The sequence below is a fragment of the Artibeus jamaicensis genome, unplaced genomic scaffold, assembly GCF_021234435.1.
Source record: "Artibeus jamaicensis isolate MK-2021 breed Jamaican fruit bat unplaced genomic scaffold, CSHL_Jam_final contig_1998, whole genome shotgun sequence".
Classification (NCBI taxonomy): Eukaryota; Metazoa; Chordata; class Mammalia; order Chiroptera; family Phyllostomidae; genus Artibeus; species Artibeus jamaicensis.
In genome coordinates, this window is record NW_026521407.1 from 111233 (window position 1) to 182318 (window position 71086).

Below are 71086 nucleotides of genomic sequence, written 5' to 3' on the forward strand. Positions count from 1 at the left end.
ATCCACATGCAGACGAAGATGGGGACGGACACACACACACGCACACACACACACACACACACACACACTCACACGTCATTTCTAGTTTTTTATTCAGTGTTGACTACAACTTCCATGCTGCTTTTCTTGGGAAATGATACAAGACAGGTATGAGACAAGCAGGCTTGCCCCTGCCCCTCTACCGCCAGTGGAGGGAGATTTAAGACAATTAGGGAACCCACTAAGATGTTGGACCCAGGAGTAGAAAGAAGGAAACAGCCATTATCAAGGAAGATTTTAATTGCTTCAAAGAGGGAGAGAGGAAGAAAGCACAGAAATCTAACACAAGTAAAGGCACAATGAACGTGGAGTTGAATGGAACCAAACCTTTCCTTCAGTCAAACAGTTATCCTTTTTTATTTGTGTATATATTCCGATGGTGGCTGTAATTTTGTTTCATTTTGATGAGTCTTGAAGGTCGAGTTAGAATGTCTTTCAGCCCCTAAATTAGGGTGGCTTACAGAAAGCTACCCTGACTACACAGCTGGGGACCGAGACATAATATGGAAAGAAACGACTGAAATGTGAAGAATCTTGATTTGCTCTTGATTGCAGGTTGGGCTTCCAGAAGGACAGACAGCTCCGTGCAGTGCCATTAGAGGGCCTCGGGTGCCCTGTACTCCACCCCCAGAGCTTCACAGAGGACCCTGGAGTCACACTTCTCCCCCCTCCCCTAAGCACTCAGCCTACAGATTATTTCAAGTGATCAGGAGAATTAAAACACACCCCAACCTGAGTTGCTCTGTTGCAAGTCTATTTACAATTTTTTCTCATCTCTCCCTGGAGGTAAATCTGGGTTTCAAGTGGGAAAGCCGTGGGGTGAGGAGGTGCCCCCAGGGCCATGGCCAGTAGCTAGTCTCCTTGCCTTTGCCAGCTGGGAGGGCTGGGATGAGTTTCCGGGGACAGCAGCCAGCTTCACATCCACTAGGTAGGGCAGCCATAGACGCTGTCTTGCGGGCCTGGGCTGTGAAAACGATGGGGCTCTGCCGTGGGAGGAGACCCCCATGACAGAGACAACCACACCTGGAGCATCAAGTGCTTTGATCCAGGCTCGGTGACCAGAGAAGGGTCGAAGAGGGGCATCTAGCTGGCTTAAAAACCTGGAGGCCACTGCTCTGCTCCCCAGAAAGGGCGGTAAGAAACAACTACAGTATTAACTTTTCCCCACTAGAGAAAACATCATAGAACCAAACCCACACAAGGGCTTTTAACGCAGCTTCCTGATGCTTAGCTGGGCAATGCCTCCTCCTTCTGGGAGAGGGTGAGAGGATTAATGTGACTGGGCAACAGCCTCAACATGAGACCACCCAATCTTCCGCTGCAGAGTCGACATTCCCAGAAGCAGATAAAAAGAACAGTTTAAAAGATGAGAATGTTCCAGTGCTCTTGCAGCCAGCCTGCCTTAAATCTATATTACAAGCTTTTTACAACATACAAAATAGATCAATAATTATGAAGATCACATTCCCATTCTTCGATAGTAAATATACATGATAATAAATCTGTTCCTAATAGAGGGACCAAATAATGTATAAGGCAAAGATATTTAAATAAGTACTGTGTCACCCACATGCGCTGAAGAAAATGCATCTGACTAGATCTAACCCAGGCCTCTTTTCACGAGGCCAAGAAAATAAAAACACCGCAATACCCATGTGACACAGTCCAAATGCTGGGGAAGATGAGGGGCAGCAGCAGGTCATGGGGGGAAGGTAACAGCCCCAGTGAAAAGCTGGGGGTTTGGCTTTCACTTGTGATACTTATTTTGATGCTGTATGTTTGAGGAAAGGGGAAAAATACACTTTGACAACACTGTACAAAAGGCATCAACTCCCATTTCAAGAACAAATGGGAAGACTTCACAGTCCAAGTTGTATAACTGGTCAGCATCTGCCCTGGAACTCTGCTGCAATACCCACTCTTGTCCTCTCTCCTTTTCCCTCCGCCAGTGCTCCCTCTCTTGGCTCCGTTCACTTCAGGATGCCAGGGGTACTGATGGGAGGTAACTACTAACAGTTTTGCAAATGATAATGATTAGAAAAAGTTTGATGACAGACCTACTCATTTTGTCCCAGGAGTCAGTGTGGTCCAGGGGATGACAGAGGATAGCAGCCCCCACACAAATAACCCAGGCTGAGCCCCCTCTCTTCTAGAACTGAAGAGACTTGGGTTTCACCCAGCACCATGCAGATTCTTACTCTGTGATCCAATAAACTGGAGAGGTCCCTAAGGTAGTTCACGCCTGTGATGTATCTGGTGAAATTTTTAAACTGACTTTTCCCAACCACTTCAAGGAAGCACCATGGCCTCCCTGCTCTCACTCCAAGCTTTGAGTAGCCTCTGCATGTGGCCAGCGCTGTGGCAAACCACGCCGCCTGTGCATGTAGCCCAGGAGCCCTGCTCTGCCGTCTGAGAAGGGGAAACCCCTGTCCTGCCAGCCAGGCTCAGTTCCTCTCTGGGTTGGGAACCTCCATTTTCTCCCCGTCCTTTAACTAGGGCCTGGAAGATGAACAAACAACCTGTTGCTGGCTGCCAAAGATCAGCTGGGCCGAGACACGCCTCGCCGAAGTCTTTGTGCTTCTTGGCACAGAGGAATCTTTGACTACACCCATAAACTTCCTCACGCTACTCTACTCTGCTGTTAACCCCTGAAGTCTTGGAAAGGCAGGGGCGGTGAGAAGAGGAAGAGGCTGTTCAGCCAGCAGGCTGTGAACCCCAGCACAAGCTTCACCCTTCCCTTCGTCGTCGTCATAGAGCACCCAACAGGGGCTGAAGTTTCTGGACAGGACTGAAGGGCCAGAGTCTTTTGGGGCCAGTCAGGAAAGACTGATGTGGACTCAAGGTCAAGGTTAATTAAGGCCAAGACCCTGGCCCTATCTTCCTATCTGGAATGAACAAAAGTGACTTTTCTCCTCAGGGTCTGAGTGGTGGGGGGAGGAAACACATCCCCCAGCCTCAGCACCCTGAGGAATGGGGCGGGGAGTCCCTGGGGACCCACATGGCTCCTGGTCCCTTTGCTGCAGAGGAAATGACTAGCACTAAAGGGCTCCCGGTTTATTCTACCCTCTCTTTTTATTAGATGTTTAGTTCAACCGATTAGTATTTAGTGTTTATATCCAACTTATCCCTTGAGTGAGGGTATGGAGTGGGGTAAGAACAAAACCAAAATACCCCTAAAAATAAAACAGACCCATTCTCTTGCCCTTTCTCCAAACTTGACCTTTAAAACAGATCACTTCTCTGCAAACTCCTTTCTTGTTTCACTAAAAAATGCCCCCTCCCCACCTCCTCGGCCTGCTTAAGTCCTGGCCATGTCAGCTTCCGAAATGGTGAAATATACCCGCCGAGCTTCCCCCAAAGTGGGCAGGAGAGAGGAGCACTCTTCCCCACCCTGCCCCGATAATGAGTTAGTTCATCACAACAAGGCACCTTTCCCCACGAGGAAAGCAGGCGACATGGAAGCTTTTCCTCATCTGGCTAGCAGGGATTGCTAGAGGAGGGATGGATGCAGGGTTTGAGACCCTACTGTCAATACGGAGAGTCCAATCACCAAGTCCAGAAGACAAGACGCGTAGATGGAGGTGAGCTGGGAGGACGCTTGGAGTCTAGAGGTTGGCTGCACTGGAGAAACACATCAGGAGTTCTCATGCAGGTTTCCGGGGAATGGAAGGGACCATCTGAGAAGAGGAGAGGGTCCATCCTTTTCCTGAGGAACAGGACCAAGCCAGGCTTCACCTGAGAATGGGTGGCAGAGGTGGGGCTCCACGGGCAGCTGATAAACATAATAAAAACCACAAACACGAGGTCACCTGCCAGATACCAAATAACCCAAACATTCCTAAAATGAGAGACAGGCTCTTCAAGCTAACCTATAAAACCTGGGGACTAGATTTTGGTTTTGGTTTTGACTTTTTTTAAAGATTTTATTTTTAGAGAGGGGGGAAGGGAAGGAGAGAAACATTACTGTGTGGTTGCCTCTCACATGCCTCTCCCCTACTGGGGACCTGGCTTGCAACCCAGGCATATGCCCTGACTGGGAATTGAACCAGCAACCCTTTGGTTTGGAGGCTGGCAATCAATCCACTGAGCCATACCAGCCAGGGATGTTTTTCGATTTTTTAAAGAAAGCACAGGTAAGGGGAAGCAAATTTGAACAACAACAACAAAAAACCCCCACAGCAATTCTATTTTCTATGCAATTATGGAAAAGCTTTCATAACAGCTCTTCTTACCTCGGTTTGTTTTGCTGGGATATACTCTCTGAAAGTGTTTATATTCTTCTGGAGCAGGAAAGTCTTCTACTGGATGGAAAGAATACTTTGACTCAAAATCATCTACGAAAAGAACAAAGTATTAATTCACACCAGCTGACCCTTCCTCATGCTCCCACACACCTCTGTACCACCTCTGACCCTCCCCTTCCTGGTCTCCGTGCACTCTGACGTACGTGAAGGCCTGCCTTCCCCGTGAAACCAAGGTTCCCAAGAACAGCAACAGCATCACTCAATGTGCCTCGTATGCACAGAGGTTTTTAGAACATTTCCACCCAAAATCGGGCACAGGAAAGGAGCTCAGCTGTTTGCATGGGAGGAGAAAGAAACATAGTTCTTTAACAGAGTCATCTTAGAGACTGTCACCATGGAAAACCAACTGAACTGAATCCACAGAAATTAACCTAAAATGGGAATACTTGTCACCACCTAGAGAGAGAGCTGACCAGATAATTCCCTTCTGGCCCAGGTTACCCTCACTTAGCTCTGCCTCAGAGCTGAGACAGCTATCTCATGGCCCCTGCTCCCACTTTCCATATGGCCCCTCTACAAGAAGGCTCAAAAGTTCCCTGCAAGTAGCTTAATGACATTGCAAGGATTTGTCTTCAAAGCAAAAACCCTGGTCCACCTAATCAGAGTACACTACAGCCAGGACAGAGAAGAGTCGACCACTAAAGAACCCAGTGTTAGGCCTGAAAGGGACTGTACAGACCTTTCTAGTCCTCAACAGAGGGCCTACTGACAGCTTCTAGACAACCTCTGCTCGGGACTGCATCCCAGACCTAACACCCTCTTTCTCCCGCCAAGCATGCCGGCGCCTTTCCCCACCTGCTTCATTCCCCAGGGCACACATATTCTCTCTTTGGAGCAGGGTGAGGAGCCTTTTCCCTTCTTCTTCCCCGAGGTGCCTTCTCTCTACCTTTCTTTTTCCTAAATTCCAAGGGCCCTTCTTTTGCATCTGTAACTAGTTTCCTGAGCCTACACACTCCAGCTGGCTCACCTTTTTTTTTTTTACCTCTGTGACTTCCTAAATAAAATTTTCCTTAAAAAAAAATCTTAGGTGGGGCCTAAGGCTCATTGATAACCTTGGAAAAATTAACTGACTTGCTCCTTATCTAGTCAACCTCCTGGTTTCTCAGATTAGGGAAGTGGGACCCAGAAAAGTAAAGCAACTTCCTCAAAGTAACAAAGCTAGTTAGTGGCTTTGGATTTCTAGATAAACAACATGTTCAGAGTGTGTGTGTGTGTGTGTGTGTGTGTGTGTAGCAGTGTAACTTTATTCAACCATCAGCAGTTAGTTCTCTACCCCATTAATGTTTGTAGATTTTTTTAAAGTGGTGACAAGTATGTAGGTAACCAACGTATAGAGCTTGTTCGGTGGCTCTTCATCCTCACTAAGGTAAGGGACACTCCTTATTCTTTTGGTCCGGACAGCTTTGTTGAGCCTGTCCCAGTAAGTACATCCAGAGAGTTCCCATCTTCTTCATGGCAGACTTCCAGATCTCTTTCGAGTGCTCGAGGGGCACGCTTCTTGAAAGCCACTCCAAGGATGCACTCGTGAGTGCTGATGGTGTCGTCTCTGGTCACCACCACACTGAGGGCAGACTGGCCCTTCTCACCCTTCTTCGTGGAAGCCATTGTGCCAGGCCCAAGTTGGAAAGAAAGTTTGTTTTGTTTTTAAAGGGCTAGAAAGGAGCTCTCCTTCTCAGGAGAACATGTACTTCCTGTCTGAATAGTCCTAAAGAAGATAAAGTCTCTGGCTTAAAACGTAACCAAAGATAATGCTCTTTGGGGAGCGAGATATGGCTTTAGAGTTAGCATGACGCTTGCGGATTGTATTTCAATCTATCCCAAAGCAACCATGCCTAGAATCTGCATAAGGAAAGGGATGTCAATGGATAGGGCCTAGAAGTCAGAGGTGAAGGCAGGAAAAAAACTGCTGTGACCAATGGATACCAAGTGACAATTCCCATTCTACCATAGTCATGGAATGAGTAAGTCATCACAGGAACTAGGAGACTAAAACAGCTAGCTACTTACCCAAGAAAGATCGGACAGTGGTAATAGAATCTCTGTGGCCATTCCTCAAAGGTGGCGGAGGAGGAGGTGGTGGCCCAGCTGGCGTCCTGGAGGGCGGAGGTGGGGGCTTTCCTCGGCTCAGAGGTTCTGACCCATGTCGGTATGGTGGTGGTGGTGGAGGGGGAGCATCCCTGGCACCATTTCGGATCATGGGTGGTGGAGGTGGAGGGGCTGCAATTAAAATCCAAAAGTCTGGATGTAGAAGCTCTGGGAGACTCTGAGCGTCAGGTTAAACAGCACACTCACCCTCCTCCCATCCCCGTGTCTTTAACAGCATCACCGTTCTTCCAGATACTAAAGTTCAGAATAAATGTGTGGCCCTTTCTCATTTCCCAAGACAAGTCAGAAATCTACCTATTCTTAATGAATCTCCCCCTGCTTTTCTTTCTTTTTTTTAAAATATTTTATTTATTTATTTTCAGAGAGGGGGGAAGGGAAGGAGAGAGGGAGAGAAATATCAATGTGTGGTTGCCTCTCATGTGTCCCCCGCTGGGAACTGGCCTGCAACCTAGGCAGGCGCCCTGACTGGAAATCGAACCTCGAGCCTTTGCTTCCCAGACCCACGCTCAATCCACCAGCCAGGGCCCCCCTGCTTTTCCATGTCTTCCTCCACAATTCTAATTCAGGGTTTTCTCATATTTAGCCTGTTCTACTGCAAAAAGCCTCCCAAATGTTCCTCTTGCTTTTAATCTCTTGCCCTGACAATCCATTCGGCACACCACCAACTCACTAATCTCCCCGAAACACTCACTCAAACTTTTTCTAAGGGCTTTGCATTTCTTACGCTATCAAGTTTCAAATCCTTAGCTTCCACCTGGACTGGGTTTCCCCCACTTACCCTTTCTCACGCAGTGACCCACCAGGTCAGTCAGCCTGACCTCACCTTCTCCTTCCCCTTTCTTGATTCCCAGGCTGGGTTAGGGACCCCTTTTATGCACTCCCACTGTTGCCTTGTATCTCTCTTCCACTCTACTCTACAGGTATTGTACTATAATTATTCATCAGATGTGCCTCTTCCCCAGCATACTGTATATTCCTTAAAGTCAGAGATGCATCCAAGTTCAAATTCCCAAGCTCAGCCAATGTATACAGCACATGGTAGGTACTCAATCAATCTTTGCTGAATAAACCAAATTCTGTATGCTTTGCTCTTGTGACTCCCTGGCAATGCCTGGAAATGCCATCGCTCTTCCCTTACTACCAAATTCTACTTATCCTTTAAGGTTCAACTCAAGTTCAATCTTCTCAAGGCTCTCCCAAAGCAATCCACTCCATTCCGACCCCCTCTCCTTCTCTGGTCTTCCAAGGCACTGTAGGGTATGTCGCTTATTTTAGCACTTAGTAGTCTAGACTAAAGTGAGTGCTTTAAAAAATATGTACAGTAGGAACATCTGCGTAAGTTATAAATCTCAACTGCCCCCAGAAACTGGGAACACATCTATCAACATTGCCTTTAAACCTGGTTTATGAGGCAGATGCGTAAATATTATTATACGATGATCACATTTCATCTCTGAGGTTGCATCAATAACAAAATCACTCATACCTAAGTCTGATTCTGGCTTTTGGACACTTTCAAAAACCAAATTCATGCTTAAGAGACAAAAATTTGCCACTAAGTAGAAAGAACCATCAAAAGCATGTTTGAAGAAATGGAAACACCACTGGAACAGGTTCTAATATGTTTAAGTGGTGTCTAATATGTTTACTTCTATGCTTTGCATTACCTAACAATAGCAATTACTACTGATTCGGTATCCACTACCTTCTAGGCACTGTCCTAGGTGAGTTACAGCCATTAAATCTTTAAGAATTCTTGCCCTGGCTGGTGTAGCTCAGTGGATTGAGCACGGGCCTGTGAACCAGATAGTCGCGGTTCGATTCCCAGTCAGGGCACATTCCTGGGTTGCAGACCGGTTCCCTGCAGGCCAGTTCCCAGCAGGGGATGCACGAAAGGCAACCATACATTGATGTTTCTCTCCCTCTCTCCTTCCCTTTCCCTCTAAAGATAAATAAATAAAATATTAAAAAAAAAAAAGAATTCTTTTTTTTTTAAGATATTTTTTTGTCTTCCTATTTATTTATTTATTTATTTTTAGACAGAGTGGAAGGGTGGGAGAGAGAAACTTCAACGTGTGGTTGCCTCTTGCGAGCCCCCTACTGGGGACCTGGCCCACAAACCCAGGAATGTGCCCTAATTGGGAATTGAACCAGTGACTTTGGTTCTCAGGCCAGCATTCAATCCCCTGAGACACACTGGCTGGGGTGGCTCAGTGGACTGAATGCTGGCCTGCAGACCCGAAGGTCTCTGGTTTGATTTTCAGTCAGGGTGCGCGCCTGGGTTGCAGGCCAGGTCCTTAGTTGGGGGCATGTGAGAGGCAGCTAATCACTCTCTCTCACACCAACGTTTCTCTCCCCCTCTTCCCCCATCCCTTCCCCTTTCTAAAAACAAAAATCTTTTTTTTTAAAGATTTTATTTATTTATTTGTAGAGGGGAAGGGAAGGAGGGACAGAGAGAAACATCAATGTATGGTTGCCTTCGTGCGTCCCCTGCTGGGAACTGACCTGCAGGGAACCGGCCTGCCACCCGGTATGTACCCTGACTGGGAATCGAACCGCGACTGTCTGGTTCGCAGGCCCACGCTTAATCCACTGAGCTACACCAGCCAGGGCTTTAAAAACAAAAATCTTAAAGACAAAAAAAAAAAAAGGAATTCTTGCAGCCACCCCTGCAAAGTATGATGGTATCATTTCCATCTCACAAACGAGGAGACTAGAACTCAGATTATTTGTCTGAGGTCACAGATCTAACAGACGCAGCACATGTCTGCTCTTTCCACTACCCCACACTACTTTTTATAACTACTGCAAGTATTTTATATATGTGTATGTGTGTACCCCACACACACATATATATATATACACATATATATATATATCCATCTTCTCAAAACATTTATAACCCAGGGGGATGGAAGTATGTCTTTGGTACCTAGGCCTTGTCCAATAAATAACTGTTATCTAAAGAATACACGGAGAGACTACTTGGCTTAACACTGTTTTAGTAATAGGAGCGTATCTTACTATTCCTCCTAAAGTATTCCAGAACGTCTGTACAGTAACCGCGGTTAAGCATGAAACAGTAATGAGATGGTGTATATAGGTGAGGAGTCCAGCAGAGCAGGCCCAGTGAGTGTTAGCTCTACCTCCCATAAGACGCGCTCAGAATGTCACCTCTCTCTCACTCTTCCCAAGGTCTTAGTATGGACGGGGGCCATTTGAGGCGATTAAATTAAAGGGAAATCTTAACACCTCCCAGGAGATCTCTGAACCTTGCTTTTACTCCAAACCTGCCCAAACTGAAGCTCTTTCAGGTCACCCTCAAACTATTTCCCTAAAACCCTTATTTCCTAGGACCCTGAGAATTTGTACCTACTCCTAGGGCTGAGCCAGGGAGAGTAAGGGAGACAGAAAGAGCTAAGCTCAAAAGGACACCAGCTAGACACGGAGCACATGGTAGTGATTACGGATATACAAAGCAGGCTGAGGCCTCTGCCAGACTTCAGAGTTGGTGACAGAAAACCAATGTTGATTATTTCACATATTTCTAAACAAACCATAAAGAGCCCTGGCTGGGTGGCTCAGTGGACTGAGTGCCAGCCCAGGAACCAAAGGGTCACCAGTTCAATTCCCAGTTAGAGCATATGCCTGGGTTGCAGGCCAGGTCCCCAGTAGGGGGCACACAAGAGGCAACCACACAGTAATGTTTCTCTTCCTCTCTTTCTCCCTCCCGTCCCCTCTCTCTAAAAATAAATAAATAAAATCTTCAAAAAATTAAAAAAAGAGAAGTGGGAAGCAAGAAGTCTGCAGACATTTAAAACTACTAAGTTTAATCCATAGAAATTACATTTTTCTCCACTTTTTTTCCTGGATGGAGTTAGAAAGGTATGAAGTCTGCTCAGACAACGGGTCTTTTAAAAAAATTTGTAAGTGAAAAAAATTTTTTAGTCTAAACTCTGTAGAATCAAAGACCACCTTAGGACTATATCCTTATGTCTAAAGCCAGGGAGATAGGGAGTCAGGAAAGTACAAGGTTACTGGTTGATAACCTTGTGTGTTGAACTGCCAGCTCCTACAGTGCCAATCTCTATGTACCTAGCCAAGCAGCAGCACGGGTTAATTGGCTTTTAATTCATGCTTCTTGATAACATAACTTCTTTATCAATTATATACACCTATAGGAACTGTTTAAAATAAAAGCTCAAAAGCCTTTTGTGGAAGATCTGGCTCAAAGTCCAATGATATAAGATAAGGCAGTCAAAATTTCTGGGTCTAAGAAAGCCCCAGAGAACTGTCATGGTCTCCCTCCCTCTCTACTTTCAGTCAGCTATTTTGTAATAAGAATACAGTCTTGCCCTGGCTGGTGTGGCTCAGTAGATTGAGTGCTGGCCTGTGAACTGAAAGGTCACCAGTTTGATTCCCAGTCAGGGCACATCCCTGGGCTGCGGGCCAGGTCTTGAGTTGGGGGCATACAAGAGGCAGCCTATCAGACGCAGATGTGTCTCTGAACCCTGCCTTTTCTAAAAATAAATAAATAAAATCTTTGGGAGAAACAAAGAATACACAATCTCATCTATTTCTTCTAGGATTCCTAAGCCCCTTCTTACCCAGTTTAGGACCTCGGTCTATTGATAAAATCACTCTTACACACCCTTAACTCCCTTGCCTCACTTACTCGTGTCTACAAAAGGCTAATCCCTAGTTCAATATAACTCTGCTCCAACTCAGTACCTGCCAATGCACAGCAGAACACAATGAGCTGATTAACCTCACTTGAAATGGACCCTAGTGCTCAGTGGGCCTTTCAGGTTCCTGGTTATCCTAAGCACACTTCCCTACTCCATGCACTCTCCCAAGCCTCCAGGTGACCATTTCATGCCCTTTTCTCTCTCCCCGCCAATCTCCCTCACCTTGCTTTCTATTTCCCCAAGAAAACAGAAGCAAGCAAGAAGAAACTTTTCACATGCTCCTATCACCACACACCCTTGACCCACTTGCTTCTATGCTTACGTGCTTTGCCTTCCCTCCTATTACTATGGAAGATCTGTGTTCTTTTTTTTAAGAGAGCGAGAAAGGGAGGGGGTGAGAGAAATATTGATTTGTTAACCTACAACCTTTGCATATCAGGGCAGCACTCTAACCAGCTGAGCTACTGGGCCAGGGCAAACTATTTGTGTTCTTATCTAAGGCCAACCCCTTACCTATGGAGCAGATTCCATTCCTTCTTGCCTCCTCGAGGGCATTACACAGGCAATTTTCCCCCTCTCTGCTAGATCACTCCATCAGTACACAGACAGACAAACAGATACCGAAATATCTCCCATCTTGGGAGGAAAAAAATCTAATTCTCAATCCCCTCTAGCAACCATTCCATTGATCTGCACCCCTAGTCCCCTTTATGAAAAACTCCTTAAGGGATTTCTACATTGTTATCTCTAATCCCACTCCTATTCCTGCAATTTGCAGACCCACCCCAATTAGACTCTCACTTCCACCTTCCCTCCACCACTCCACAACACTCCAAAAGGCCCTGTGCTGTTTGGGCTCCCCAGCAATGACTTCCATGTTGCCGAAACCAATGTCATTCTCAGGCTCCAACTTAATTGACCTAGAGGTAGCACTGGACACACCCTAGAACAGGTGGATGAGACCGTGTTTTCTTTTCACAAAATAGCATGACTGCAAGTCGAGAGTGAGGGAGACCACGACAGCTTTTTTGGGCCTTCCTATACCCAGCAATTTTGGTTCACTCAGTCTTGGGAGTTTTTCCATCACTGTCTTCACTTCCCTCCTTTCTTCCTCAATAGAGGTACTTTGTCAGCTTCTTGATTGGTATTCTTCATCTGATTTCTAATTAGGGCCCCAGGCCTTAGACCTCTTCCTTATACTCTCCCTAGGTGACCTTACCCAGCATGTGGTTTTCAGTATCATTCAAATTTCCCCCTCTAGCCCAACCTCTCTTCCCTGAACTTCAGAGTTTGACAGCCAATCACCAATGAATTATTTCCTTCTGAAAGTCTAATAAGCATCTCAAACTTCAGTTGTCCAAAACCAAATTCCTTTCTTCCCCCAAACCCACTATCTTACCCAGTTGCCCAGTTTCTCAGCCTTACATGAGGTCTCCTTTTGCCACTTGTCCTCTAGCAGTCTGTTCTCAACATAGAAGCTGGTGCTCTTTTTAAAAGGTAAATCAATGCTACTTCCCTGCTCCAATCCCTCCAGTGACATCTTTACCAAGTCTTACGATGTTCTCCCGGTCGGAAATCTTTCCGACCCCGTGTTCTGCCACTCTTCCCCTCACTCATTCTAGTTCCATCTCAGGGCCTTTGTATCTGCTCTTCTCAATGCCTGCTTAACTTGTTCCCTCACTGTCTTCAGATCTTTGCCAAATTGTCACTTTATTAGTAAGGCCTTCCTTGACCCTAACCCCACCCCACCCCACTATATCCTATCCCCTTTCTCAACTATGTATTACACACATACATATGTATGTATGTATATACACATGTGTGTGTATGAGGTCTGTCCAGAAAAAAAACAACCATTGTTAATATAATGAGAACAGTTTGCATGATATCAATGTAACCTAATAGCCAAGGAGAGTGAATTGGAATGTACATGTGTGAACAATGCCAACTTTATTGCACTAGTCAGTGGGGGTGATAGACACCATTGAGTGAGCATGTATGTGTACTGTGTGGCCATCACACTCAAAATGACTGAGTGAATAAAGCAATGAATCTGCATCAAACTTTGCATTAAGCTTGACCATTCCTCCATGGAAACTGGATGATTCAGAAGGCCATAGCTATGGACAAATGGTGATTGGCAGCTTCATCACAACACACCTGCTCATGCATCATGACTTGTGCAGAGTTTTTCTTGCAAAACATCAAATCACCCAGGTGGCTCAGCTCCCCTACAGCCCAGCTTTGGTGTCCTGTGACTTTAGGCTTTTCCCAAAACTAAAATCACCTTTGAAAGTGAAGAGATTTCAGACCATCAACAAGACAGTGAGGGAAGCTGATGGCGACTGGGAGAACTGTGAGGTCCTAAGGTGCCTACTTTGAAGGGGACTAAGGCATCACTGCCCTACGTACAGTGTTTCTTGTATCTAGTATCTTCTTCAATAAATGTCTCAGACTATATGGCAGGCTACCTTCTGAACAGACTATATATATATATATATATATATATATATATATATATATATATAACTATTTGCTTATTTATACAGGAGAACAAGTATTTCTTACATTTTCTATTTATTGCTGTTTCCCTAACAATAGAGTCTAACACACAAAAGCGCTTTCAACAAACCTGTTGAATGAGTAAGGGAATTCTTATCTTCAATCACTAAAGGAGAGCTTTGGGGAAAGGAGTGAAGAGAAAAAGCAAGCTCAACTCTCAGTATGATAGGAAGAAAAGGTGCTGCGGGCACTTACCTGCTCCCCGACTGGGAGGGTCTCGGGCTGGGGGAGGCGGCCTATTACTCTGTAAAGAAGGGGAGGCTGAAGTGGGTGGAGGAGGTGCTAGGCCTCTGACAGGCCCTGGTGTCTTCCTATGCAAAGAATTGTGTCTCTGTGGCAGCTCAGGAGCTGACTCATTCGTGGGACTGGAGGGTCCATTGGGGACCCCTGGAGGCTGGCGGTAAGGCGGAGGAGGAGGAGCCAGAGACTGGCCACTTGGTCCCATTCTGACAGTCACAGGAGAAGGAGGTGGTTTGACGGGGGGTGGAGCAGGAGGTCCCTCCCGACCAGGGTGTAGCCTTTGTCCAGGTGTGGGTGGCAAGGGTTTCTCTCTGTTGTAGGCTGGGGCTTTGTTGCTGTGCATAGGCAGAGACGTAGGGGGTGCATTGGCACGCCGCCCTGGTGGTGGCGGAGGAGGGGCAGAGGAGCTGTGCTTCATGCCCGTACTGCTGGTGGTATGAGGCCGAGAGAGGTCCGGTAATGAAGGTCTCTGCATCCGGGGCAATTCTGGGAGTGAGGCTCGGCTGCTGTCTGTATCATCTTGAGGGCGCCCACTGGCTGTAGACACTGGAGGCCTTGGAGCAGCAGCTCGAGAACTGGGGACTTGCAGGGCTGGCTTACAAGCTAGGTTTTCTACAAACAGACCAGACAGCACTGGGTCAACAAAGCTAGAGATATGTTGGTGAGATCTCTAACTCATCCAGCCTCATCTCCCTGCAGAGCTGCAGGGAAAGTACACCATTTGTACAGTACTGGTTTTTAATCTGGCTCAGGGACTATTAAATACTGTTGATATATGTTGAATACATTTTTATTTAATGCCTTTGCTTTATTCTACTCTGTAACTCCACCCCTGTTCCCACTCCTTCCTCCCACCTCTACCACTCCTCAATCCCAGATGGACAGCCTAGGACCAGAAAGAAATTAATGCACTTGAGAAATAGTCTAAGAAAGTTCAATTCCCAGTCAGGGCACATGCCTCGGTTGCAGGCCAGGTCCCTGGTTGGGGGTATGCGGGAGGTAACTGATGTATCTCTCACACATTGTTTCTGTCCCTCTCTTTCTCCCTCCCTTCCCCTAAAAATAAATAAAATCTTTAATAAAAAGTCTGTTTCAGGTACCTGAGACGTCCTTGGCTCCCACAGGTCGGAGCTTCGGCACTCCTCCCTGAAAGAGACCTCCCTTGGGCTGCAGGGCGCCTGCTCCAGGGCCACATCCACCACCGCTTCCCTTGGGTTCTGGAAAGCACACCATCAGAGCTTTCATTTCATATGCTCCAAGCTGTGACCAAGTTAATCCCGAGCAGAAACTCCTCCTCTACTTGGGTTCTAATTTGCAAACAAACTAATCTTGCTTTTGCCTTTCCATTTAAAAAAAAAAAAAAGTGAAGCCTTTCTATTCCAAAGCCTCATGTAGAGATGAAACTCTCCGCTATGATGAAAGAAAAAGAACAAAAGGAACAAGGAGCCAATCTTCCCTTGTTTAGGCCTGAGGGCCAGCCTGGGTAATGACATGTTCACCAGAATTCTCTGCGCTCAGCCCTCATACTATCTTGGTTCGGGATAGTGAGGGGGCTAATGGCTCAGGGACCTGGGTATGAACTGACTTTACAGAAGCCTTTGAGAAGGGTCACTCTTGGCAATTATGAAATCGTCATTGGCTTCAGCTGAGTGGTTTTGAGGACTGTGGTGGTCTCCGAAGAGAACAGCCAAGGATGTGCCCTAACAAGCTTAACAAGCACCGATGACAGAAGTCTCAACCCTGAAACTGCTTCCCAAAGGTCAGACAGAAGTTTCTAAGGTATTCAGATGAAGAGATGGGAAGACAGCCAAAGAACATTCCAGGACAAAACTCTCCTACTCAAGACCCAAAAATAAAAACGACAGCCCAGCCACGTCTCCAAAGCAAACCTAGGATCCCAGAAGTTCACTAGGAAATGATGCTTAGACTCACTCTCGAGGATGGGAGCACTCCGATCATTAACGTTGGTCACCTTCTTCAGCTTGGTCCCTTTGCAGATGTCCTGCAAGAGGGCACCTCGCCCCCGCTGCTCATCTCTGCTCAGCTTGGGCTGCTCGGTATTTGCCTAGAAGAAGAGGGATACATAAATTCACCCTAAATAGTCCCCTTCATCACAAGCTCAGTATAAACGCCTTGAGCCAAACTGGGTTCCATGAGATGTCTGTCTAACCTAAACAGATATATACGCCACATGGCATGTAATGGTAGTGTGTTACCATTCTTCTCAGTCCTTTTTCTCCTGTTGTGCTTCTGTGATGGGTAATGGTCTTCCTATTTAGAGGCTTCTGAGAGGAGGCCTGCACTAATACTGAGTATTATGCGCTAGGCTTGTTGTGTGTTAGATGCTTTAGGTGTATCAGCATCATCAAGGCAAACATCTGTTGAGCCCCTGCTGTGCCTTAGGCATTGTGCTAAGCACGGTCCTTGGTCCTTTCCTCGTCTCATTTAAATCTCAAATTACCAGCGTCCTTAAGACCAACTACGACAGGAACACCGGGACACACAGCTAGATAAATGGGACAAAACAGACAGACCCAAATCTATATATGAAATAATAAAAGCATATTTCATCAGAGAGGATAGATTATTAAATACAATATGTTAATAGCAACTAGCAATTTTTGGAAAAATACAATAAAGTTAGACACCTACCTCAGCTTACTCTCAAACGAATTCTAGCTATATTGAAGTATAAAAACAACTAAATGAAAAAAGAGCTAAGTGCATTTTAAGCATGACAACTAAAATACAGGAATAGATAAATTTGCTTAGTAAAAATTATTTATTAGAAATATGAGTAAATAAACAGATGATATACTGGAAAGAAATCATATGTGACAAATGTAACATATGAAAGATGCAAAGGCAGTGTCCTAAGTCTATAGAGCACAAGTGGCAAACACGAGGTCCGCAAGCTAAGTCCGGCCTCCACCTTGTTTTATTCGGCCAGCACCCTGTCTCTACCTGGCGGCAGAGCCGAGCTCTCGCTTCACTGTTAAGGAGCAGTTAGTTACATTTACACAGTCCTACAATTACATTCCGCCTATTGAAAGCAACTGCGAGGCTGATGTGGCCCCTTGCAAAAATGAGTTTGACACCCCTGCTACACAGAGCATTAACATATAAAGATGACTTAGAAATCAACAGGAAAATAATGGAAGAATATGAACAACACTGTGTAAAAGAAATCAAAGAGCCAGCAAATATGAAAACAAAAATCAACTAAAAAAATGCAGGGAAAAACACAGTATCATTATTTACCTATGACACTGGTAAAGGTTATTAAAATTTTAACTAAAGAGACTGCTGGCTTCTTGAGGGCAGGAACCACAGTGGGCAACGATGTACAGTGCCCGCACACTGCAGATGTTCAAAAAATGTGCAGAACAAATAACCGCCCTATGGTGGTCAAAAGGACTGAGGGAAACAGGTTCACTTTGGTACTACCTGCAGTAAGATAAACTGGTATGATCATTCTAGAAAGTAACCTATGTATTAAACACCTTTAAAAGTCAAGCACAAGAATTCTACTTGTAGAAATTAACTTTAAGAAAAATAATTGAATAAGTGCATAGAGATGTTAATAATGTAGCAAAGAAATGATTTTTAATAGCATAAAACTGAAAATAATCTATAAGTTCCACCAAAAAGAACAATGATAACCATACTCTTAAAAGTACTAAGTAAATACTGCCCTGGCTGGTGTAGCTCAGTGGATTGAGCACAAGCCTGTGAACCAAAGGGTGGCAGGTTCAATTCCCAGTCAGGGCACATGCCTGGGTTGTGGGCTTGGTCCCCTAGTAGGGGGCACATGAGAGGCAACCACACATTGATGTTTTACTCCCTCTCTTTCTCTCCCCCTTCCCCTCTCTCTAAAAATAAATAAACAAAATCTTTTTAAAAAGTATAAGTAAATATCTTTTCATGGCAGTAAATGTTTGCCACAACCAAGTAAAAAATATTCTAAAATAATATAGTATGATTCACATTTTCTCTTCTATAGGAGTAACAATAGAACCTACCTCACAGAATTAAATGATAATACTTTTTAAAAATTGATTGTAGAGAGAGGAAGGGAGAAAGAGACACAGAGAGGGAAACATCGATTTGTTGTCCCACTTAACTACGCATTCACTGATTGATTCTTGCAGGTGCCCTGACCAGGGATCAAATGCACAACCTTGGCGTATGTGGATGACACTCTAACCAACTGCCTTGCCGGGCCAGCACATAAAAGGTAACACTTTTCAAGAGCTTAGGATAGTGCCTGGTATATAATGAAAGCTCAATAAACTACACCTAGATTACATTTGGAAGAAAAAACACACCCATAGCAAATTTCTGGAAGAACACACATTGCTATTACCAAAAGTTAACTTCTTGTAATTATTTATGCTTATCCATATTTTCTAGTTTTCCTACAATAAATATATAAGACATACAAAATGTTAACAAAAGTTAATTATAGATACTTTAACACTGTCTGTTTATTGGTATTCTCTAATTTTCCCCCACATTTCTAGTATAGTAAAAAAAAATTTTAATTACTACTTAATAACATGACCATTCACGATGTATTAATGAGTAAGAAGAACAGATCAGTGTGTATATAAAACACAATCTCCTTTTTTTTTTTAAGTAGGAAGATACAAAGGGAAGGAGGTAGTAAAAGGGTATACACAAAACTATTATGCATGACTGGATTATGGGTAATTGCTCCTTTTCGTTTATCCACAGTTCATAAATTTCTTGAACATATTACGTTTATAATGAGAAAATTATTAGACAGACAGATCAATGGAACAAAACAGAGAGCCCAGAAATAAATCCACAACCTTTACCATCAATTAATATTCAACAGAGGAAGTACGCACATACAATGGGCTAAAGATAGTTTATTCAATAAATGGTGCTGGGAAAGCTGGACAGGTATGTGCAGAAAAATGAAACTAGACCACATTCTTATACCACACACAAGAATAAATTCAAAATGGATTAAAGACTTAAATGTTAGACCTGAAACCATAAAAACTGTAGAAGAAAACATAGGCAGCAAAACACTGCTCATAGCAGTATTTTATCAGATACATCTCCCCAGGCAGGGGAAACAAAAGAAAAAATAAACAAATAAGACTACATCAAACTAAAAAGTTTGTGCACAACAACGGAAGTCATCAACAAAATAAAAAACCCACACTGGGAGAACATATTCACTGACACATCTGATCAGAGGTTATTATCCGAAATTTATAAAGAACTTACAAAACTCAACACTAAAGAAATGAACAACCCAATTACAAAATGGACAAAGGACCTGAAAAGACACTTTTCCAAAGAGGACATACAGATACCTAATAGATATATAAAAGATGTTCAACATCACTAATCATGAGAGAAATGCAAATTAAAAACATAATGAGATACCATCTTATACCTGTCAGAATGTCTCTCATCGATAAATCAACAAACAAGTGCTAGGGGAGGATGTGGACAAAGGGGAACCCTTTTAACATGGTTGGTGAAAATGCAGACTGGTGCAGACACTGTGGAAAACAGTATGGAGATACCTCAAAAAATTAAAAATGGATCTGCCTTTTGACCCAGCAATCCCACTTCTGGCAATATATCCCAAAGAACCCAGAACACTAATGTGAAAGAACGTAAGTACCCCTATGTTCATTGCAGCGTTATTTACAATTGCTAAGATATGGAAGCAGCCCAAGTGTCCATCAGTAGATGAGTGGATAAAACTATGGGACATTTACACAATGGAATACTGCTCAGCTGTAAAAAAGAAGAAAATTTTACCCTTTGTGACGGTATGGATGGACCTGGAGAACATTATGCTAAGTGAAATAAGCCAGTCAGAGAAAGACAAATACCATATGATTTCATATGTGGATTCTAATGAACAAACTGCAACTACCATGCAACACAGAGACAGACTAATACATAGACAGAGAGCAGGATGACAGCTAACAGGGAGGGAAGATTGGGGTGGAGGGATTGAGCAAAAAGGAAAAAGAACTCATGGACATGGACAACAGTGTGGTGACTGTGGAAGGGAGAATGGGGTATAAGGGGCCTAAAGGGTAATGAAAAAAATATAATAAAAAGAGAAAAAAATATTATTAAAAAAGTACTGCTCTGACCTGGTGGCTCACTGGTTGGAGCGTCATTCCATACACCAAAAGGTTGCAGGTTCTATACCCAGTCATACCCAGTCAGGGCACATACCTAGGTTGCAAGTTCAATCCCCAGTTGGGGCACGTACGGGAGGTAACAATTGATGTTTCTCTCTCACATCGATGTTTCTATCTCTCTCCCTTTCGCTCACTCTAAAAATCAATACACATACACTTGGGTGAGGAGTAAAAAAAAATTACTAAGCACATCAAAATTAAGGCTATAACTCCTCCACAAACAGCACCATCATTTTGCATTTGGGAACACCTGGGTGCCCCTTTATTCAGTCAACCCCCAAACCAGAGCCAGTCATTCTATCTCTCTCCTCTTCATCTTCCATCTGTCATCAAAGTCTTTACGGCTTTCATTTCTAAGTGTCTTTCATCTCCACTCTCCATCCTCACTGCTTCAGTCCTGGCCCTCAATTTTCAGTTGCATCTGGCTTCTCGCTCCAGTCTTGACTTCCTTGTCTCAACTCCCAACCCACTGTGCACACTATTTAGAGTGATCTTTCTAATACAAACTCGATCAGGTTACTCCTGTTCCTGTAAATACTTCGACACCTCCCTATCATTGCTGGGAGAAAAAGCCTAACCCTCAGCTTACACCTCCAGCTTCACCTCCCACCATACGCCCTTCTCAAGCAATAATCTAAACTTCTGTGTGCTTTCTCACAAATCGGCACTCTTCCGCATTCTGCTTCTGCGTCTTCAAGTATCCTCCCCACTTCTTCCCTTTCTGGCTAAACCTCACTCATCTTGAAGACTCAGCTCAAGCATCATTTACCCGCTAAGAAGCCTCCTTTGACAGCATCCTCTCTCTCCACCCACTAGGTGAGGTGTCGGACTTTGTGGCACCATTCATCCGTGCCTAGCACAGATTCTGCCTTATTGACTTTTCTGTCCTGCTCATTGTGCTGGGGGCCCTTGAAGGCAGAAACTATCTCATTTCTGGGCAATGGCAGTACAGATGATTTTTATTTGCATCTTTTTGTTCATTTGCATATTTTCCTTCTCTTTTAACTATTTATACACACATACACATATGCCTAGCCAAGTCCCTGACGAAAGGCTACTGAGTGAATGACTAAAATAGCATGATGCAGGACATTAATCCAAGAGGTTATAGAGATCGAAGGAAGTGTTTTGGGTCCTTGAATCCCACTATAACCAAAACAGTTCTGCTTTTATCTTTACTCACTGGGCTTCCACATAAAATTTCACCCAAAAAGGGGTTCATACATATTCCCAAACAAAATGTCTGAAACACAGAAGTTATAGGAAAACACAAGCTGGCAGACCCGAACTCTTGCCCTAGGTCAGACACAGATTAGCCAGGCCAGGCGCCTGTCCTCTGTAAGCACAACTTCTCATTTGTCAAACACCGAACACACCCACATACCCCTCTGCGGAAGTCATTCATTCTCTAGACTGACTTTTGCTTCTAAATTTTACAAAAATGAGGTAAAGCACCTGGGTTGCTTCTTTCTCATGTGACACCATCCAAATACAATAAAAGTGGCTGCCTCCTGGGTTCAGAAGCCACAGTTTTTTAAAATCTCATTATCAAAACTTTAAGTCTTCTTACTAATATACTCTACAAACTCCCTTATTTCTTGATGGGGTGTTAGATTTCATGGACTTGGCTTAAAATGAACTGATTTGGAGAGGAAGAAGAGAAGAAATGGTACCAAGAAACAACCACCAGAAACGGCCATCCCTTTTCTCAAAGATGCCAGAGAAATGACGCACTGACCTTTTTTAGAACAAATAGTTTTAGGGGGAGAACACCAGTTCCTCTCTGATGCCACCTGTCCAAATCTCCAGACTGAACCAGAACAAGAACACAAGAAGTCATTATGGTCCTAGGAGGACCTCTCAGGAATCAGACTCGTTGATAAGGGCAGGCTTGACTTGTTTATTCTCCATCTTCCTGCACCACAGGTCTTTGAGTACGGTAGCATGTCTTGTACCATGTAAATGTAAATATCCACTAAAGTTTTGAGATGGCCAAGTGGAATGATTACCTACCTGATTAAAAGTGGGAGGTGGAGGAGGACCAGGAGGGGGCGGAGGGGGAGGAGGAATTGGCATCCTTTCCCTGCTCGCAGTTGGCACTGCTCTCTCTCTGTTTTAATTTGCAGCTTTAGGTCACTCATATACCTGCAAATGAAATAGATATTGATGAGAACTTTGCCATTAAAGACACTGAGTATCAGGAGAACTAGGGGATGGGGCATGACACCAGAGAAACTAGCACCTCATTTCCTAGCTCCACTACGACGGAGTCCAGGGCTTAGCAAACTTTTCTTATAAAAGGCCAGATAATAAATATTGTAGGCTCTGTAGGCTGTATATAATCTCTGTCACATGTTATTTTTGCTATGGCGTTTTTCAAATGAATAAACTTTATTTATTTTAGGTTCACAGCAAAAGCAACAGAAAGTACAGACAGCATTCATTTACCTGTTCCCACCACACACATGCGCAGCCTCCTCCACTATCTATAGCCTGCAGGGTACATCTGTTACAATGGAACCTACATCGACACCTCATTATCACCCCAAGTACATAGTTTACATTAGGGTTCTCACTCTTGGTATTGCACATTCTATGGGTTTGGATAAAGTATACAGACAACTACCCACAACTGTAGTATCATACAGAACCATTTCACTGCTCTAAAAATAACCTGTGCTGTGTATTCATTCCTCCTTCCCCCCAACCTGTCAACCACTGATCTTTTTGTCTCCACAGGTCTGCCTTTTCCAAACTGTCATATAGTTAGAATCATAATAGGCAGCCTTTGCGAACTGTCTTCCTTCACCTTCTTCCATGTATTTTTATGATTTGATAGCTGATTTCTTTTTAGCGCCAAATACTATTTCATTGTCTGGATGTGCCACAGTTTACTTATCCATTCACCTACTGAAGGACATCTTGGCTGCTTCCAACTTTAGCACTTATGAATAAAGCTGTGTGGACATAACTCTTCGGCTCATCTGAGTAGGTACCAAGGAGCGTGAATGCTGGATCACATGGTAATAAACTGCCAAACGGTCTTCCAAAGTGGCTGCACCATTCTGCACTCCCTCCAGCAATGAAGGAGAGCTCCTGCTGCTCCACATTCTCACCAGTGTTTAGTGTGCCCGCGTTTTAGATTTTGGCCATTCTAATAGGTGTGTGGTGGCCTCTTGTTGTTTTAATTTGCAATTCCCTAATGACAAAGGAAACTGAACACCTTTTCATACGCTTACTTGCATTCTGTATATCTGGTGAAGTGTCTGTTCGTCTTTTGCCCAGTTTTCAATCAGGTTGCTTGTGTTTTCTCATTGTCAAGTTTTAAGAGTTCTTTGTATATTTTGGATAACAGTCCTTTATCAAATGTACATTTTGCAAATATTTTTTCTCAGTCTGTGTCCTGTCTCATTCTCTCAACCTTTACATTTAAAATATGAAAAAACTATTTAGTTCACGGGCCACACAAAAACAGACCACAGATCATATCTGACTCGTGGGCCATAAATTACTGGCCCCTGAAATAATCACATCACTGGAATCTTATCACAGCATAAATACCATGTAAGAATTTAGCTACTTATCAAGTTACCAAAAAAATATATACAGCTACCCATCTACTACAGTGTGTAAGTGATCCTCATCGTACAAACGAGACTAAAGCCAGTGAGCTGTCTTACCCTAAGATATTAAAGTAGGGGGCAAAGATAAAACCAAAACTCAGGCCCTGGCCAATGGACTAGGTTGGAGCAAGGTCCCACATGCCTAAAGGTTTCAGGTTTGGTCCCTGGTCGAAGTACGCACAAGAGGCAGATGATTGACGTTTCCCTCTCGTACTGATGTTTCTCTCTCCAGCTCCCTCTCTAAAATCAATTAAAAAATGTCCTCATGTGTGGAATGATTGAATAAATGAATGAATCCAAAACTCAGGAACAATAGCTACACCCAAAAAGCTATCCCAAGGAAATCCCAATTTTTGTTTTTTAAAGCTTATTTTTCATTCTCATTGCAGAGAGAGGGGAAGGATAAGGAGAGGGGGAGAGAGAGAGAGAAAGAGAGAAAGATCAATGTGAGAGAGAGACGGTGATCAACTGCCTCCTGCACGTGTCCCAACTGGGGATCAAACCCGAACCCTAGGCATGTGCCCTGACCGGGAATTAAACCAGTGACTTTCCAGTGAACAGTACTCCAACCAACTGAGCCACACCAGCCAGGCCAAAATCCCAGTTCTTGACCCCCACAAAACCAAAGTCAAAATAACATAACTACCAGGGACTATAACTTACAAATGACAGGAAAGTTTCAAGATAGGGTACTCAACTTCATTAATTAACCCATGGAAGAACTACTCCCAAGCAAGGTGATTAATGAAAGAAATTAGGACCCAGGAAAACCCACAGGCACAGATAGGTGACCATGTGTACCAAGCCAAGCCTTCAAGATCGAACAAGTTTAGCAATCCACTGGAGAGGTTTAGCTCTGAACTCTTTAAAGGGGTGATCGAAATCTCCTTGTGATTAAAGGAGTAACCAATTAAACGTGTCTCTTGATGCCTTGGGAATGATGAAAGGAAAAGGCAAATATTCCAAAGGTTCTATAAAACCAAGAAACTTTATAGATGGGAAGGATTTGATGAGAAACATGACTGTGAAGGTCTTCAAAATGCCAACTCCTCCCAGTGTAATCCCCTTATAGGCCGGCTGGCCAACAGGGCTTTTTGCTCCAACCACAAAGAACTGGACAGCACTTTAGCTAGGTGGTTCCCATGGGGGACGGTGTCAGAACTCACTTAAGAAACAAGCAGCTAACTCCCCTCCAGGGGAAACACCTTCTGGTGATGCTTTCAAAACTAAGCCTAGCATTTCTTTGCCAGGTATTGAACACACTAGGCTTTAAAAATTGATTAAAATAGTAAATTCTAAAAAAGAAAAAAAAAGTAAATTCTCATAATCAGACCATTTATCATGGAGTGGGGGGAATGGGTCACAAACTGAAAATAAAACATGAAGAAAAAAAATTCTTCTATTTCAATTCTCTGGGTTCTCTATGACTATTCTACTCCAAAGCCCCCACAGAATTCTTTTAAGAAACTAGCAAGAAATATAGGGAAAAAGCAGTCTATTCAGAAACAGATGTTTTCAACTAATTCCAATCACCTCCGCTCCTGAATTAAAATTTTGAGTTTCCAGATCTACCTTTGCCACTGCCACAGCTGACATGATCTCCTTGAATGACCGGGAAAAGAGATTCAGACAAGCCCCCAATTCTTCACATACCCACAGTTGACCCAGTCTACATGCCATAAAGTAAGAAATGACCTAGAGGAACAACCTATGCCTGGCAGTGAGCACCACTTATGAGACAAAGCAGCAATCGCTAGCACGGGAAATCTTTTTCTGAAGTCAACCCACTACAGATGAACACTAATATATTACACAGCTAGAGATGCCTTTATTATTTTTAAAATATATTTTATTGATTAGGCTATTACAGTTGTCCCAGTTTTTTCCACCTTTGCTCCCTACCACCTAGTAACCCCCTTCCCTCCAGCAATCCCCCCACCCTTAGTTCATGTCATGGGTCATGTATATAAGTTCTTTGGCTTCATTTCCTATACTATTCTTGACATGGCCCTGTCTAATTTGTTTCCACCAATTATGCTTCTTAATCCCTGCACCTTTCACCCCATTCCCCCCCCCCACCTTCACCCTCCCAGCTGATAACCCTTCAGATCATCTCCTTATCTATGATTCTGTTCCTGTTCTGGTTGTTTGGTTTTTTTTTAGATTTAGCTGTTGACAGTTGTGAGTTTGTTGCCCTCTTAATGTTCATGGTTTTTATCTGGAAAGCACTGATTCTGCCCTTCCATTCTAAATGACAGCCTTGCTGCGCAGAGTAATCTAGGTTGTAGGTCCTTGCTTTTCATCACTTTGAATACTTTTTGCCAGTCCCTTCTTGCCTGTAAAGTTTCTGAGAAATCAGCTGACAGTCTTATGGGAACTCCTTTGTAGGTAACTCTGCTTCATTCTTGCTTCATTTAAGATTCTCTCCTTATCTTTTAACTTTTGGTATTTTAATTATGATATGTCTTGATGTGGTCCTCTCTGGGTCCAACTTGTTTGGGGGGTCTCTGTGCTTCCTGGACTCATATGTCTATTTCCTTCACCAGATTAGTAATACTTTCATTATTTTCTCAACTAAGTCTTCAATTTCTTGCTCTTCCTTTTCTCCTTCTGGCATCCCTATGACTCAGATGTTGGTATGTTTAAAGTTGTCTCAGAGGTTCATAAGCCTGTTCTCGTTTTTTCTGAATTCTTTTTTCTTCTTGCTGTTCTAACTGAATGTTTTTTCCTCCCTTGCATTCCAAATTGTTGATTTGATTCTTGGCTTCCTCCCTTCTACTGTTGGTTCCCAGTAGATTTTTATTTCACTTAGTGTAACCTTCATTTCTTCCCTTATGTTTTTGCTGTACTCAGTGAGGTTTTTAAGCATCCTGTTCACCAGTGTTTTGAACTCTGTGTCTGATAGGTTGGTTATCTCCATTCTGTTTAGTTCTTTTTCTGGGGCTTGTTCTTTCATTTGGGCTATATTTCTTTGTCTTCTCAATTTGGCAACCTCTCTGTGTTTTATGTAGAGGGGCTTTTGACTCCCTGTAAAAGGCACCTGTAAATTGTGTAGGGTGGAGCCTTAGGTAATTGCCAGGTGGGGTTAAACGGCTTCACCACTTTGTTGCTCTGTGTGGTGGGAGGGCTCAGAGAGGGGACAATGCTGCTGCCTGGCTCCTGGAGGTTTCCCCATGTAAATCCATGCAGGCCCCTTAAACAAATTTTCCTAAAAACCTGGCCGTTTCTTCCACTGCTCCAACCTCCACTGACTTTTACAGCCAGAAGTTATGGGGATTTATCTCCCAGTGCTGGAACCCTGAGCTCTATGGTCTGGCCTGAGGCTGGGATCGCTTGCTCCCGAGGTATCCCTTGCTCCTGAGGTATCCCTCCCAATTTTTATCCACCACACATGAATGTGGGAATGTCCATTCTGCCACTGCACACCTCTCCATGCCGTACTATGTCTCAGCGCCTCTCCACGCCTGTAACTCCACCCCTCCTACCCACATGGATGAATGTGGCTTCTTTAAATCCTTGGCTGTCGGACTTCCATATGGCTTCATTTCCAACAGTTGTTATTTGTTTTGAGGTTTAGTTGTAATTCTCTCTGAGGTTGCACGAGGAGACAAAGAGTGCCTACATACACCTCCATCTTGACCATAAATCAGATGCCTTCTTAAAGTAGGTTCAATTCAAACTCCAATTTCAAAATAGATCCATCAAAAAAAAAAAAATCTCCTTCATCAAGTGACTAACTTTAGTGGTGACTACTGGCAGTGGCTCGTAACCTTTCTTCTGCCTCCATAAAGACTGCATGTATGCCACGCTCCCATCAGTGACATTTAGTATACAGTGGTACGTACATACGCCGCAGTAGGACATTATCAAGTCCATTTTACGCTGAGGACCCTGAAGCCCCAGGAGTGGGAGTGTGTGCACACCAGAGAGAAGGGGCAAAACTGAAAAATGTGAGGATGACCACCTAACCTCACTCAAGAGTGAACTACAAAGTTAGAAGTCAAGTTTAGGCCTTCTCATCCCCTTCTACTTCAATCATTGAAAAAAAACGTCTCCACTGGAAATTGGTTGGATTTAGGAAATTCTCCACTATTTTTTCCAAGTTAAAATTCAACCCAGTCCCAGTTTCTATCTTAGTGATAGAATACAATCAGTTCTCTAAATTTTCCAAAAGCAGCCAAACTTATGGAAAGTTAAATTAATACAACTTTCCTTTGCATGAAAATCCCCAAAGAAGCTTTATTACAATGAATTTAGGATTGACACATGTTATCACTAATTCAATGCAGAGAGTCTGCTTTGAGAACTGCTTTTAGTTAAAAATAAATGAACCAAAGCCGGATGGGTACTGGATTTATAAGGGTGATCACTTTGTAAGGTATATAAATGTCTAATCACTATGTCATATACCTGAAACTAATATAATATTGTATGTCAACTGTAATTGAAAAATGAAAAAAAAATGTTTTAAATGAACCAAAAACAGTTCATAGAGTTTTATGACAGAAGTAAATTTTAGTGACTAACTATTTTTAGTCAAAGGACAAATTCAGGCCTCCTAGAGCACTGACTGTATTGCAATTTTAAGAATCAAACATTCCTCGACCTGGCTGGTGTGGCTCAGTGGATTGAGTGCAGGCCTGCGAACCACACGATGGTGGTTCAATTCCCAGTCAGGGCACATGCCTGGGTTGCAGGCCAGTTCCCAGTGGGGGACTCACGAGAGGCAGCCATACATTGATGTTTCTCTCCTTCTCTCCTTCCCTTCCCCTCTAAGGATAAATAAATAAAATCTTAAAAAAAAAAAAAGAATCAAACATTTCTGAGACTAAATGTAAAAAGCAGGTTTGCTACAGAATTTCTAGTCTTTCTATTAAATTAGAACAACAAACTTCGCCATCTGTGCCCTTCAGAGTCCTTGATTTTCAGAAATATTCTGAGACTGCCTCTAGTTCAGTAATACAGCAATTTTTATTCCCTTTTTAAGCCCTTCTATCTACCCCATGATATAATAAGCTTTTCACATCCTTGAGTCAATTTCTTGGAAGGAAAGGAGGAAGGGAGGGGAGAGGAGGGAGGGAAGAGAATGCAGGACTTTTTCTTAAGATACAGGGTTTTTTCTTTAAGATTTTATTTATTTATTTTCAGGGAGGAAGGAAGGGAGAGAGCGACGCATCAATGTGCACGAGAAACAGTGACTGGTTGCCTCTCGCACACCCCCAACTGGGCACCTGGCCTGCAATCTAGGCACGTACCCCGACCAGGAATCGAAGTGGCAACATCTTGTTCGGTGGAACAAATCCCAACCCACTCACTAAGTTACACCAGCTAGGGCTCAGTTTCTTTTAAATAAAGTTCAGAGAGCATTATCTGAAGTCTTCCTGATTTCAAATTTATCAAAGAATTCAGAGATGTGTTCATAAAACCATGAAATGAACTTTTGAAAAGTGCTTTCTTCTCTTCCTCAAAAAACCCCAACTATTTTTCTATTAAATTTCCTAATATTTCATCCAAACACTCCCATGTTTTAGGAGCAAAGGACTTCTGAGTACAAAGACACTGACTATTGCATTCTGCATCTGAGAAATAAAGAACCCAATTTAGTTATTGCTTTTTTCATATGTTTAAAATAATGTAAGAGGTATCCTAGTTACCACAACAATTTGAGGCCTTTATTCAAATAACGTTCTGCTGTTATAAAACTCAAGTTTCAATCCCAAGTTAGTTTAAAAAGAAAAAGAAATACAAAATAATCTAAATCTTAATGCTATCTGCTTTCGTGCTAACAGATCTCAGGTAATAGCACTTTCCTTTAATCTTAGCTTTGACTACAGAGTAAATTACAGTGTCGAAGTACCCAACAAAATCCTACAGGAGGAAAAAACTGACCTTAAAATGTAGGCTGCCTCCCCTCGGCAAAGTCTCAAAGGCCTCAGTTCTACCTCACAAGAGTAAGTTATATGGCCCTGGCTGTGTGACTCGGTTGGAGTGTCATTCTGTGCACCAAAAGGTTGCTGGTTCAATTGCCGGTCAGGGCACATACCTATGTTTTGTGTTTGATCCCTGGTTGGGATGCATAGGGGAGGCAACCAATTGATGTCTCTCTTCCTTCCTCTCACTCTAAAAAATCAGTGGAAACATGTCCTCATGTGGAGATTAAAAAAAAAAAAGTAATTACATGAATAGGAATTTGGGATGTCAACAAGAAAATTATCTCTCCTTTTGCAGATATATATTCAATTCTTTTTTCATTATTATATATTTTACTAATATATATTTTAAATATTTAATTTATTTATTTTTAGAGAGAGGGGAATGGAGGGAGAAAGAGAGAAAGAAACATCAATGTGTGGTTGCCTCTCACATGCTCCCAAACAGGGACCTGGCCTGCAACCCAGGCACGTGCTCTGCCTGGGAATCAAACTGGCGACACTTTGGTTCACAGACTGGCACTCAATCCACTGAGCTACACCAGCCAAGGGTTCAATTCTTTAATATACTATTACACCTCTTCCTAATATAAAGAAACAGAGAAACAGGTTAAGAGACATTTCAAGATCTTCTATGGACCAATGGCTCTCCTACTGTCTCTAGATATCCTAAAGAGAAGAGAGTGTGTCTTAAGAAGATTCCAGACATTCTCCCCACTGGAATTCTTCTTATCTCATAGTTTAAATCAGAAAAAATCTAACAGTATCAGAGAAGGAACATAAATGTTTGACAGAAAATCAGCTGCTCTAGGACAGCAAGTGAAAAGCCCATGAGATAGGAATAGGCTCAGTATGTTACGGAACTAGCAAAAAAGCCAGAGTAGCCATAACACAGTGAGGAGAGTGGTAGCAAATGAAATCCGAGGCCTTGCAGATCATCCTCCAAATCCGAAAGTAGTATCCTTCTCCATTTATTATGCCTATAATACCAAGGAAGTCTAAACGAACCAACAGCTTCACACATAAAGGAAACCATAAATTCAATCAGTTATTTCATTAATCCCAGACTACACTTGATCTCCTAGCTTAAGCACAGCTAAAGGGACCTATGTAGTAAATGGAAGCCTTCCAAGGTTAAAAGTTATCTGATGGTAATCTGCCTACGTGTCCACCTGCTCTTCAACTTTGCTCCTGAAAAGCAGTACAGTGCAGGGAGGTGGGAACTCACTACCATAGTGGCATAAGGGCATCTAGCTCCTAAGCCAAACAACCTCTCAACATGGAGAAGAGCCAGAAGCTACCGAAGAGTATTCACATGCCAGTCCAAGAGACAACAAATGGAAGGAGTCAAACAGGTTCCCATAATTACACGGGAACTCATGTCAACACAGAATTATGAACACACCTCCATGTGCTCTAGGGCAGAATAGAGTGTCTCCACTAAGTCAATTTTGGTTTAATATACAAGGAAACAGACTAGAGTAACTTTCCTATTGTTCGAAGGCCTCCTCAACCCAAAAAGCTTTGTATACTTTGAAAATAATCCACAGCACTCTTCTCTCAGTGGAGAAAGTGCTATTTCCCCCTTGAAATTCAATTCAATCAAACCTCTGATGAAACAGATTTCTATCATGATGGAATTAATTAAATTTCTAAGCTTAGCTACCTGAAGGAAAAAATCATTTTTCCAAATGCAGGCATTTTTCAATCATGGACAACTCAACTATGTAGCAAATCTGACTGACCCAACAAATAATAAAATATCACATACCCACTGTGAATATTTATATTGAAAATCCTGTGACTTCCACAACTAAATCTAGTTGTTTTACTTTAAAAATATATTTATATTTTATTTATTTATTTTTAGGGAGAGGGGAAGAGGAAGAGAAAGAGAGGGAGAGAAACATCAATGGGTGGTTGCCTCTCACACATCTCCAACTGGGGATCTGGCCCACAACCTAGGCATGTGCCCTGACTGGGAAGTGAACCATCAACCCATTGGTTCACAGGCCAGAGCTCAATCCACTGAGCCACACCAGCCAGGGCAAACTCTTTAGATAAATAGTTTTTCACAGTTACAAACAGCACATAACCTGGGAAGAGAAAAGGAAGAAGGCAGAAGAAAGATAACTACATAATGAAATCTTTTCAAATATAATTTCTGTAATACAAACATAAGTATACATCCCAACAATGAGGCTTTCTCCCCCCAAAATATGACTCTTTCCTCTTGTCCCACATTTTTTAAAAGTCCTAAAAATATAAACTCAGGAGACTACTTGTTCACATGCCACTTGAGGTAATAAATATCAGGTGCCACATACAGGTTATTCCCAGATACAGGGCAATCCACGAGCCAACCTGTCATCTAAAACGATGGCAAACAATGAGAGTCTACTTTTGTGTTCAACTAAATAACTACTGCTGCAAGGATAGCATCATTAAAAAATAACTAATGCAAGAGCAACCGTAAATTAAATGTCTGAAAATCATCCTAAACAGATAATATGGAATGACCTCACCAAATACCTCCAATCCCCCTACCATACCCCAAAGCAAAGAGAAAACCTGTTAACCCGAAAGCACTCAAGTAATGGGAAGGTGAGGGAACGTGTACAGAAAAATAGTCAACTGCTAATAGGCAACAGCTAATAACCACAAAACCTCCAAGAATTGAGAACTAGGGTACTACACCTGGCTTCCACAACATTACTAAGACAGGCACTGTTAGGCTCCTGACCTCCAAGCAAATCACAGAAACCTAGGCACAGCTGCAAACATCTCATTTACAGATGCTTCAGAACGGCAGTAAAAGTTTCCTTTTAGGCCAAGGGATCTATAAATACACAAAAGAAGAGAATATGCCCTTTCATACTGTCAAAGTTAAATATAAACTTCCAATCACGGTGCTTGAACATCTCCAAAAACGATGCTGCATACATCCAAGGCAGATCATTAGTACATCTGTTCTCAAAGCCTGAGTTAATTTCCCATTTTACAAAAAATTTAAAAAAAAATTAAGATTCCTGGATTTGGACAGTGAAATGATGCAGAAAGTAGCTCAATCTCCATAACTAATATTTTCTCCCCACCCACACATCCCAAGAGCCAACATTGGCTAAAAAAAAAAAAAAAAAAAAAAGGGAGTCAAGCCCTGGCTAGTGTAGCTCAGTGGAGTGAGCACAGGACTGCCAACCAAAGGGTTCCTGGTTTGATTCCCAGTCAGGGCACATGCCTGGGTTTGTGGGCCAGGTCCCCAGTAGGGCACACACAAGAGGCAACCACATAGTGATGTTTCTCTCCCTTTCTGCTTCCCTTCCCCTCTCTAAAAATAAATAAATATAATCCGAAGGGGAAAAAAGGAGTTATATGAGGCCAAAGTTATTACCATCAGCCAACATTTGACTAAAGAGAGGAATTAATCAGATTAAGAACATAAACTGTAATTTAGAAATCCAGACCAAAGCTAGACAGACTAAAACATAGTCTGAATACAAAAGCAAAATTAAGGGAAGCCTCAGGAGTTTGCTTTGATGATTTAAGATAGCAATAAATGGTTTAGAAGACCCTCCTAAAACAGAGTCTACAAACTTGCCTGAAGACAAGATACAACCCAGGGCATTTGTTAAACAAACAAACAAACAAACAAAAAGATTCCTGAGCCCTAATCCCTGACCTTCTAAAATCATAAATTTTCCAGAAGAGAGATCTGGAAATCTGTATATTCAACAATTCCTGGTGTTAGGGAAGTCTGAAAAACAGTAACGGAGTATTAGTAATCAACTACACAGACGCTATCTGAATAGGTATCAGCAAGAAAAAGCTGATGACTAGGTTGGTTAAACATGAACATGCTGCATGCATTTTACCATAAAACATCATTAAAATTACACAAAGGGATCTTTTTCTTAAAAGCTTAAAGATAAAAAAAGAAAACAGGAAGGAGACAGCAGAAAGAGAGAGGCCAACAAAATTTTGGAAGCTGGAAAGCAGATGCACTAGTGATAACTTCAAACGCCTCCAGTGGAATGCAGCAGATTCCTACCACAGAATCTCAAAAAAGGCTCAGAAATTGGAGAAACCCAGTACCTCCTCTGGATAAAGGAGAATATGAAGGACTAAAACAGGGGAATTGGTTGAAAATCTGAGTAAGAAACAGAATATTCCATCCTCTTTCCCTTCCCCATTCTGCCAAGCAGAAGACTGGAGTTGAATCAGAGGGCCTTTGAACCAGGGACCAGTCAGAACTAAGGGCAGGAGCACCAACCTGAACACAGGGGATTAAATAAAAGTCTAACTTACTCTCCTTTCCCCATCTCTCTTCTCCAACTTGGCTCCAGAAACACGAGATGCTGGGTTTATACTCTCCAGGCAAGAGACTGGGAGATCCACTGTGAGGAAACTAACAACCCACCAATTCACGGAAGTGATGCCCACCACTTGATAAGCCAGGGCTTCATACCAGAGCATATTGGTACCTCACTGATTTTTCATCTTTTTAATTAAAAAAAAGTTTATTGATTTTAGGCGGGGGTGGGGGGGGTGGGGAGAGAGACATGGACGTAGAGAGAAATATTAACTGGCTGCCGCCTTCCATACACACCATACACACTCTGACCAGGAAGCAAACCAGCAACCTAGGCACGTGCCCTGACCAGGAATCAAGTTCCCGACCTTTTGGTGTACAGGACAACGCTCCAACCAGTTGAGCCACACTGGCCAGGGCTAGTACCTTATTCCTAAAAATGAACAGATAGCCAAGAATTATCAGACATTTGAAGAAAACCTCTGAAAGTAGGAATCAAAGTAAACAAACAAAATGGAATTCCTGACAACATGAACAAATATTTAGGAAATTAATACTAGATGTTAGTACAACAGAAAATATGGAAGAGCTAAGGAAATCTAAAAATGGATTAAGTAAAAAATAAAATAAAAATAAAAATTTGCAAGGAGAAAATAGAGGACCAGTCTAGGAGTTTCACCATCTGGATAACAGGGGTTTCCAGAAAGAGAGAGGAAATAAATAATTATGGAAGAGGGAATACATTATCAAAGATATAATACACCCAAAGAATCGCGGTTCAATTTGCAGTCAGGGCACATGCCTACCTGGGTTGCAGGCCAGTTCCCAGCAGGGGACGCATGAGAGGCAACCATACATTGATATTTCTCTCCCTCTCTCCTTCCCTTCCCCCCTAAAGACAAATAAAATCTTTTAAAAAAAAGATATAATACAAGAAAACTTCACAGAATAGAAATAAGTTTTAGACTCAAAAGGCCCACTAAATGCCAAACATGGTGAATTTTTAAATATCCACACCAAGGCACAACATCATTCTATTTCGGAAAACTACAAGTCAAGACAAGACCCTTAAACCTTTCAGAGAAAAAACAGACCCTACACAAAGAACCCAGAATCAGAAGAGCATCAAACCTCAGAACACCATTACTGAAAGTTATAAGACCACAAAGCAAGGCTTAAAATTTCCAATGAGATATGACCTCCAACATAACATTATATTTAATCAAATATCAACTAGCATGAAGGTAAAAAAGAGATGATTTAGAAATGCAAGGCCTCAAAAGAGGCACCCTCCCCCCGCTCCCCGCAATGGTTCCTTTTTCATAAAGACTCTGGAAGAGGCTCCACTAACGTGTTTGAATGTACTGAAAAGAGATTTATACTTCTGCCTGAGTTTAGGGATGAATCACTGATTAACAGTCAGTAAATCAAGCAAAAGAAAAAAGAAAGGAAGGAAGGAAGGGGGAAGGAGAAAGAGAGGGGAAAAGAAAAAAAAAGAATGGCAATTATATATTTAGGGAAAAATGTATAAAGAAGGTACTATAATCACAGTACACATAGTCATTTTATTACATGCTAATTTTTTCCTTTTTAGAGAGAGGGGAATGGAGGGAGAAAGAAGGAGAGAAACATCAATTTGTGAGAGAAACATCGATGGGCTTCTCCTCGCACACCCCCAACTGGGGACCTGGCCTGCAACCCAGACATGTGCCCTGACTGAGAATTTAACTAGTAACCCCTTGGTTCACAGGCAGGCACCCAGTCCACTGAGCTACACCAGCCAGGGTCTAGTTTTTTCTCTTTTGGTAACATTTACCACTATTCTCTTCTAGACTCATGGGGTGGCAGGTGGGAGGAGGCCGGAGGCCTGGAAACTACATTCCCAGAATCCCATCAATGGGGTTGTGATTTAAATTCTGAGAATACAAGTCATTCACTTAAGATCTGGAAGATAGGAAAAATGTAGATGCCACTACTGCTCTTCTGGTAGCTGTAAGAAGGTATGTGGCTTTGGACAGATAAAACATGTAGTTTGCTGCAGTTGCCAATATTCTGCAAATTGCCTGCTCTGGTTTTTAAAGCAGTCGAGATTATTAATGGTAGCACTTTCTTACAAACCCCTGTAACCCAGTTTTCCCTCATCTGTTCCCATGGCCTTCCAATAGTTTTATAAGCATCTAATATCCTCTTTGAAATATCAAGAATGGTTTGTTTTTCTGATTGAATCCTGATATATACTATAAAAACACAAAACACTGACTTAATCAAGACTGTGATGTTCTACATTAGGAAGCTAGCAGAAAGGCTTGAGGGTAGGTAGAAGTGTAAAAATGCAAAATCATATTCCATAGTAAAAATTCAATAGGTGATATCGATGAATAAAAAAATCAATAAATAATAGTATAAGTATAACTATGTAAAAACAAAGATAATACACATTAGGAGCCCTGGCTGGTGTGGCTCAGTGAATTGAGTGCCGGCCTGCAAACCTAAGGGTTACTGGTTCGATTCCTAGTCAAGGGCACATGCCTGGGTTGCAGGCCAGATGCCCAGTGGGGGAGTGTGCAAGAGGCAATCACACATTGATGTTTCTCTACCTCTCTTTTCCTCCTAAAAATAAATAAATAAAAACTTAAAAAACAAAAAATACACATCAGGAAAAAAAACACTAAAAGTATTAAAAGTAACAGAAGATGAACAAGAAAAAAAAGAATAGCAATATTTTAAATTATAAGACTTGTGGTGCCCTGGCTAATATGGCTCAGTAGATTGAATGCCAGCCTGCAAACCAAAAGGTCGCTGGTTCTATTCCCAGTCAGGGCACATGCCTGGGTTGCAGGCCAGGTCCCCAGTAGGGGGCGCATGAGAGGCAACCACACATTGATGTTTCTCTCCCTCTCTTTCCACCTCCCTTCACCTCTCTAAAAATAAATAAATAAAATATATTTTTTAAAAAGACCTGTGGTACTATTTGACTCTTTAAACTATGTAGTCTTACTATTTTGATTCAAATCTTTTTAATTACTAAAACCTCCAAAATTCTAACACTGTATATGAAAAACCAAGCTTCAGATTGACCAACATTTTAAAAAGTTAAGATCTATCTATACTAGATCTGTCCCAATATGCCATGGTTGCAGATTCAATCCCCAGTCAGGGCACATGAAAGAAGCAACCAATGAATGCATAAATAAGTGGAACAACAAATCCGTATCTCTCTCTCCCTTCCTCTCTCTCTAAAATCAATAAAATAAAACAAAATACTGGATCTGTTATCAATATAGTTAAGGACAGTAGAAAATCCTCCCCCAAACAAAATAACTGAAAGGCTATTATGCTCACTTCTAGAACCTGTGCCCTGAATTCAGCACTAATGGAAGCAGGCCGCCTAATGTGACCTGAATCTCTGCCACAGCCTGGGTGTCACCAGTGCTCACCACCCCAGAGCTCACGCCATGTCACAGGTCAACTATGTGAGGAACTTCCAGGTCACTACCAGAAATCGTGACCAAGATTAATTGTAAAGGTAAACACAAAAACAGAGGGATAAATCTAAAACTCAGTTACTTAGATCCTTTTTAGGACTTGTTTTTAATTAAATGCACTAACTGAAAAATAAAACCAACATATGCTAACAAAACATCTTTAGAAGCTGTAAGAGATTATTAATTAGATTAAAAAGGTGATGACAAGGAGAGCTGAAACCTAGTTGTTGATGACAACAAAATGACTCTTCTCACCCTGGGCTAGCCACGCCTCCTGACACTAACCCTCAGCTTCCAGGGGCCATTCCTCACTAGCACACCCCAAATATAAAGGCAGAGAAGCATATACAAAGAACAGTCAGAAATAAGGAAAATCCAGCGAAGACAGTCTCCATATGAAAAGGCCTGAAAGAAAACTTAAACAGATGCTCCATGAAAAGCTGACCGAGACTTCACAAGGACAGAAGTATCACGCCTCATTTCAAAGATAATATCTGGCCCTGGCTGGCGTAGCTCAGTGGACTGAGCGCAGGCCTGCGAACCAGAGTATCGAGGTTCGATTCCCAGTCAGGGCACATGCCTGGGTTGCAGGCCAGTTCCCAGCAGGGGACTCAAGAGAGGCAACCACACATTGATGTTTCTCTCCCACTCTTTCTCCTTCCCTTCCCCCTCTCGAAAAATAAGTAAATAAAATATTTTTTTAGAAAAAAGATAATATCTGAAGTTCCGACTTGCCACGGACAGTCTAATACCAAAGCTGTGACTTTTACTGTCGACTTGACAAGTCTCTTCTCTCTCACTCTCATACCCTTAAGCCATCAGATACACAGAGGTTTCCTGCTGAAATGCTAGAAAAATTTTCATATTTCCACTCCTTGATCACTAGTGATGGGCAGCTAAACCAAGAATCTACTTTAAGTTAGGAAAACAGGGCGGGCTGATCAAATCACACAAGGTACTGAATTGAACAGGCCCATCTGGGCTTGGAGGAAGAGTACTGTGATTTCTGAAAAGAAGTCAACATACCTGCGGGTAAAAATGCTTCCATGCTTTATAATGGAGATTCGGCTACTAATTCATTTGTACATCCAACAAGAACCATGCGTCACATTAAGATGTATGGCCTAGATGAAGAGTATGATAAGAACATCTGTGCGCACTCTCTCTCTCTAGCCCCATAAGGCTTACAAAAAATAGTAATATTCCCTAGAAGTAGGTTTTCTGTTTCCTAAATAGCAGGTCTGGCAAATTAATACTCCATCATCCCCATAATCTAAGAACTGCTCCCCAATAATCGCTCATCTTACCAACTTCTAAGATCCTAAAAGTTTAAGACCTAATCCAACCACACAAGTTTAATTTGTAGGATCTAAAAGAAATCAAGACTAAAACAGACTTTATCCAGGGAACTTCTTACAGAAAACATGTTCCACCATATAACTTCAGATTTTTTTATGATAATGATGGTTTTAGTATTAACACCAGTAAACCAGTATCTGTGGAAAGAGCTGACAGGAAAAAAAGTCTCTACTATAAGGCTGAGCTCAAAGCTCACTATGCTAATTTACTCCTTTTTGGAGAGCGCACTCTCTCTGCAGCCTTGCCTCCTACCACTCTGCTTTTCACTCCCTGAGGTCCAGGCACACTGGAACTCCCTTTGACTCTTCAGAACAGCCATGTTCTTGCCCCCCTCAGGATATCCACCTGTGCCATCTCCTCTGCCCAGAACAGTCTTTGGTCCTCCCCTCACCTTTTAGGTTCAGCCTTAAAAGTATCTCCCTCACAGACCTTCCCTGACCGTCCTCCTTCCCTGTCAACCTGGGTTAGGCTTGCAATCAGCTGTCTCCATAGCATTTACAGCAAAAGTAATTATTTGTTTAATGGATCTCCCCCTCTAGACCATAACTGCATGAATGCGGGGACTGAGTCAGTTTTGTTCAATGCCATATCTCCAGGACCTAGCACAGTGCTTGGCACACAGCAGAGGCTCAAAAATTCTTATCTAATAAGTGAATAACACAGCCCCCCAAAAAATCAGCTTCAGCAACTCTACTTATAAGGGGTGGGCTAAGTAGGTTTGTAATTGTGACAAAACACAGACTTTATTCTTATATTATTACTTATTAAAAAGAAAAAAGTATAGTGTATTGCCCTGGCTGGTGTGGCTCAGTGGATTGAGCATGGACCTGTGAAGCAAAGGGTCGCCGGTTTGATTCCCAGTCTAGGGTACATGCCTGGGTTGCAGGCCAGGTCCCCAGTAGGGGACACATGAGAGGCAACCACCACACACTGATGTTTCTCTCCCACTCTTTCTCCTTCCTTTCCCCTCTTTCTAAAAATAAATAAGTAAAATATAAAAAAAAGGAAAAAAACTATAGTGTATTAATAGTGTGCTATACTTGCTTTTAAAAAAGAAAGAACTATACTTATTTGCTTCACAGGTACATGGTATCTCTAGAAAGGATCTTAAGAAACTGGTCATGTTGGCTGCCTCTGGGAAGATGACCTGGATTATGAGTAGACTAAAGGTAAAAGGTAAGCTAGTCACTGTACAACTTTTTTATCTTTCGAAATTTGAACCACATTAATGTACTGTCTATTTAAAAAGTAAAATTTGCTAAAGACAGTCCTGTCCTTATTCCTAAGACAGTGATGAAAAGAGTTTAAATGTTCTACATCTGGACCTCTGATGACAAATGTCTGGCCTACTAGCTGAGCACTGGCAGGGCAGAGGTGGAAAAAAAGAACACTCAGCCATAAATCTCAGACAGCTTTCCCCACACTAAATTACATTGCTTTAGAAGAAAAATTCCACTTTTTATTTTGGAACCAAATGTCCCAATCTGTACATATGGAGAATGTTTTCAATCAGAAGGGATTATTGGGAGAAATTATTGGATTCAGCACTTTTATAAGCATAAAAAGTTGATGAATCTGTACTGAAGAAATATAAACATTGACTAAAAATAAGTGATTTTCATTGAAGGGCCTTAAAATCTAAATGGAGCTTAATTTAAATCCACAAAGTTTAAGAAACTAAATTTTTTTGGAAATCAATTTTAAGAACGGGGAGGAAAGCTACACACATTCCTTAAAATACAGATTTGCCAAACTTTAAGATACTCTTTAGGAAAGAAAGGTCTGAAACTTATTTAAATACAACTCCAATAATCATATTTGTTATCACAATCAAAGCCCTGGACCAGCCCTAGCCAGATAGCTCAGTTGGTTAGAGCATTGTCCTGATACACCAAGATTGTGGGTTCAATCCCTGGTTGGGGCACATACAAGAATCAACCAATGAATGCATAAATAAGTGGAACAACAAATTGATGTTTCTCCCCATCTCTCAAATCTATTTAAATAAATAAATAGCAGCAGCAGCAGCCCAGGACCAGAGTTAAAACCTTTGGTTCTGAACCTGTGAAGTTTCCCAAACCTGCATATCAGGAACAGAATACGCTGGACTAATGATGGCAGGAGAAAGCCGAATCCAGGGCCACCAACGAGAGGATCTGTCTTGGGGTCTCCAATGTTACAAGAACCAATGTCATAGAGCGAAAGAAATGATCTTCATAATCCATCCCAAGACCTATCGGAGACACTGTTATCTTCAACTAATTATCCCCTGAAAAACAAAAGGGTATTTACTAAGTAGAACATACTGAAAAGGACATTTACTAAGCAGAACAAAGTATTTAGCATAGCCATTCTAAATTGTTATGACTTTGCCAAGCCTAAACGGCAAGCTAGAAGCCAATTCCTAGCTCCCCCTTTGATAACTTATTGGCCTCCACAGGCTCTTTCTGCATTAGCAAATGTACCACCTTTTCCCCCTACTAACCTTGTTTTTCTCCATAAAGTTCTGAGCAGCATTTTAAATACCATTCTATATAGTATGCCAAATAGTGCCCGTGAACTTAGCCTGTGGCTCCCCAAGCCCAAAGGCTGAGTGAGAGTAGAGAAATAAAGAAGTCGGAAATACTCTCTCTTCCTCAATGCCCTGGACTTTCAAAGCTGGACAAAGGCAATGATTCTGCACTTAATCACAAGATGAATAAGAAACAGATTTGAATTCAGAAAAAACAGAGGAGTACAAAACCATTCGGTAGAGTACTGCCTCCATTTCCTTGTAGAGCAGCTCTCAGGATCTGCCCGTGAAGCTCATTTTGACACGGAACACCCCATCTACTCTAATTTGGGGCATATCCCTCAAGAGACAGTCGACCGGAACACTGCCAACTTCTGCTCAGGAGTTGTGTGAAGAACAGTAGCAACAAGGGCCTACTTTGAGAAGGAGATCAACAATCACATTCAAGAAGAAAAGAAGTTACTTGGCAAAAAGAAGCATGTTGCCAAAACGTTAGTCACAGCTTCAAGGCCCCGGTTTGTGTTTCTGAAACTATTCTTTGCTCTGACAGAGTCCATTCTCCGGCCCAGGAAACCCAGCTTGGCCTCTGTCACCCACCTCATCAGAAGCAGTCAAGAATCCTTTCAGTTTGGTGGTATCAAACTGTGACACAGACAAGATGTCCACCAGAGACTAAAAGGGAGGAAAAAAAAATGTAATTTGCTGTTTCCGCTTAGGACTGGACCAAGTAGAGCGGTGAAAAACACAACAGGATAGGAAAAAAAATGAAAAATCATTATGTTAAACACGCAGGCTATACCCAACGGCCTTCCCAAAGCTCTAAGCCTCCATAACTTATTTCAAAACCTTCTCTAAAATAAACCAAAAGCACACACAGTAGGCTGAAACAACAGCAAAATATGAAGCAAGTTTCTACTCCCAAGTAAGTGTACTTAATTCAGTCTACAGCTAGCTCTTCCTAGGTTAGTATGAAGACTATGTTTTGCTGAAACAGCCTGAACCAGCACCATGATTTTCAGAATTACTTCAAGAGCAATAGGAAAACAGGCTCAAGTACACCCTGTTACTCTCCCAAAGAGCCCAAGAAGTCAATAAAAAACATCTAACAATTTCCAATAGAAACAGGATCCCTCTCTTCCTTTCTTAAAAGCAAAACCTGAAAACTCCACCGTCCCCCTTCCCCTGCATTTCACCTTTGTGCTGACATCATGGAGTAACTAATCAGTAGCAACTAAAGTAAACACTACTCTGATAGGAAGTGTGAGAGAGTGAAAAACTGCCCCTCTTAAGCAAATCCACGTCAGACCTCAGAAATGCCGAAATGCCGAGACTTTCAGGAACACTTGCTCATAGGTGAGCCAGAGAAGCTCACCTACGAGCAAAGTGTTTAGGGCATTATGCCCAAAATAAAAGCTCAATCAGTCGATATTTCAAAGGATTAACAGATGGGTTTAAATTGTCCACAGACACTATGGCAACGGGGCCAAAGTGACTGGACCAAAGTAATTGTCTAAAATACCACACTTCTGTGAACTTTCAAAAAGATCCTGAGGAAAGTCAGGGTTTGTCAAGAGTAAAGTGATTAAAAAATGGAAAAAAAAAAAAGGTTTAAAGGGTACTATATTCTGGTGGCAGACAGCATTCTCCAATATTCTCATTCTCCATCAAGAGACCTCATTCACCCCAACTCTAATTTCCCTATCTCAATCTTGAGGGCAGACAATACAATTAACACAGTAATAGGAAATTTTTGGCTACGAAAATTTGAAGTTGAGAAAAGCTTAAAAAAATGGACCTGTATCAAATCTCCACTTCCCTAGCCCAGTAGCTCCACATACCAAAAAAGTTTGGGGTTCAATCCCTGGTCCAGGTGTGTGAAGGAGGCAACTGGTCATCGATGCTTCTCTCACACTGATGTTTCTTTTTGCCCTTCTCTCTTCTCTCTCTCTCTCAAATCAATAAATATATCCTCAGGTGAGGATTAAAAAAGAAATAAATCAGCAACTCTTCCCTAGCACATAAATGCAGCAAGGCTGAGAGGAAGAAAATGAGAAAGACCAGTCTTCTAAATATCAATGTGCCAATCTTGTTTTCCAAGATCACTTCTTTAAAACTGCGTGAAAGATCCCATTTGGTGGACACAATCTTTTAGAGGCAGTGAGGAGACCAAACCTATTTTTCAAAGGGAAAAAAATGAGACAGTTGAACAACTGGCCTCAAATTGTTAATCTTAGTTAATCCTTGGGTGGGCTAGAACAGTCATTCCCTGAGGTTCTTTTGCGCCGTGTAAAAGGAGAAAACAGTCACCAAAAACATTAAGTCATTCAGAAACAGCAACTCTAAGACAAAAATAACAACATGAAAATGGAGGGGGATCTTGGGGGAGTCCAAAGCAGTAACAGATTATTCCAATCCCTTTAAAATTACCAATTCCAGTGTACACCAGCTCTTCCAGTTTGTCGCCCCTGTGTTATCTTTTGAGAATTTTCCTTCCTGATTAGAATTTTCCTTCCTGATTAGAATTTTCCTTCCTTTCCTTCCAACAACACACACAGCCCACGCCGAACACTTGAAGATTTCCACCTTCCCTTACTTCACACCACTCCAAACTGAAGCCTCAAGTCGGCTATGGCCAACTGCATCTCAACATTTCTCAGTCCAACCTTGACCCAAGCGTGATTCCTACCAAACGTTCGCTCTCAAGATTCCCTCCAGAGTAAGCAGTTTCCCGAATCAACCTCTCAACTGTTGGTTCTCACTCAAGTCAATCCTCCAAATGTCACAGTGGCCTCCTCACCCGCAGCATCCTGTTAATTACCTGTTCCCAACAGGTCCTCCCTCCCCAACTCCCTTTTTGAGCACGGTTACCTCGTTCCGCGCACTGAGTCGCAGTCTTACTCACCTTACCCAACCCTCAGGATCCTTTATTTCCTTCCTCTTAATAATATTCCTCCACATTTTCACAGACAGCGCTCTCCCCACACCAATTCCCAACCACTCCCCTCACTTAGATTCCTCACGCCCCCTCTTCTCCAGGTTCTTCCGACCCAGCCCCCGTACTCCCTCCCCTCAGGCCCCGCCCCCAGGACCCCTCATTCCTTCAGGCCCCTCCTCCAACGCCCCTCTCCCCCGAAGCCCCGCCCCAGCCCCCCTCTTCCCCGGCTCTCCTTCCTACTCAGGTCCGCAGGTCACCTCAGCGACAGACCCAGACTCTCTCGCCCCTTTCCGACCTGGCCACAGCGGCTCCAAGAGCAAATCCTCCACCACCTCCGCTCCAGCTTTGTCCCGTCCTGCTCGACCCCCGCCCGGCAAGCTCTTTCTCGCCGCCGCCGCCCCTTTTGCCAACCCGGAAATGGATCTGCTCCCACCGTCCCCAGCGTCTGCGAACAAAATGGAGGCGGGGGGGAAAAGGAGCAGGGAGCCGGGAGCGAAGAGACACTATACGCATGCGCCTCCGAAAAGCCCACCTCCTACCGGAGGCTGTGAAAGCGGAAGCGGTTCCGTGGCCACCATCTTGGGAAGGTCGCAGGAATTTCTCCCACTAGCTAAGAGCAAGGTTTGCAACTTTGGTTCCAATTATAATCACCTGGGAACACTTAAATAGTGATACCCGAGTTGCACTCCCAGAGATTGATTTAATTGGACTGGGGGACAGTGTAGGCATCCGGCCTTTTGAAACTGCGCAGATGATTCAGCTGTTGCCGAGGTGGCTAATTAGTGAGCTAAACAGGATCTTGAGTATACCTCTTTTTCTTTATCCCACAGCGCGCGTATATAAACACACCTCACAAATGCCCTTCCTTAATTTCTAGTTAACGAAGACCTCGCCTCAGTCAACCTTGCAAGAGCCCAGTAGTCAAGCTTCGGTTGTCATAGCAACTGAGAGGCAGGCCTCCTGCCAACAAATCATCGTTAACGTCAGCTCAACCACCTGACTAGAACACTCGCGAACACCGGTATCCACTTTCCATGGTCGGAGATTTCCCAGATTCCAGGGGTGGAGGATGGTGCCGCAGTCTACTACAAATGCTTGGGTCTGGGAGAGGAATTGCCCCTCCCTGTTTGGGCTGCCAACTCCATCCCGGCTCACAGGATCCCTCCCTAGTCCACCCACAAAAGTACCTTTCTGCTTTAACCAAATCCATTGTCTTCAAAATGCTCTCCATCGTCCTTCCCCTCCCCTGAATCTGAAGTAAGGGGACAGGATTGGGACTACTACCTGTGTGCCCTTGGGCTTCAGCTACCCCAACTGTAAAATGGAGCTAATAGTGCCTGTCTCGACTGTTTCATGGGCTCAAATCAGGTAATGAATGGGAATGCATGTGATAAGCCAGAAGTTATTATTATTTTTGTTTGCCATGAGTAGTACTGAGTACCACCCACTAGTCAAGTGAATGTCACAGCATCCATTGAGGACCTGCTGTGGGCCAGGCACTGGGCTAGGCACCGGGAGACGACTGCGGAAGTGACTAAGGCCGAGCATCTCCCCTGGGGCACTCACTGTGTGGTGGGCAGATTGACATGTAAACAGCTAGCTGAGATATAAATCAGCATGTGATTAGTGCTATGGGGACATATGGGCTCCTGAACATCAAGCCAGACAGTGACTAATTCCTGCTAAAGAATGGAAGAAGATTTCATAAACAGTTTTAAACTCAGCTTTGAAGGATGAGTAGAATTTTATTATTAATCAGAAGGCAAGGAACACATTCCAGACATAGGGATCTGTGGGTGCAGAGGTAAAGATTTTCAGGTATGTAGTCTTACATGCCCGAAATTAAGGTGATAGGGCCAGGTGGATCTAAACTCCCAGCTCTTCAGCCTTGTTTTTCTTCTGTCCCATCCTTGCTGGCTATACACTGTGCAGAACTGCTTTCTCCTGCAGTAACGCACCAAGTGGTCCCTCGGGGTCTTTGTATTGGCTTTACTCTGCCTCTTCCTCATTTTTCAGGCCTCTGCTCAAATGCCCCCTCTTCAGAGCGCCTGCCGTGCCCACCACAGCTAATATAAGTCCCCATTCTCTAACATCACTGTACGATAACGGCAATCACTGGGATGGAATAGAGGGACATCTCATGCAGATTTAGGGATATAGGAGTAGGCTTCATAAAGAAAGTCACATCTAAGTGAGGACTGATGGATAAGTAGGAATTGGCCAAGGGCAGAGGTGGGGGAAGAAGCATTTCAAGGCAGAAGTGGAGCATGTGCAAAACAATAAGAATTACAGCACATTCTAAAAACAAAGCATTTTGATGTGGTTAGAACTGTGGGAGAGGCAAGAAATTAGATGGAAGAAGTAATCACAGCATCTGAAATTTGTTAGCACTACCATGTGCCAGGCACTGTCTTAACTTCATAGGCCATAACTCTTTTAATCCTTGTGGGAACTTTCTGAAGCAGGTATTATTACCCCCATTTTAGACATGAGGAAACTGAGACACAGCACAGTTAACCGCCTTGCCCCCCAAACCACATACCTAAGAAGCAGCAGAACTGTCTCCAGAAACTGTGCATACCAAATGACCCAGAATCCTATCAGACCCAATGTCCCTATATTATAACAACTATGTGTGACTTTGCTCTCCCCAAGTGAAATTAACAGATAGTATAACCTATTTGACTTCAAAAAATAAGTCAACATAATGCCTTAACAATAGCGAAGACAAGTAAGAGGAAGGTAGTTTAATATGTCCGTGCTCAGGCACCACTGTGCCAGAAGATACATGGTACAGTGGTCAGCTGAGGGCACTCACACGTAGGCTAGAATCACTAAGAACATGACAGTAACAAGTGCAGACTGACCTAAGTGCGTTTTGTTGGGCAGCATTGTCATTTGTGATGTGACTTCCCAAAATGGAGGACAACTCTTTGTTAAAGTTTAGAACAATGCGCTCCCCCCAAAAAATACAGTAGTTGTATTCCTAAAAAAGAGATTATATTAACAATGTGCAAAAATGTTTCATATTTGTACTTTCATTTTTCTTTTTTAAGATTTATTTATCTTTAGAGGGGAAGGGAAGGAGACAGGGAGAGAAACATCAATGTATGGTTGCCTTTCGTGCATCCTCTGCTGGGAACTGGCCTGCAGGGAACCGGCCTGCAACCCAGGCATGTGCCCTGACTGGGAATCAAACTGCGATTTTCTGGTTCGCAAGCCCGTGCTCAATCCACTGAGCTACACCAGCCAGGGTGTACTTTCATTTTCTAATAATATGCCAGGCTAAGTACCTTAGAAACCTCCTCCCTAAAAGCAACTAAAAATCCTGGGTAAAATATTTTTTAAATCTTAAATGCTTTGATGAAAGTAGGGAATTTTCAGGGCAAAATAAAGTAAGTAGAGGCAGGGGACACACACACACACACACACACACACACACACACACAGATAAGTGAGACACTGAAGCAGGCCTTTGCTCCGAAGACACTTGCCTGCCAGGTGAACGTGAGCTTTTGTCAGTGTCTCCTGGGAAAAAGGAGCACCCCCAAACCTCAACAGGGGAGTTTCCAGGAGATCTCCCTCCTTGGAGATGGGATCCCAAAGGACCACGGATTCTCATGATCCTGAAAGTAAACCAGTCCCTGCCTCCCTTGGGTGTAAGGTTAATGGAGACGGGTTCTAAGCTCAGGTGATAATGAATAGGTTCTTCCACATGGAACTCCCAGTAAGACAATTGAAAGACATGTGCATCTCAGGATACTTCCTGGTGGACCCATCCCTCACATTGGAGTACTCCAGCACCTTGACTGCTGCTCACCAAATGCCATCCTTATCACTGTGATAAACAAAAGACCACTACAGATTTGCAGACTGCCCTCCCAGAGAAATGAAGGACCCCGGTCCCGTGCTACCCTGTCTAGTTAACAAGGGCCAATTTGTGAGGGATTGTATTATCTATTGTAGAAAGTTGAATTTTATCTCGAGCTCAAGAGGAAAACCATTGGAAGGTTTAAGCTCAGTAGAGCCATGACCCACTTGGCCCTCTAGAAAGAGTCCTCTCACTAAAGCGTGGAGGACAGATTAGATGGGGCCAGGTTGGCAGCAGGAACCCCAGTTGGGAAGCTGTTGTGGACATCTAAGTGAAGAAACGATGGTGGCCTGCACTGAGTGGCAGCTGGGCATTGCTGGGCACAAAGGCTTTAGACACAGGGCTGCCTGTCTGCAAAGTCCAAGGCCTCAAGCCTTAGTTCTCCCCACTGCTGAGTAGGGTGAGGTTTTGGGCAGTTTACTCAACGTCCACACATCTCGGGCTTCTTATCTGAAAACCCGAGATCAGACTGAATAGAATACATCTGAACTGTATACATACTTGGTAAGAGAGGGAGGGGCCAATGATGATTCCCAAGTTTCTGGCTTGTGCAGGTGATGCCAACACTTAGCTGGAGAGAGTCAAGAAGGAAGAGAGGCTGGGGAGGGGCAATAACCCTGCACAAGTGACCCTGGAGGGTGAAGGTGGGAAGAGAGGTCTATAGGCAACTGAACGTTTAGATCTGGAACCTAGAAGAGCAGTCGGCAATTTTGGACCTACCAACTGTGGTAGCTAGTTTCCAAAGACAGCTCCCAAAGACTCAGGACTCCTGGTATTCATTGCAGTCAGCTGGCCTTTGACTATACCAGGTCCAGATGTGAGCCTTGAGAAGAGCTGGCAGCTTCATTTGCTTTGGGGACCCCTAAGCTCCCATGTGAGAAGTCAGCTACTTTTCTGTACAGACCTCCTGGAGGAGAGGCCTTGACATGGAGAGAGGTCCAGCCGACCCAGTATTCCAGCTGTTCCTGCCGGGGTCCCAGATGAGTGAGCCAACCATCTTGGACAGTTCCAGTCACCTCCTCACTGCAGCCACATGAGACACCCCAAGTGAGACAGCAAAACTGTTCAGCTGAGCCCCCATCAACCCAGAGGATTGCGAGAAGCTATAAAATGGTTATGGTTTTGAGCCACTAAGTTTGGAATAATTCAGGATGCAGCAATAGGTCCCCAACAAAAATATGTGGATGAAATCTAAGCCCAGGTTTATGGAGGGAAGAGAAGACGCCGCAGAAAGAAGCAGTCAGACCCGTTCCTGGGGTTTGGTGACATGGCAATCAGCGACCTCAGTGAGAATAGTTGCAGTGCGCAGTGAAGGCAGAAGCAGAGGCACTGGGTTGAAGAGTGAAAGGGAAGAAACGCAAAGCAACAAAACTGAACAAACTGAAGTGCACATTTATTTTCTTAGAGTTACACATATTGACCTGGATGAATCTCACACACATAACATTCAGGAGAAAAGTTGCTGAACACTACATACTGTAGTGTTTATGTAAATTTAAAAATGTGCAAATATTAAAAAATTATTTAATTCACCAATAAAAGGACAAACAGCCCAATTAAAAAATGGGCAAAGGGCCCTGGCTGGTGTAGCTCAGTGGATTGAGCATCAGCCTTTGAACCAAAGGGTCCCTGGTTCATTCCCAATCAGGGCACATGCCTGGGTTGAGGGCCAGGTCCCCAGTAAGGGGCATGTGAGAAGCAACCACAAGTTGTTTCTCTCCCTCTCTTTCTCCTTCCCTTCCTCTCTGCTAAAAATAAATATTTTTTAAATGGGCAAAGGATCTTGCCGTGGCTTGAATAATGTCCTCCAAAAATTCACGTTCATCCAGAACCTCAGAATTTGACCTTATTTGGAACTAGTTCTCTGCAGATGTAATTAGTTAAATTGAAGTCATGCTAGATTGAGATGGGGTCACGTTAGATTGGGAGGAGCCCTAAATTCAATGACTGCTGTCCTTGTAAGAGGGGAGAGGACTCAGAGACCCACGGGAGAACACAGTGTGAAGATGGAGCAGGAGATTAGAGTGTCTGCCAGTCAAGTAAGTAAAATTCAAGTAGCATGAAGTCATTTTAATCACTCTAAAGTGGTGTTTAGTACATTCACAATGTTATGCAACTATTACCACTATCTAATTCTGGCACATTTCCATCACCCCCAAAAGAAACCCCATATTCATTTGCTCTCCTCCCGTCTCCTAGCAACCACTATCCCACTCTCTGTCTCTATGGGTTTGCCTGTTCTGGACATTTCATGTAAATAAAATGATACAATACACTACCTTTTATATCAGCTTTCACTCATAATATTTTCAAGGTGTATCCACGTCGTAGCAAGTATCAGTACCTTTATTCCTTTTCATGGTCGAATAATATCCCGTTCGACAGTTACACCACACTTTGGTTTACCCATTCATCAGCTGATAGACATTGAGTTGTTTCCACTGTCTGGCTATTTCGAATAGTGCTGCTTTGAACATCCTTGTATGGAGAGTTTTTTGGGGGTGATGGAAACATTCTAAAATCCATCGTGGTGATGGTTGCACAACTCTGTGGATTCGCTAAAACTCATTGGACTGTATCCTTTAAATAGTGAATTATATAGTGTGTGAATGATATTTCAAGAACACTGTTACTCAAAAATATGCAAAACACTATATTGTTTTGAGATTACACATATGTAGTAAAAGTTCACAAAAATGCATGAAGATGAGCTCTGACTGGTGTGGCTCAGTAGATTGAGTGCTGCCCTGTGAACCAAAGGGTCAGCAGTTCAATTCTCAGTCAGGGCACGTGCCTGGGTTGTGGACCATGTCCCCCAACTGGGGGCATGCAAAAGGCAACCACTCACACATCAGTGTTTCTGTCCCTCTCTTCCTCCCTCCCTTCTCATCTCTCTAAAAATAAATAAAATCTTTCTTTAAAAATGCATGAAAATAATAGCACACTCAGGAAAGTGGTTGTTCCCGACAAGAAAGGATAGAGACGTGAGCAGGGACGGGTACCAGGTAGGTTTCCGTTCCCTAAGTTGGGTGGTGGAGAAACAGGTCTCCGTCATGTTAGTCTTTAAATGTTTTGTGTGATCAAAATACTATACAGTATATTTAAAAGTAAGTTTTTAACAAAAGCACATGATTGGCATACATGGGAGATTTGATGCAAAAATTACCAGACATTCACTGCAAAGAAAAAAGAGTGTCTTCTCACTGGAGAACTCTGGTAGTGACCCCCGAACCAGGGGTCAAACTCGGACATCACTAACATGGGCCAGCCTCTCAGCGTAATGCCGTTCACGGCACCGCCTATGAAGTGTTCTTCTCTAGAATATTAGTGCTGCAGAAAACCATGAGAACTACGCTGTCCAGTTGGGAGCCACGAGCCACTCGTGTAAATGAAACATGTGCATTTGTGAACAATTAAAATGTAACTCGTCCAAATGGAGATATGCTGTAGGTATAAAATGCACACCAGATTTTAAAGACAGTACAAAAGAGAATGCAAAATACCTCACTAATATTTTATGTTGATTATGTGTAGAAATGATATTTTAGATATATCGAGTCCTATAAAATATGTTGTTAAAAATGAACTTCACCTATTTCTTCTTACTTTTTTTTTTTAGAATCTATTTATTTATTTTTAGAGACAGGGGATGGGAGAGAGAATGAGGGGGAGTGAAACATCGATGTGTGGTTGCCTCTAGCACACCCCCCCTGGGGTCCTGGCCTGCAACCCGGGCATGTGTGCTGACTGGGCATCGAACCAGCGACACTTTGATTTAAAGGCCTGTGCTCAATCCACTGAGCCGCACCAGCCAGGGCCCTCTTCTTACCCTTTTAATGGGACCACTAGAAAAACTGAAACTACACATGTGGCCCCCACAGTGGCTGTACTGGGCAGTGCTACTCTAGACAGAGCTTACACTCTACAGAAGGGATGAAGGCGTAAGCAGGCAAGGGCACGGGGAATCAACCAGACAAGTAAAGACTTGGGGCATTTTACAAGGTCTCTGCCCTAGACTTTGAAAAGCTAGTGTAATTGAAAAAGAAGACTAGAAAATGAGCTAGTCTAGAATAAAAGAGACTGAAGTGGTATAACAACCTAATGCAATGCAGGGAACTAGATTGGATCAGGAGGGTTTAAGATTTTTAAAAGATTTTTTGAGACAATCTGGGGAAAGTGAATATATACGAGAAATTAAATGATACCATAGAAATAGATTGATTTTCTTAAGGTGTGATAATGGTGGGTGGATGTGTATGCAGGAGAATGTCCTTATTCGTAGGAGATTACCACGGAGGCAACTGACTTTCAGATAGCTTGGCAAAAGAAAAAATGTGTGTGCGTAAGTAGGAAAAAAGACACACACAGAGAACAAAAGCAAGTTAGCAAAATGTTAATTATAGAATCTAGAAAGGCTTAAGAGTATTCATTGTACTAATCTTTCAACATTTCTATGTTTGAAATATTGCATGATGAAAAGTTGGGGAAACAAGACAAAATAAAAAAGGGGTGAATGGGACATGAGGAAGTGGAGACAGTAAGTGGAGCCAACCCTTTGAACAAGTTTGGCCATGAAAGAAAGTGAAAGAGGGGACAGTAGCTAGAACAGGCATGTGGGATTAAGGAACATGTTTTTAAAAACTTGAGAGGGTTTAAATACCAAATGGGGAAGCTCCAGTAGAAATGAAGAGAGTAAAAGATACAAGTTATTCTGGTCAAACATCTGACTCATATTTGGGGACAGATTCAAGAGATCCCCAAGAAACGCTGGATCTAACCCTCTCTCCCTTTCCCATGCCTCTCTTCCCTGTCCCAAGCCTGGTGGGAAAGTAATCTTGGTAGCGACACCTAGCGGATTAAAAGGGCATTGCTTAAATTCTTCACTCTGGACTTAACTAACCCCTGATCAAGAGAGCAGGCCTCTTACTACTATGGTCTTCTGACCGCCCCAAATTATTGTCACCATTGCCAGGACAGCCTAGCAGGTGCCATGCTACTTAGTAAGCTCATTTTCTCCCCATCCATCCACATAACCCTTGAACCACCTGTCAAGTCTCTCGACCACTCTCCCCATAAGGCAGCAGAACACAGGTGGGTTGGAGGGAAGGGACCACAAATAGTAGTTTCCTCAGCAATAGTCAGGTGGCCACTGCATCCTGGTGAGCACAGGGTGGACGTCTCTCAGCTATTCAAGATCCTGGGATTGTGCAGAGCTTGAACTGTGGCTCTGGAGTCAGAATAACTAGGTTCAAGTCCCCGCTAGCTGTGAGGTTCAGGGCTGGCGAGTTGGCCTCTCTACGTCTGGTGAGAAATCTCTACAGACCTCGATTCTCATCTGGAAAGTAGAGCTGGTAGAGCCAGCCTTCTGGGTTTCTGGAGAAGATTAGACGAGAGAATGCACACGATGCCCAGCGTAGTGAGTGGCAAAGGACATCCTTCCAAACGTCAACTTTTATCACCACCTCTGCAAGGTGTGATGGGTATGATCACAGCTGAGGTGGGGGTGAGGAGATAACCCAAACCACTTCCTCTGCCCCCCTGACTTCCCGCTTCCGCACTTCGGCCATCAAGCCTTATGCTGCTTTGACAACTGGGTCATCTCTTCCAAAAAGAGTTTCTTATTGTGCCCCACCACCATCCCCAGACCAGTAGTGAATCTCCTTGGCTTAATTCCCAGAGCGCCTATCATCTTGTGTCTTGGGCCGGGCTCACGGCTCCTATTGCAACTAACCTAATTTATTCATTCAGCAAATATGTACTGAGTGTCTTCTCTCTGCCAAGTACTGTTCTAGGTGCTGAATAGTGAACAAGACAGACTCGCGGAGCTGACATTCTGGCAGGGGAGTAACCACAAAGCAAATACACAAGGTATACATGATGTCAGGTAGTAGTAAGTGCCTTGAAGAAAATACAGAAGGATAAAGGGCTAGAGAGTAAGGGCTGGGGCGGGGTGGGCTCAGAGAGGTCAGGAGAGGCTCAGAGAAGAGCAAAAGTAGACTTCCTGAGTCAAGAATGAGTGTTACTTGTTTTAGGATCAGTGAAGCGGTCAGTGTAGCTGGAGTGGAGTGGGGGGGGCGGGTAGGAGATGGGTTTGGAGAGAGAGGACTTTGATTTTTAACTTAAGCCTATCAGAAAAGGGAGTGTTATGATCCAAATTGTTTTAGTTAAAGAATGAAATAGCTACAGTGAAAGGTATAAATCTCACATGAACAACTCAGTGAACACAACACGCACACACATGTGCCATTCCATCACCACAGAGGGCTGCTCCCCAACCAGTGCTCTCCCCACTCCACTGAGTAGCCGCTATTTTTACTTCTATCCCTATGGATTAATCTTGCCTGATCTTGAACTTCGCTTAACTGGAATCCTGCAGTATTTAGTCTTATGTGTCTGGCTTCTTCTACTCGATATTATGTCTATAATATTCATTTCTGCAGGTAGTAGTTGTTTGTTCCTTCTTATTACTATCTAGTATTCCATTTTAAGACTATACAACAGCCCTGGCTGGTGTGGCCCAGTGGATTGAGCTCCAGCCTGCGAACCAAAGGGTAGCTGGTTCAATTCCCAGTCAGGGCACATGCCTGGGTTGTGGGCCACATCCCCAGGTGAGGGTGTGCAAGAGGCAACCACACATTGATATTTGCCTCCTGATTTGTCCATTGAGTTGTTGAAGGACACATGTTTTTTCCCCCAATTTCTTCACTGCAAATAAAACTTCTATGACCTTTGGTGCACACGTCTTCTGGTGGGTGGAAGCACTGTTTCTCTTGGACACACTCAGGAGTGGACATGCCAGGTCAGACAGCTTTCTGAAGTCACACCACTTCACACTCCCACCAGGAACGTGTAAAAGTTCCAGCTGTTCCGCATCCTCACAGCTACTGGGCACTGCCTCTCTTTCTACTTTCAGCCGCACATGATCTGATTTAGGTTTTTAAAAGAGCACCCCGGCTGCAGCGTGGAGAACTAACTGAGGTGGGGGTGGGGGCGGGGGGGGGGTTGGAGAGAGGAAGCTGAGAGCACAGGTAGAAAGCTAGTGTAGTCACCCAGGGAAGCCACGAAGGCCCTTCGGACTGGCTGGTGATAGAGGAGTTACGGTCCCGGCCACAGAGGACCAGTCCCAGGAGTAATCTGGGATCGTAGCCATCGTCGGGACTGGGCGGCGAGTGAGGACGGGAGACAGAGCCGTTAAGGGTGAGTCCTGTATTGTCTCTTGCCTGGAAAGCCTGGGTGGGCAAGAAGACCCTTTTCTGACATAGACAGAAGGTTGAGAAAAGAACAGATACAGGATGAGGGAAGGGCTCCCGCGCTACTGTCTGGTGTACAGGACGTCCCCGGGAGCTTGGGTTCTAGACGCCCCGCGCCTTAACGTACCTGGTAAACATCGGTTGTGTGGGTAGCGCACCCTGTCTGCAGTGCCCGGATCTGGGTGGGAGGCCCACATCCACCCTCTCGCTCGCCCTGTAACTTGGATCTTAGGTTAAGACTGCCCGGCCTCCATCTTCCTTACAGTATTAGAATTAAACAAGATCGCGTATCCATGGCACAGGGAACTCGCCCTTCCGAGTTCTGGGCACGATGTGACACGTCTCGTGAGTTTGGCATCTTCTCCTCTCATCCACATTTTCAAAGTCACCCCTGAACCGTCTTTCTGAAGGGCCCAGCACACGGCAGCGGTCCCCTCTCCCCGCCCTCGGCCCTTCCCCGGTCTCAAGGAAACAGAATGGAGAACAGCAGGAGGGTTGATTCATAGACTTTATTGGCTTTTTTTCCACCCCGCAGTGTCTGCAGAGCCAACTGAGCCCGTACAGTACACATGGTTCACTCTGTTAAAGCTGTGGCCACGGGAGGGGTCCGGAGGCCCCAGGGAAGCAGCAGGGCAGGTATCGAGGTTTAGGGGAGACCGGCCCAGCGGGGCCCAGCGTGGGAGGAGGGCTGTGGCAGCCGGAGTGGAAAGGCGGCTGAGAGGGGTCTGGAGGAGGGGCGGCTGCAGGGAGAGGGCACATCAGCAGTTGCAGGGAGGAGGCCGGGAGCAAGAGGAGGGTCTTGGTCACGTCTGTAAAGGATGCAGAGGGTGGGACACAGTGACTGCGTCCGTGGGGGTTGGGGTGGGGAGTCCATAGACATTTTGTGCAGCAGGGACACGACAGGCCACCGTAGAAAAGGGACTGTACAACAGAACCTATGATACACTGTTTACATATGATACAAGGCTCTTTCCCTCTTTGAGTTTTAAAAAATAAATTACAATTCCAGAGCTTTTGGTAAAAAATATATACACCCTCAGAGCAGGAACAGCAGCTGTTTTGCCTCTGCTGCTGCTGCTGCTGTTGCTGCTGCTGCCTCTTCGGAAGGGAAAGAGGTGGTGCCAGAAAGGAGGGTGAGGATGTGCCGGGAAGCCTCACCCAGTAGCTGCCAGGAGCCCCTGCACCCCTCAGCCCTGCAGGCCCATGGTGGGAGAGGAAGGGGGGACAGAGAGGTAATACAGGCATCACGAAAGTCCAGTCTGCCGTCACAGTCTCCGCCGTTCCCTCCCACTATGTTGGGGGTCTGCCCGCCCCCAAGTACAGGGATCTACCCCACCCCAGCTCTGAAGGGGAGGACCAAGGGGGGCGTCAAGACAGGAAAAAGGACAGATAATGATCTTAGCATCAGACAGAGCCAGAAGGGGAATGACCACTCCCTTCTTAGCCATGAGACACCCTAGAAGCAGGAGTGTGGGGAGCAGGTACCCCTAACTCCTGACACCACCATGCTGCACCCACTGTAACACAGAGGGAGGGTCCTGTAGGCAGCTTGGGCCTGTGTTTCCCTGAGCATCTTTTACCCTCTCACTGAAGCCCACCCAGGGACCTTCTTCTGGAGGCCTGACTGGGGACTTGCAAGGGGTGATGGGTAACCCCTCCCACCTGCTGCTGCTCCCTGTCCTCAACAGCAGCTTTGTCCACAAGCCCAGGATGCAGGGCAGCAGGCGTAACTGAGCAGGGAGTGGTGGGGGCAGGGAAAGTACCCACACTGCATCGACCCAGGGGCAGAGTAGACAAGGGTAGCACCAACATAAAGACCTCCCCCAACCCTGGCACACACAACACTTTCCCTCAATTACCAGATTCTCTCCAGCTGCTTAAGGGGTGGGCACACGCACACACACACACACACACACACACACACGGGCAATATAGTATCCAGGGGTTGGGGGGGTTAACATCCAGGGGTCCCAGCCCTGGCCTGGGGGAAATGAAATGGGACAGGTGGTGGAGAGGAAGGTTGCCAGTCTCTCCTCCTATTCAGTTCTGCAAACTAGACGGAAGGGTGGGCAGCTTTCCTTCCTGCTTGGGAAGAGGAGGTTGGAAATTCTATATCGGGAGCAGACCTCAATGGGAGGCGACAGAGGAAGGAGCTCCCTGCCCCCTTTCCCTGCAGGGGCAGGAACCAGCAGAGTGTGGTTTTGGTTTAAAGGACGGGGGTTGGGGGGGGTGGGGAGAGGACTTCAGCAGGATGGACAGGCCTGTGAGTCCGAGGGTCGGTCCTTCCGGCTCTGTCCCGAGGGATGGAAAGTTGCTCCAGAGGAAAGATTCTGGAGGTGGGTTGGGACATCGTGCAAAGTGCTTGAGTGTCAGGTGCCCGAGGACCCCGGTGGGGGCGACAGAAGCCTCTGTCTTCACTGACTATTCGCCTCCAGCTTGTAGGAAAGCTCGAAGAGGAGGTTCTGGTTGTCGATGACCTGGAACTGGCGCACGTAGGCCTTGGTCTGCAGGTCATGGGGGGACGCCTCCATGTCCAGGCCTGGGGCACAAGGACAGAGAGGCGATCAGGCCGCCAGATTCTGTTCTTCCTCTCCGCACACACTGGTCAGAGGACAAGGGTGCGGATTGGGACAGGTGCGGAGCAGGGGGGGGCCCCGGGGAGGCCAAGGAGAGAATGGAAAACTGACAAGTTTAAGGACGTGAACATTTGAGCAGGGATTTCTCCCCAGAACCCTCCTATGGTGCAAAAACTCAACCCGTGGTGCTCTCAGAACCCTGGGTACTCACAAAGGGGCCGGCTCCGGTATTTTCGGACTGTCCGCACTTTTTCAGCCACAGAATGCTGCAAGATGACAAGGACTGAGCCCGGAAAAGGGCTCAGAAAGACACTTCTACCCTCTTATGCTCCCCTCCCTCCAATCTCCAATTCCGTTGGGTTTACTCCCTCCAGTCCCCAAATCTGGAGGGTCTCCAAAACACCAAAGAAGTGGGTGTAACAGAGTGCCAGCTGAGGGGGAGGTAGAGTTGCCCCCCAAGCTGCCTGTCAGCTTTGCTACCCCGGGGGTGGGTTGCTACAGCGATACCACCAGGGACATAGTCAGGAGTCTGTCAGGCAAGCTGGGCACCGTGGAGAAAGGCTGCTGTCTTTAGAGGGGGTGCCAGGAGAGGGGGAGGATGCCATACCCCAACTCAGGGGACCGGGGTTGGCAGTGCCACTCACCAGTTTCTCAATATTCACCAAACCATCCACAAGGGTCTTACTCCCCTCGTGCAGGAAAGTCAGGTCTAGGGGACGGGGAGAGAAGCAAGAGAGTAAGAGAGGAAGCCCAAAGGGCCCTTCCCCTCCCCTGGAATCCACTCTGTCTTGGGGGCTCCTCTCCCCTGGGCACTCAGAGCTGAGCTGGGTCAGGACGAGAGTCAGAACTGGCACAGGAAGAATGTGGACAGGGGAACATAATTTGGGAACAGCCTCACCTTTGAGGATCAGAGGCACAAAAGGAATCACAGGAGGTTTCATCTTGGAGATCACTTCTCGGTAGCTTTTGTGGTTCCTGCAGGGGTCCTGGCATTCCACAGAAGACAGATAAAGGGACGGATGGGCCCAGGGTACCCCAAAGACATCCCCCATTCCCTCCCTCATTTTCCTCCCCTAGCTACATCTCCAATGAGATAAGGGACTTGAAGGGGTGTCTAGCTGAGGGTGTCCTGGGGGCCTTGATTGTCTCCCCCCCACCTCCAGGGAAGATAGGGTAGCAATCCTCCAGCATGGCGTGGAGAGGAGGAGGGTCCTGGCACTAAAAACCTTGAAAGGGAAGCTTGAGGAAGGAGGTTTATGGGAACTGAGCGTCTCTGGTGTACAAGTCCAGGGGCAGACAAAAGAGCCAAACCCACTCACTGTCAAGTTCTCAAATTTGCGGAACAAGTTCTTGAATTTCCCTGGCAGCTTCTGCAGAGAGTTTGAAAGAAGGAGGAATGTCAGAGTGGCACTCCTTGAGTTTCCTGGGAACTTCTGACTAACCCCCAGGTGTCAGAGGGGAAAGGGCCCAAATGTCTCACAGGGGCTGGGAAGCAGGTGACTGGGGACATGGAGTCACCCTTGGCTGGGTCTGGGGAGCTAGAAGCAGCCCAGAGAAATTAATTACTCTGGGGAAGTTGAGGCCTCTGCCATGCACCCAGACACCTCACTGACTGCTGGCAGAAACGCCACAGCCTGGGCTACCTGCCCTTACACTCAGGCAGGATTCAGCCTTGTTACGAATCTGCACAAAGCCAGAGCGGCCTGCCCTGGGACTGCATGGGTGCCTCCTTCCCACTCAGGGGAGCCAAGGCTGTCAAGACTGAGGCTGGAGGCTGAGACCCCGAGGTGGGCCAGCATAGCTGGCAGGAGAGGAAAGGAAAAGGGCCGCATTACCTCCCAGGTGAGCCGCAGGCGGCCGACCGCAGCGTTGTCCAGCCCCATGACCACAGCGTAGAAGGTCAGCAGGTCCTGGTTTTGCTTGCAGCTGCAGGATTGGGAGCGGGGGTCAGAGGACAGTCAGGTGGCCATGGCAGCAGCATCCTGCCCCACACGGGCCTTAGTGCTCCGTCCCTCCCGCCAGCTGCCCTCCCATGGCCCCACACCGGCCTTAGTGCTCCGTCCCTCCCGCCAGCTGCACTCACATGGCGGCGATCTTGATGAACTTCTTGAGCAGCTGCACGCGCTTGCCCGCAGCCTCGCAGAGCAGCACCTCGGTGGCCACCCAGTGGGTGACCTCGCTGCAGCGCTGCAGGAGCAGCTCCAGGTTGGCTGTCTCCCGACGGCCACGCTCCCCATGGAACACATAGTCCACGAACTCCAGCTGCACCCACGGTAGTGGTGGTGGCGGCAGAGGGTCACCCAGAGCGTGGGCGGTGTGGGTGGAGAGATGGCAGTGCGAGGAGGCGGGGATGAGGGCGGGGGCGGGAGGGCGGGGGCGGGAGGGGTAGAAAATAGAAAAGATGGGACAGGACAGGATGCAATAGAGATGAGGGGACAGACAACCACCATGAATGATACTCGACCATTTACTGAAGACTCCCAAGATGCCAGGCACTTAACCCATCTGTAGACACTACTGTCACTGCCATATTTTATTTCTTTAATAGCGGAGATTTGAAAAACACTAACCATGGTTCAGGGTCTGTGTAAGCAGCACTTTTTCAGCCCCGAACCACCCTGCTAGGGGGGTCTCTCTCTTTGCTCTTTTCTCAGAGGAGGGAGACCAAGGCTTAGAGAGGTCTCAGTGCTCCATTGCCCCAAAGCATGTGGCGAGGGAGTGTTCCAACCAGGGACTTCAGCTGCAGAAACTGCCTCACTCCAGGCCCCCGCATTTGGCCCATTTCCCCCTCCTGGCCCCTCGCCCGGCACCAGCCTCCGTCCCCACCTCGTGCACACATCGGAATAGCTCCCAGTGGAAAGCGGTGAGGTGGTTGGCCACGTCCTCAGGCTCCACGCGGTGGATCTCGGTGTCTCCCGGGGAGACCTGGATTTCCTCGGGGAGGGGCACCTGGTGGCAGGCATGGGTACAGGGCTGGGCTCCCCTCTGGGCTTGCGAGGGTCTGCTCACAGCCACTCAGAGCCTCACAGCCCTCACGCCGGGCCAGGGCCTGGCACGGGCTTTCTTACCAGAGCCTCAAAGCTGTCCCGGGTGCAGGCAAACAGGTGGCTATTGATGCCCAGGGTAGTGAAGACACAGTCTTCTGTTGGCTGGAGAAGGACCTTCTCTGCGGAAAAATGAGCTGCTCTGCCTCAGCCCCGGCCACCCGCACCCTCACACATCCCCGCCACTGTCGCATCTCATCCAGAAACGTCTCACCCTGCGTGGACACATCCCAGACTAACCAGACTCGTAGGATCGCCCGTTTACACCCTGCTCTTAGGAAAACTCTCAAATAATGACTTCTTTTGTATTGATAGCCTCCTTTTTTGGCTCCCAGTGTTCTTTCACAGCTCTTCCTGTGTCCTTTCATGCCTGTGACACTAGAAAAGTGGGGCTTTTTCCTGTCCTAGCGGGAAATAAGGCTGTGGTGACATTGCAGGCTTTTTGCTTTCCCACGGGGATTGGAGGCCCGACCTGTGTCTTTAGCCTCAAAAACAGGCCCTTTCAGGTTCTCAGAGAGATTGGAGGACTCAGATCAGCACCCAAGTGCCCTGGACCGCTGCTTCCCGAATTTTAATGTGCATCATCTAATAGCCTTGTTAAAATGCACATTCTGATTCCAGGGGTCTGGAGTGGGGTCTGAAATACTGCGTTTTTAATAAGCTCCCAGGTGATGCCCACTCGGATGGGCCCAGCCCCACCGTTCGAGCAGCAGGGCCCGGAAGTCAGCCTTTACCCCGCCCCGGAGCACTGGGCTCCTGAGTTCCCTGTCCTGGGGCCCCAGCTGGCCTCTTCCTGACCCTCACCTCCTGAAGAGGCCACAGCTACCAGGATGAGGGAGTCCTCTCGCCCCGCAGGCTCCTCAGAATACTGCAGTTTCTCCGTCACAGAGCCCAGAATGTCCTGCACAGACGCTGAGAGGCGGCTGCGTATGGTCACGTAAGAGTGGTCAGGCATGTAGACCCGGCAGAAGACTGGACAGAGACAGGAAGGGGACTGTCACCCGAGGGCAGAACGGCAACGCTGTCACAGTGCCCTCGGGGAAACCCGTGTTCCCCACTTCGTCCCACCGCTAACCCTAAGTTGGTTGGCCTGTGAAAAAGAAGCTGGGAAAGGACCGGTTCTACCACACGGGGAGGCTCCACTGGGGGTGCCCGAGACCCAAGACCCCACAGGGCCCCCTGAGCTGCTCAGGAAGCCCCGCCCCTCCTGGTGCCCGCACTCACTCTCATCGGAGCCCCGGAAGGCTACTCGGGTCTGCAGACAGGAGTCGATCCGACGGAAGTGGCGGAAGAGGGGCTTCACCTGCTTGTTGGGTGGCTGGCTCTCCTCTGGGATCCTGGTATGGACACAGCTGGGCATCAGGAAGCCCTGCCAGGCATATGGAGCACCAGGCAGGCAACATCAAGCAGGGACATCAGAACTGGGTCAAGGATGCCCTGGCATCAGGCTCAGAGAGTGGTGGAGGAGGTTTGAAGTGAGACCAACGGCCAGCAGGGGACAACTGTCCAAGTGACCCCAATCAAACGCCACCTTTTCCGTGAATTCTTATCTGATCCACTCACCAGAAAAGGTCAATTTTGGCCAGGGCGTGGGGTGGAGAATAGGACAATGGTCTAGTATTTATGTTTGTGTCTTATCTCTCCTGCAAGATTGAGCACTTTTGAGGCCTGCATCAGTTTTTGTTTGTTTGTTTGTTTTTGTCTGTTTGTTTTGAGGGAGCTGGGATTAGTTCTTTACTGAATTTTTTCTTCACCCTCTGGGCCTAGCGCATTGCTTGGCACATGGTAAGTGTAGGTCATCAGCTGTTTGCTGAATTTTGCCAACAAGAACTTCACAGTCCGGGAGGGAGACAGACATGCACACAGCTGCCGCCAACACAAGGCAAGTGTTAGGTGATATGAAAAAGGGAAATGGAGAGTCATGTTGGTGTGGGGAAGGGAGAGCCCTATTCCTGAAAGGGACGATCTGGGGCACTGTCACTGAGAAGATGGCACGTGACCTGTCCCTCGAAAGACAACATGAAGAGGAGGGGGCGGGAGGAGGTCCTTCTGGAATAGACCATATAAATGACAACAGGAAGCTGGGCAAGCACAGAAGTTCAGGGAATGAGGTGCAGCGGGAGTGTTGTGTTTACAGGGCTACGTGGGGATGGAGATGGGAAGGACTAACAGGAGGCAGAAAGGGAAGGGTGTTGAACGCTGCACCGGGATGTTGCAGCTTTTTTGTCCTCTAGGTAACGGGCAACCGTGATGTTTTTGGAACAGGAGCATGATGTCAAGTTGGAAAGATCTCTCCACTGGCAACATCAGAAGGAAGAGACAAACACAAGACCATTAGCTGAAGCCCTGGGTTGGAGGCTGTGGCAATATTCCAGGTGAGAGATACTGAGGTTGCGGTGGGGGGAACGGAGGGGAGAGAAATTGAAAGGGTCAGAGGTACAGATGCACAGAGAGACAGACAGATGGCTGGATGGAAGAATGAACGACAGACACAGCAGAGTCGTGAAGCCAGTTCGTATTGGCTCAAGAAAGTGGATTGTTCAATTTTCCTAAATGGTTTCTAAATAAAGCTATTTAAAAAGTGTGTGTGAGACCCTGGCCAGATAACTCATTTGGTTAGAATATTGTCCCCATATGCCAAGATGGCAGGTTTGATCCCCATTCAGGGCACACGCAGGAGTCCCCCGATGAAGGCATTAGTGAGTGGAAGAACGAGTCAGTGTGTCTCTCTCCCCTTCCTCTCTCTCTCTAAAAATCAGTTTAAAAAAAGGCGCATGGACATTAAACAACCCAGCGCACAGAGGGTTTTTAAAAAAGTATGTGTGTGGAGGGTTTCTAATCTTACATTCAAATTATTACCAAAAAAACGTAGTTTCCTAATTGTTTTACTACGTTTCACTGTTATCTCTGCTCTTCGGGTAATTTACAACTCTTCCCAACCGCGCATTCAGGGACAGCATGTTGGGAGCTTGCAATCAGCTATGGTGAGAAAGTTCATTCCATGGAAATCAGCAAAAGCTACAAATCACATTTTGGTTTTTTTTTTCCCCCTGAAATGTTGGTTGTTCAATATTTACCCGTACGCCACTGGAATAACCAAAAAAGTGACTGGAGACAATGCTTTGTGCTACTCTCCAGTAGGAGGAAGGGACAGAAACAAAACCGTGTTGGAGTCCAAAGGCCAGAGGCAGCCCCTGTGAGGGAGGAACACGGGGGACTTCTTTCCTGTCCCCTTCCCAACCCATTCCCCTCACTTCAGCTCCACTGTTTCCACAAGCTGGTGCAGCCTCAGTGTGTCCTCTCGCAGGTCCTGGTAAAGGGACTCATCCTTCATAATCAGCAGGTACAGATCCTGGGGAGAGGAGGAGAGAGTGAGGGCAGGGGTCTCATTCCAAGCATCGCTGTCCGTAAGGGCTGGGGTAGAGCAGGGGCTCTATGCCTTCAAGCATAGGAGAACCATATAAGCGAAGACCCCTTGCATCTTTTCCTTCTAGTACCCAACTTGATAAGTACGGCTCCTTCAAAGGGGCCTCCTTCTGGAGCCAAGAGCCTGCTCACCCACCTGCCTTTTCTTCCCAGGCCCACCTTGATGATGCGGCCGGCCCCCTCTTCTTCCTGCAGCAGCCCCTGGTAGGTGTCCAAGAAATGAAGGAGCATGGCTAGACAGGCCTGCTTCTGGCCCAGCCCCTCGGGGCCCTCCTTGCCTCCTGCCCAAACAAAGCTGACCCCTGAGTTAAGAAAAATGCCCTGGGCAGGCAGACCTGAGGGAACTGGGAAGGGGAGATGGAAGGTTAAACTACCCCCAAATGTTCTCTGGGTTTGGGGCCAGGGAGAAAGAAGATCCTGGGGTCCCTGAAACCAAGACCCCCCCTCATGCCCCAGCTCAGAGTAGGGAGAAATGACACCCAGTTGACCACATCCAGCTCTCACCTCTGAATCGCACTTGAGGATACCCTGTCTGGAACGAGCCAACCCCAAGCCCACGCCTGGAGCTCACAGCAGGCTGATAAAGGCCAGTGGTGCTCACCACAAACCTGACCATACCTCAGTGTATGGCCTATGATATTCTGCTTGGTGGCCTGACATTTGCAATTAGGTCCTAAAATAACTCAGTAAGAGGCCCTATACTTACATGAGACCCTATGAATAGCCCAACCAGAGGCATGTCTCCAGGAGGCCCCACAGAAGCACAGCCGTGACCTAGTGTTTACCTCGGACCCTGTAATAACGCACTGGGCAACCAGATGTTTGGAGCAACAATTCAGTGGGGAGAGAGGCACTCTTAATAGAATAATACCTCACATTTGCACAGGGCTTTGCCATTTCCAAAGCACTCCTACATCTGCGATCAGGTCTATCTCCACAGCAGCCCGGCAAGGAGGCAGAGCAGGTGCTATTTACCCTCATTTTCTAGCAGAGGAAGCAGAGGCCCTGGGAGGTCCAGGGATCTGCTCAAGGACACAAAGCTGCCGAGCAGAAGCACGGGGGCTGAAACCCAAGTATGTGTTGTAAGGGAAAGCTTAGGTCCTGACATCACACGTGGGGTGGTGGGAGCGGCTCCCTCCCAACCTCCCCTTTTGCAAGCTCCACAAAAGGATATTACTGATGTAGCTCCTGCAGGAATTTCTCCGTGGGGAGGAAGAGAGAATGGGTGAGGACAATGTCGTCCAGCAGGATATCTGTGGAGACCAATTGGCACCACTGGTGTCAGAGGGCACTTCCAGGACCCAACTGGACACTCCCCACCCTGCTCTCTTGCCTCCAAGGGCGAGTTCTCATTGGCCAGACTGGGGCCCCAGCCACCTGCCCCGTCATGCTCTGCACATGCGTGCGTGTGCATGCGTGCGCACACACACACACACACACACACACACACACACTGGTGTGTAAAGGTTCTGGGCAGCTGCTGCGGGGGTGGGACTGGCAGCTGCCAAGGCAGCTGGAGGGAAGGAAGGGGCACTCTGGTGGCCACGCCCACTTCTCTTCAGTGAGTGTGGGAAGCTGTTCAGATAATACACCAAGCTTGAGATCTGCCCCCACGCCCCATCGATGTAGCTCCCAGAAGGGTCTCTAGACAGACACAACTTCCAAACACAGAGGTCAGGGTCAGCAGAGTGTGTCTGTATGTCCCTCCTCCCCTTCCCAATCCCTGCCCAACAACTTTGAGTTCCAACTAGGCAGGTAAGAACCAGCCCCATTAAAAAGAAGATGGAGCAACTGCCATCTCTTTGATCCTAAAGCCTTTTAAGAGAAACCCTGTGTCCTCTGGACGCCCAGAGATGGTAGGGTTAATGATGGAAGGGTGGAGAGGAGTGGCTCCTCCCCCCACCCCCCACCCCTTTCCCCTCCACACCTCCACCTGGGCCTGGCTCAGCCAGTTAGCCAGGTACAGGTCGCCCTGACTTGCATCCAGCTCTGGGGTAGGGCAGGGCAGCCTGGCACACACAGGCCGGGCACAGGGAGGGAGCCAGGTGTCCTCATCAAGACAGGTTAGGGCCAGGTCCCCAGGCACTGCCCTGGGAGAAAACCAAGGCCTCTGTGGGCCCTTGGCTCCCATCCCCTGGCCTCCAACCCTCACCGTGAAGGTGGAAAAGGAGGCCTCAACGTCAACTCTCGTTTCACAAATGAGAAGAAGCCAAGGCTCAGGGCTGGGAGAGACTTGCCTGGAGCTGCACTAAGAACCCACACTCTTGAGTCTTTGGGGTTTTTTTTTTCTCAACATGCCTGAGGCAAACAGTGTCAGGGAGAACCAGTGGTAAGTCAAATGGGGCTTCTCAGACTATTGAGAGAATGGCTAATGTAGGGTACCTTCTGTAAGTCCTCTGCTCCACACACACACCCCGGGAGGGAACCAAGATGGCTTAATTACATTGGTTGTATTGGAGAATATCAGAGTGACAGGTTAAGCTGATTCTCATTCACTCTTAGAGTGGTTTAGGGTTCCCCAAACCAGTTACCCTGGGAATCCAGCCTGCCAGGCTAGACAGCGCAGGTGACAATCAATTCAGGAGTCCTTCCCCGGGAAACACTGAGCAGAGTCTGTGGCACCAGGCACCAAAAAAAGACTTTCTCCCTTTACCGCTCTTCCCGGCTACCCTGCCATGTTCTTAAAGCGAGTCTGACAGTCAGCCCCCGCCTCCTTCCCTTAATGTCCAGCTCCAGGGCTGAGGGACTAGGAATGGAGATGCCCAGCACCCTTCCTATACTCTTTATCCTGCAGGTGAATTGAGCCAGAGCAAAGGAAGAAGAGCACAGGGTGGAGTGGGGGAGATGTGGCTGTGGGGGCACCAGTTTGGCGTCAGTCTCTTCCAAGGCAGGCTCCGGTCCAATGCACAGCCTCCCCAGGGAATGTGTCATAGAGACATGGGGTGTGGAGTGTAGGCGGGAAGTTATGGTTAGGAGAGCTGTGTGTGTCTGATATTTTTCTAATTAAATCCAAAAGGTGTCAGCTCCCCAGGGCACCCTGCTGCCTGAGCCACAGGAGAGGACCCAGGGTCTTCAGAAAAGTCTAGGGGAGTGGAACCCTCTTTCTCACACCTAGACTAGGGCTCCCTGCCGAGGCCTGGGGACACAGAAGGAAACCCCCATCTTGACACTCTCAGCCAGGGCTCCCAATCACGAGACCCCGGTGTGCTTAGTGAAATGAGAACTAGACCTAAAGGCCTGCAGGTCTTCTTCCTCAGCACCTGACCAGCATTTTGGGGCCTCGGTTTCCTCCAAGTCCCCTTGAAGGGGTGCTGATGGGGAGTGGTGAAATAGCATCATCATTTAGGGAATAAGCCTCTCAGGGTGTGGTTATTATTTTTGAAAGAGGCCATGTGCTGAGGCTTGCCAGGGGAAGGGTGGGAGTTGGAAAGGCTCAGACCCCCCTAGACGTTGGTGTCTGCCCTGCCACCTCAACAACACCTCTGAGTCAGCCCCCAACTAGAGCACCTCCTCTCCCCACCCCCCAAGCTGCTAAGGACAATGAATTCCTTTGCCAGAGCCCCAAAGCCAGCTTGGGGCCCTGTGCCTGTCTGGCACTGCCCCACTGAGTGGGCCAGCCCTCTGCCCTGGGTTTCTAAACAGGGCAGGGACTCCTGGAAGGTCTTTCAGGCTTGGGCACCTCCGTGGGGGGAGGGGGGCACGGGCTGTTCTGGGCAGCTTCCATCTTAGTGTGGCAGGCCCCAGAAGGAGGTAATCGACATCAGGGACCCAAGAGACCATGGATAAGATGTCCAGGGGAAAGGAAGGGTGGCTTACGGAGGAGACACAGAGGTTCATCTGGGGGTGAGCCTGTCACAGGGAGCAAGGTGGCACTGCCACTTCCCTTTAGCAGAAGGGTCTGCTCTTCAGATGAGTCCCTGCCCCACTTCAGCTGCCCACTCAACCCCACACCGAGGCTCCAGCATAGCGCCACCCCCACCTTCCAAGGGCAAGGAAGAGGACCCAGGTGGCAACCCCCTACTCTGGGATGGATGAGCTAGCCGGCTCCTTACCTGAGGCGGCGCTGTCCCTGGTGGCCCCCCCGGCCAGCCGCTGCAGAACCCGGTTCAGAAGATGCTCTGGCCGCTCGGGGGCGCCCAGGGGGGCCCAGGGTGGGGAAGTCAGGGGCTCGCCCGGGGACAGCTCATCCGAGGAGTGCGAAGAAGGGGAGCGCAGGGGCCCCCCGCTGCCGAGCGGCCCGGGCCCTGGCACCTCCTCTAACTGCAGCCAACAGGGTCCCCCGCTGCCGGGCTCCTCAGTGACCCCCATCGGCTCTCCACCTTCCTCCTCGGTGGGTGGCTCCAGCCCTGGCTCAGCGAGGGGTTCGCGAAGGAAAGCTGGGAGCAGCAGGCGAGACACGCTCTGACGACGCTGCAGTGGCCGCGGTCCCCCGGCTGGACCGCCGCCCCCACCAGGTCCCCCACCCCCTCCGGGCCCGCAGCAGCTCCCCGGACCCCCGCCTGGACCTCCTGCCACCGTTCGCCCCGCCAGCTGCGACGTTTGCTTCTTCAGAAATTTCTCCAGCGGCTTCATGCCCCCCCCCCCGCCCCTCTTCTCGGGGCTGCCGGGGGACCTAGGTGTCCCAGGCGCGGGCGGGGGGGCGGGGACACGATGCTCAGAGCCGGAGGGGCAGAGTGGAGGGCCGTGCCAGGCGCCGGACTGGGGGCCAGAGGTGCCCGAGGCTGGCTGGCTGGAGTCCAGTGGCCAGTGGCCAGTGGCCGGGGGGAGGTGCCAGAGGGAAGGGGTGCCCGTCCTTAGTGGCCCCCCATGCCGGTTGCAGCCGTCACACAGCCCGAAGGGTGGGTAGGCTGCGGGGCTAGTGCCCAGGCTCTGCGCTCCTGGGCCGGGCTGCGGCGACAAGAGGCAGCAGGCGGAGCGCAAGGCTGAGAGGACGCGGTGGCGGCAGCGGCTGCGCTCCTGACCGCCGGGAAGGTGGCAGAACTGAGACCACGCCCCCTTACCCAGTCCCCGCCTAGTCCCCGCCCCTGCCCTTCCTGGACCCGCCCCGTGGGCCCGCGCGGCTTGAACTTGGGCGTTGGGGCAGATTATGGGGCCACATGGGATAGTAAAGGGCTGAATGGGATTGGGTGGAGAGTTCAGAGAAGTCGCGGAAATGAAGGGCCAAGGTAAGGGAGCGATACCAATGGAGATGAACTCCTGGCTGGGGGGTTTGCAGGGACTCTAGTACCATTTCAAAGAACCAGGACAGATCTCTGGCTTGCATGCTTGACTCACCTCCCTGAACTTAGGTGAGGCCTACAAAGATCACTCACAACCCCGACAGTGTGCTCTGTTGACATACGTAGAGGAATATGTGGTCTTTACCTCTTGTAAAAAGGGCTGGGAAGGCCTTAGGTGGATTGACACTGGCCTGGGGGTGGCACTCATCTGCCCTCTCTGGTAGGGCACAATAGATGGTGGGGGCCTGGCCTATGAAGGGCAGGTCCTAGCAGGCAGGCAGGAGCCAGGCAGGGAGCAGCAGGTTGTGGCAGATCTAGTTGGGGTGAGAAGAGACTGTAGGCAAGGGGGAGGAGAACAGGAATACGAGGGCCCCTGAGCCTGGCTGGCAGCAGGAAGAAGCAGGGCAGTGGAGGTGGGTGACGAGCTCCAGCTGCCATCTGACATCATCAAGCATAGGGAGCCCCCCAGAGGTGACACAGCCATGGAGTGTGGAAAGTGGGGTCAAATTTGCACACCAAATTAGCCTTATTCCTGATGCCTATGCCAGGAGCATTCTGTTCCTAAGGAGGAGGTGGGTAAAGAGATATGCTTAGTGCGAGCACATTAAGGTTAAGGTAACAACAAGGTTGGGGAGTGGCAGCAGGTTCCAGATGGGTTGAGGCACCTTGGACATTGCCACACCCCTGTTTACTGCACTCCGACCAGACAGGGACAGGAATGCTGAAGGCTAGGAGTGGTGGTAGAACTAAACAGGGTGTGCGCTACACATATATTGGTGTGTGTGCGTATCTCTGGCCCTATGTATGCTAGAGCATGTGTTCACAGAAATGAGCTTGCACACCCATCTGTTTGTGGATTTAGAAAGGGAACAGTACATACCGAGCACAATTTTGGCTAAGAAGCTGGAATAAAGATCCAAGTATCAGTGTCCTGGGCTCTCTTTATTAGACACCCCAATATCTCTGAGGTTAAGAGGGGAAACTGACTAGAGTGGCTTGGACCTCCCCAAGTATTTTATGAACCAAATAAGAAGAGGGGAGGGCTCCACTCCCAGCACATGCCACAGTTACCAGATTAAGCTGGTTGCCTTGGTAACCTCCTCTCTGGGCAGGATTTGGGATTGTCAGAAGAATTGGGGAGTGTGGAGAATGTGGGGGCTGAAAATAAAAGGGGCAGAGAGACTTCTAGAAACTGGAAGCTTTGGGAGCAGACCCCAGGACCCTTCAGCTACTCAAGGATATCAGGCAGAGGCTAAGTTAAAGACCTTGAATCAGAAGAATGCCAACATCAAGTCATGGTCCTCCATGAACAGCAGTGGTACTTGCCCCAACTGCACACTGGAATCCAAGGGCACTTTTCAAAAATACTGAGATGGTGCCAAGGTTTATGGTATTTTTAAAGAGA

At 46.1% G+C, this 71086-nt stretch overlaps 2 protein-coding genes across 5 annotated transcripts; both read right to left on the reverse strand.

Moving 5' to 3' along the window:
• Positions 1-261: 261 nt before the first annotated feature.
• Positions 262-44756, reverse strand: WIPF2 (WAS/WASL interacting protein family member 2). 4 transcript variants are annotated; one of them, XM_053656009.1, is made up of 11 exons: positions 44591-44756; positions 41958-42032; positions 40929-41117; positions 38516-38613; positions 22156-22287; positions 15872-16004; positions 15040-15156; positions 13895-14551; positions 6351-6560; positions 4272-4373; positions 262-3811 (listed from the first exon to the last, which is right to left on the reverse strand). In XM_053656009.1, exons 5-11 carry the CDS (start codon positions 22216-22218, stop codon positions 3771-3773), a joined length of 1323 nt encoding a protein of 440 aa, XP_053511984.1. In that variant the 5' UTR covers positions 22219-22287; positions 38516-38613; positions 40929-41117; positions 41958-42032; positions 44591-44756; the 3' UTR covers positions 262-3770. The 4 variants fall into 4 exon arrangements, with proteins under 4 accessions (XP_053511984.1, XP_036985583.2, XP_036985582.2 ...); XM_037129688.2 differs by lacking the exon at positions 38516-38613; XM_037129687.2 differs by lacking the exons at positions 38516-38613; positions 41958-42032.
• An 11169-nt stretch (positions 44757-55925) lies between these two features.
• Positions 55926-69034, reverse strand: RAPGEFL1 (Rap guanine nucleotide exchange factor like 1). Its single transcript, XM_037129804.2, has 15 exons — positions 68515-69034; positions 65640-65715; positions 64622-64763; positions 64291-64388; positions 62261-62373; positions 61841-62008; positions 61061-61158; positions 60819-60941; positions 60076-60254; positions 59828-59918; positions 59312-59362; positions 58891-58978; positions 58637-58701; positions 58204-58258; positions 55926-57955 (listed from the first exon to the last, which is right to left on the reverse strand). Exons 1-15 carry the CDS (start codon positions 69032-69034, stop codon positions 57831-57833), a joined length of 1992 nt encoding a protein of 663 aa, XP_036985699.1. The 3' UTR covers positions 55926-57830.
• Positions 69035-71086: the final 2052 nt, after the last annotated feature.

Bases quoted from the DNA above. Each gene is read 5' to 3' on its own strand.
- WIPF2 (XM_053656006.1), bottom strand. From the start codon at position 22,218: ATGCCAATTCCTCCTCCCCCTCCGCCCCCTCCTGGTCCTCCTCCACCT. The intron at 15,157-15,871 runs GTGAGTCTAAGC...TGTGCTTTCCAG, and splicing joins GAGTGCTCCCATCCTCGAGA to AACCCAAGGGAAGCGGTGGT. The intron at 14,552-15,039 runs GTACCTGAAACA...GTCTGTTTGTAG, and splicing joins GGGAGCCAAGGACGTCTCAG to AAAACCTAGCTTGTAAGCCA.
- RAPGEFL1 (XM_037129804.2), bottom strand. From the start codon at position 69,034: ATGAAGCCGCTGGAGAAATTTCTGAAGAAGCAAACGTCGCAGCTGGCG. The intron at 64,389-64,621 runs GTGGGCCTGGGA...TCCTCTCCCCAG, and splicing joins GGGCCGGCCGCATCATCAAG to GATCTGTACCTGCTGATTAT. The intron at 58,259-58,636 runs GTGAGTGGCACT...GTCATCTTGCAG, and splicing joins TGGTGAATATTGAGAAACTG to CATTCTGTGGCTGAAAAAGT.